At 40.2% G+C, this 60,948-nt stretch overlaps 3 protein-coding genes across 4 annotated transcripts in view; 2 read left to right on the top strand and 1 right to left on the bottom strand.

Annotated features, from left to right (window-relative positions):
* The first annotated feature begins 361 nt into the window (after window positions 1-361).
* slc41a1 (solute carrier family 41 member 1) lies at window positions 362-31,870 on the top strand. The gene is made up of 11 exons (XM_042499510.1): window positions 362-638; window positions 3,125-4,279; window positions 11,370-11,477; window positions 16,890-16,961; window positions 18,853-18,997; window positions 20,613-20,759; window positions 23,154-23,301; window positions 23,523-23,602; window positions 23,960-24,094; window positions 24,290-24,438; window positions 26,313-31,870. Exons 2-11 carry the CDS (start codon window positions 3,794-3,796, stop codon window positions 26,496-26,498), a joined length of 1,656 nt encoding a protein of 551 aa, XP_042355444.1. The 5' UTR covers window positions 362-638; window positions 3,125-3,793; the 3' UTR covers window positions 26,499-31,870.
* A 1,040-nt stretch (window positions 31,871-32,910) lies between these two features.
* Window positions 32,911-43,416, bottom strand: si:ch211-112f3.4 (EF-hand and coiled-coil domain-containing protein 1). Of its 2 annotated transcripts, none has more exons than XM_042498054.1 (9): window positions 42,654-43,416; window positions 40,574-41,006; window positions 40,349-40,483; window positions 39,020-39,099; window positions 37,857-37,992; window positions 37,630-37,771; window positions 35,354-35,470; window positions 33,290-33,359; window positions 32,911-33,193 (listed from the first exon to the last, which is right to left on the bottom strand). In XM_042498054.1, the coding sequence occupies exons 1-9, from the start codon at window positions 43,243-43,245 to the stop codon at window positions 33,024-33,026; spliced, it is 1,875 nt and encodes a 624-aa protein (XP_042353988.1). In that variant the 5' UTR covers window positions 43,246-43,416; the 3' UTR covers window positions 32,911-33,023. The 2 variants fall into 2 exon arrangements, with proteins under 2 accessions (XP_042353988.1, XP_042353996.1); XM_042498062.1 differs by having other exon boundaries at window positions 33,066-33,193; window positions 33,286-33,359.
* An 11,232-nt stretch (window positions 43,417-54,648) lies between these two features.
* etnk2 (ethanolamine kinase 2) overlaps window positions 54,649-60,948 on the top strand; it is a 19,009-nt gene continuing 12,709 nt past the window's right edge. Inside the window, exon 1 of the mRNA XM_042502276.1 lies at window positions 54,649-55,046. Coding sequence (XP_042358210.1) covers window positions 54,900-55,046 — 147 coding nt within the window. The 5' untranslated portion in view covers window positions 54,649-54,899. The remainder of the gene's footprint in view (window positions 55,047-60,948) is intronic.

Genomic DNA, 60,948 nt, shown 5'->3' with positions numbered 1-60,948 from the left:
TCATTGACTAAAGTCCACCCCAGCTCAGTTAGACTGTACTGATATGCGTGCATTCATTCAGGAATCTATTGTTAAATTAAAACTTCTATCTCAGCTCCCTGGTAGTAAATTAGTAGGCTTGTGGAGGAGACTGGCACCGCACGGGCACAAATTTCCACACACACGAGGGTACAGGGAGGGGACGTGCGCAATGGAGACCAGGGGTGGGAGGAGGTGGGTGGTGGTGGCGGTCATAGAGGGGAGGGGAGGGGGGGTCTGTATCGTCAGCTCAGAGTGTGGAGGGAGGGCCCGCCTTGTGGCTTCCTGGCCCCCTGCACCGGACGGGTGTATTATAGATGCGCATCCAAGCAGCCGGGCGGCGGGGGCCACTGGACGGGTGCAATGTGACGGGGTCGGGAGAGACTGGGACACAGCCTTTAACCGCGCGGGGAGGGAGGGTTTAACCATTAACCACCATTAACCATTAAGGCAGCTGTGCACAGCCGGTACCGTACATAAGGCGTGCGCACCGGCGTCCACGCCTCAGCCTGAGCGCGTTACCAAGAGCTGGAGGATTCATCCAAGCAGCCAGCCACGCCAAGTGCCTGTGCTGTTCATCACTCCGGACTGTGCGCTTCTTCTCTCCGGGACACTGAAAGGTAACCGAGGAGCTTTTTTTTCTTAAATCTCACAACCTGCTGGACATTTTAGCTGCAATCTCATAGAACAGAATAAGTAACCGGCTTTTGACAGTCACGTAATCTAACGGAATGTGACACTTTGCGACTCAAACTGCACAACAGCTTCTCTCCTAGGTGTCTTTACAGTAAGTAGTGATGATAAAGATTGGAAAATTCTGGTGCACTCATTTTCAAGAGTTAAACACTCGTGGTGATAGTGGCAGTGACATGAGCTCGAGCCCGGTGTTGGAACAGAAAGCCCTCTGCCCTTGTTTAAATGAGCAGTAGAATAGAAAAGGAGGGCTCGTCTATTCAGCCCTGACCAGGGGAGCACTAATTTACGCCTTTGCCATGTTGGGTTCGGGTGGTATTGGTCCTGACTACTAAACAGAGGATTGTTTCAGCCGGGAAAGCCAAAGTCTGTGTGCGGATGTCGCAACATGCAGGCGGATGAGAGCTGCGTCAGGTCAGAGGCAGTTAGACCGGAAGCAAGTAGATTGGCCTTCAAAATAATAGTTTATTTAAGTTGGCTGCACAAATGTGCAACTTGCTCCATGTAATGTGTGTGTTGTGAAGTAAAGTACATGGGGAGTTCAGCATGCTCTACCAAATTTGATGTTTTAGCTTTCATCACACACACTAGACTTCCCCCTGTCTCATTAACTGACATGTTGAGTAGTCATTGCTGATATAAGATTTGGGAGTTTTTATGGTGACCTGCTCTGGTTAGAGAACGGAAACATGGAAATGCATGAGGTAGACTTACTCTCTGTATGAGTAATACTACATGTCTTCTCACATCTGTTTCCATGACGATATTACAAAATGTTAATTCATTTGAAACCTTTTGTCACTTAAAGGGGAACTACCATTTTCAACCCTGAGCAGCGCTCTCACCATGGATGGATGTCTGTCACTGAGCTCTCAACTCAACCGTAACGTTAGGGTACGGTGTGTGCTCACTATTTGCTCATGTATGATGAAATAGTAGCTGTACATCCGTGCTTTGTAAGGTTGATGTGTGGTTTTGGTTTTGGAAACCCCACACATGTGGCTGTACGCTTTTGGCTAAATTTACTGCTTCCAAAGCTCTCAAACCCCAAACTGTTACAACTGCTGTGCAGCAGAATGTGTTTTAGCCTCCTAGATAAATATTGGTGTCATCAGTGTACGCTATGTTTGAATTTTATTTGTTTATTTTTATGGGCCCTTTCTTTAAAACTAACTAATGTAGGCAGCGTTTGTTCACCGTCATTTGATTTTATGTAAATAACGTGAGTGTTTTCTACCTAGAAGTTATTGTAAATAAACATTGTAATTCATTCTATATGGCTACATTTTTCGAATGTAAGCACTACAATAAAACAAAACAAATGAGAGCACTACAATAGATAAAGCTCATCATTACGAAAACAAACATTGTGAGTCCACATAATCAGGCTCCCATTCATTGCCTATGGAACAGCTTCAGACTTTAAACCCCACGACATAACATGTTTAGGACTTATTACTCTTGTTTCTGGCTTTGAGAGAGAAGCTCACGTTCATGAGTATTGATTGAATATATTTAGGCCATGGGATTAACACTGGCATTGTTGATTTAGGTTTGGTTGAGCTTTAATTCCACTTCTAGTGGAAAATGGCCCTCACAAATATAATCAGGTATCAAATAATGTTTTTTTTTATCTAATTCTAAGAAAGCTTCTATTTAAATTCCAATTCATATTAACCACTGTTACTTACTATTATTAGATTATGCCTGTAATAGGATGGGGTGTGTACTTTGAAAAGCGTAACAGGAATTGAATCTTTGCATTGAGGTACATTGATAGTTGTGTGACACTGAGTTACAGAGGATGTACGCAGCACCTCTGTTCATGCATGGTAGCATATTTTTAGCTGCTGGGAGGAAATTAGGCGCTGAATGAAACTGTTTTTAAACTCACTGTTGGTCTCTTCTCACTTTGGCCACAATGTCAGTGGAGAGTGAAGTGGGTTTGTTTGCCTTATAATAGTCTGTTGCAAGGCCTGACAGAGCATTTGTGGTGGTCAAAGTGAGTTTAAGGAGCTTTTAATCATCCACTAACCATTCTAAATGAGGTTTCAAGCTTATAATTTACCCTTTGCCTAATTCACCCAGGACTTTCTTCAATGACGACGGAAATGCAAATTGCTCATATGTCATAAAAAATAGTATATTCCAAAGATGGAAGCTTGAGCACCAGCATAGCTTTCAGTTTTTACATGCTTCTGTCTTCTAGAGTCAAATTTAAAGTCGTTCGTGCTGTATTTTGTTGTTTTATTATGATTTGTAGTTTTTTTTGCATGGATTATTTAATCAGAATCACATTGTCAGAGAACAGCCTTGATCTATAGCTACTGATACACAGAGATAAACCTGTTTATGGAGTGTAAAAATGTTTACATTTAAGACTGAACGATCAATGAATTTGTTCTCTTCTCAGGTGACTGTCCACTCTGGTTGGAGAGGTACTTTTCCGCAGGCGGTAATTCAATCTTCATACTGCAGATCTTTAAATATCTCACTTGAAAACCTTCCAGCAGCCACGTGGTGTAAGGTGAGACATTTCCATCCCAGTACACTCACCAGTCTGAAATGATCAGTGGGCTGAGAGCATAACCAGTCTGCGCTGCAATCTGGCCACTTCAGACCTCTGATTCTATTTTTTCTTGAGGTTATATTGAACTGTAAAGGACTGCTGACAAGTGACTGGAGGGGATTTCTGTTGTGATTTCCCAAGCTTGTTGTTTTTCTTTTTTCTCCTGTTTGAACCAGTATGCTTTCTTCTTTTTTTTGCTGGCCTACCCTGAGCACCTTGCAGTGAATGGAGAACCTACTGGTTCTGCTCCCGAAGCACCGACAGGAACACGGGCTCTGCAGAAGCACGGCTGCATGTGCCTTGCTGCAGGTTTTTTCCAACAGAGCAGTTTTCTCCTGGTGTTTAGTAGCGACCCCCACTCCTTGTAAGCCTCTTTAATGGGATAAATCAATTGGACTGATCAGGTTCAAAACCAGATCAGGTGGACAGGTCCATTCTGACTTACCCAAAACTGTAAGGCCAAGGCAACCTGACCTTTTCTTGTCAAGCCCACTGTCTTCCAAAGGCTTCCGCATGGTACTTTGGTCGAAAGAACAAGACAAACTCCCTGACATCGACATGTCCTCCGGGGCCATTGAGGTGAAGAAGGAGGGAGGCCCTCCGACCCCGGCCCTCCTCAACTCCAACTGCTCCATCCACCCACTGATCCTCACCAAGGGCCCCGAGGAGGTGAGCCCAGGATCCGGGGGAGAGTTTGAGCTCACAGAGGTCACATCATTCACTGAGAGGGCCGGTGAGACCGGGGACGATGACGAGAGGTCAGAGATCGTGGTGGCATTGGACTGCCGGGCCAACGCCAAGGGTCAACGGGAGGAAGATGCTCTCTTGGAGAACGCAAGCCAGAGCAACGAGAGCGATGACACCAGCACTGACCACAGCCCAGAACCACCAGCACCCCTTAAGGAAACCTCCTTCTCCATTGGCCTGCAGGTGGTCTTCCCCTTCCTGCTGGCCGGGTTTGGGACAGTGGCGGCTGGAATGGTGCTAGACATTGTCCAGGTGAGTGATCCCAGTATATTCTATATAGTAAGCACACAGTGTATATTAATGAAAAATGTGCTTGGCTCTGATTCTAATTAGTAACTGGTAAATTCCAAGGTCTTCTCATACAAAGTTTTCATATTAGCTTTCTACAAATGGTGTTTTGTCCTTAATGCAAAGTTAAGTAATTATAGTAAATTCACATAATTCAAGTAAAGTTACTGTGGTTGGGTTTAGGAAGTTAAGTTACTCAGGTTAGGTTTAAGCAAGTGAAGTTATTGTGGTTAAGTTGTGGACAAGAAACATGGTGAAATGACTCAAAGTTCACTTAATGTTCATGCTGGTCATGAGGATAGTCCCGGGTGAAAGTCTGATGTTTTGTGACCCATCCACCACCGCAACCTGCCTCTTTACGGCCACTTCCAACTTTACTCCCATCAATGCATTGTTCATGTGATTCGAGCCTTCCAGTGTACGTGGGTTATGTCTGAATTACTGGCTCATGTTTTTGGGGGATATATTCAACACCCTGGTATCCAAGAAGACGATTCAGTGGAGTTAATTCTCCTTTTTACACACCTTCCCACATATTTTGGATACTTTGGGAAACAGTGGGGAATGAGAAACAAAACAATTTTAGGCCAGCATACTTTTACCTTTATTTGGAGAACAGTAATGCCTAGATACCTGAATTCAAATGTTCAGAAACACTCATTCAGACTTGAGTCCAGGTAGCTGACTCCACTTTATTCCTACAATCCTGTTATTTGTGACAAACAACAGGAGCCCTGTGTTATTTAAACTCCTAGTAAAGTTGATCTAAGGTGCCACGCTTGTGTCTCTAATCAGAGCCGGTGCTCAAGGCGTGTGTGTAGTGTTGCGTTGTGCAATTGGCCCCCACGGTGTTTGAATGAACTGGTTTAACAAGCCCTGCTCGCCTGGCATGTGCCTATCATTGTGCTGCTGGCCTATCTGATGGCATGTGTGCTTGGGGATGGGTGGGGCAGACATCACACAACGTGGCGGTATGTATGTAACCTTTCTCACCTCTAAGGCTGGACTGCCTGTCCTCAGTGCTGGCACATACTATACACTCTGTGTCTCATGATATATTGTCACACACCCTGCTATTTAAAATCTAACATACTTTTATAGAACAGAAACAAGAATAGAAGGTGCTAATTGTAGTGCAGTGTGTAGTTTGAGGATTTACTCTGCCTTTAAGAAAAGATATGACTGATCACTCTCTTTCCTTCTGTTCCTGTCGACTCACTCAGTATATGTCTAAGTGTCCATGTGCAGTGTAAAAATGCAGGCCTAAGTCATGCTGACAGGTCACATATTTCTCTGAAGTCAGCTTGTGATGCAGATAAAGCTGGAGGTGTCAGGCTGCCCGGAGACCAGTCCCGGCACATTGTGTACACGCATACTGATGCCAGCATGGTGGACCCCAGGAGCTCAGCACAGTGTGGAGGGGGAAGAGGCAGGGGAATGAGTGTGCTTTCTTTTAGCACCTGCAACGGCAGCACGCTTCAGTCGAGCTAGAGTCAGAGTGAAAACAAAATACAGTGTGGCGTCAAAAGCCTTTATTACCATGTGGTTAGGTATCCTCACTAAACCAGGAATGCAGAGGTTTGAGGTCAAAGTTTTCATGCTGCCTCAACTAAGGCACCATGCTGCTGTGGTCTCTCCAGTTTCCAAAACACTCAGCGCACCATTCCTCTGGAGGTGAGGCAGGGAAAGAGGAGACATAGATGGTACAGGGCCTTATCTTTCTTGTGCCTATGGGCAATGCTATGCCTTGAAGAAATGCTTGAAGTGAGATGTGAGGTATGACGGTCAACCTGAAATGAGTTCGGCTGAGCATCTAGCAGGGTTGTCTCACTACCTAATTCCCCCTCGATGACACTGTGAAACGCTAACTCAGCTAATCCCCCCTGTCCTTGCAGGAAGGTAATTGTCTAACTCTCTCTCAGCCTCTCTCAGCCTCTCTCTCTCTCTCTCTCTTTGGTTGGACGGCACCAGTTCTCTGCTAAAAGTAAGCTTTAAAACCATAACATGCTAGAGCATTCATTTAAAGTGTCTGCCTGGCCTGAGTTTGCAACTTGTGGTTTGGATCGGTGAATGACTTGGCTTTTTTTTTCATCACATAAAGCTTCTTTGAAATGTGACCTCTTTAGTAACTTTGACTATGGAAAGCACACCCTTACAGAGCTCATGGCCTCATTCCCACTTGGGGTTGGCCTAGAAAGGACAGTCCAGCCTGGTATAGAGGAGTGAGACGTCTGCATAGTTCTGCTTAGTGACTTGGCAGCAGAATGACCTAAAACCGTCCGTCAGTCTGTCAGAGCCAGGGCTAGAAACTTCGGCCTCTGAGGGTGATCGGCTCACTTGGGTTACACACTAAAGGTTAGATGTTGTTTGGAAAGGACATGAAGTGCTAGTTTTTCTGGGAATGCCAGTGTCAAAGGTCAAATTTGTGATTTGCTATCAGTCACAAGATTCTAAAACCAAAGGTTTCTTCCTCTGTGCAGTCCAAACAAACTGAAAAAATGCAATAAACAACCTCAGCTGAGGATTTTTCTTAATCAAATCATCTCTGTGTGTATGTCTGCCTCAGTGTCTAGCCATCTTTTCTGTGTGTGCAACACCAAATTAAAACAGAGGTGGGATGCAGTTCCAGCCTAAAAAACAAACAGTCTAAAAATACAGGGACCAGTAAACAGGAAATCGTAGTCGACACAATGATTTAACACCAGCCAAGCCCTCGCTGCCCACCAGACACCATTTTGGTCCAACCACATCCACTTGCCTGGTTTTCCACTGTGAAACCAGAGCGTGGGTTTATTCCTTCAAACTGAATCATCATTCCAACTACTTGCCTCCAATCCCAACTCCGTTCACTGGACAGAGCTGATGCTCAAATGCGTACGTCATTAGTATTCCATTCATTCCAGGATTTTCTTGAACAATGCCACCAAAATATAAAATCAAAGTTAAATAAAATAAAAGTTTTTTTAAAATTTTCCACTTAAGATGTGCTCTTCCACTTGCTTGTTTTAGACCTTCTAGTCATGTTGGTCAGTCATTTCCGTCAGCCAAAGATGTTATTTCCTGACAATCATTAACAACATATCAGCTAACAGCATTTAACACCTGACAATATCCTGGACAGCGGCTTGGTTAGGATCTGAGTGATAAAGAGTGAAAGGATTAGTAGGTTTGAATGCTTTTGTGTTGCCTAAACCCTGGCTAATCTTTCACTCTGTCCAGGATGCTCAGGAATCTTTGGAGGATACTGGGTTGCTTATTTGCACTCTCCCTTGTTATATAGTTTAGGCTTTGCCCTGACCCACATTCATCTGGTCCCTGGACACCAACAGTCCACCTCTCAGGCCTCTTTACGTCTTAGCTTAAAGCTTGATCATGCTTTTTATGTACATGTGTGGGACCTTCAGTGCTTCTTTTGACAACTTTGTTCCTGAATGCTCATTAGCATGTGTGCCACTAGTAAAGTTACTCTTTGTTCATCCATTTAATGCCTTGCTTGGGTCCAGAACTTTGAATCTGCCCACTTCACAGAGTTAGAGTTGAGTAATTTGTCTGGTATCATGACATGAAACAGCAGTTTCTGCATTAAATAATACAGTCTATGAAGTGGTTTCACACTCGGATAAAACGACAATAATCAATTCTCTTTGCCGCTCTAAAACAGTAGCCTACGCAGCAGGTTGTGCTGTGCAGCTGCTGGCAGCTACTGTTTTAGGGCGGCGAGAAGAATTGATTTTTTTGGTAAATAGTAGAATTGTAGCCGTTAGCAAAAGTTCAGCAATTTGGGAATATTTTACACTGAAAGAAAGTTCAATGGCACTCATTTTGAATGTATTTATTTGTTTTACAAAGGGTTTACCCTGAGCATTTATCATCCATAAAATGTTAATAGTAAACATTTATTAATTGACTCAATCATTCATTAGCTGTAACTGCCAGTAGTAAACAGCTGTTAGTTTTCTTTTTTTTTTAAACGCAGTGGTATCAAATTGGTGCTCACAAGTTTAAGTATTGGAATTGTTTCAGGGAGTTAAAAAAATGGTATTGGAACATCTGTAATGAGAATGTAAAAGTGTAGAGAGTTAACAATTCGGTCTAGATTTCAGGCAATTCAATGCCAATAAGATTGTATTTTATAGCTGATGTTCATCTTCCAATTGTACGGCCAGTACTTTTGACCACAGCTATGTTAATTTTACCCTTCATGGCATGTGTTTGCACACGAGGTGGGACCAAACCTGTACCACCCATGGAAACAGACACCACCTGATGTCGTTTCTCTGACGCCGCCGGAGTTGCGTTGACGTTGCATGCCATAAGGTTCAGCTTCCCACTCAAGTATAGCAAGTACAGTGATCCCAAAAAAAATTGGGCCATGTTACTCAACTGGGCAACCCGGCCCATGTGAGGCTTGCATACCAGAGCTCCTATAGGTCTGTACACAGAGGTACTGGGGTTGTCCAGTAGAGTTCCTGGAACCGAGGAGGTGGCCGTGGGGAGGGAGGGCTTGCTTGGCTCAGAGCCAGTGTTCCATGGAGACAACAACATATATCACCACAGGGGAGGCAAAGAGGGAGATAGGGGAGTGAGACAGAAGTAGAGAGAGAGGGGGAGAAAGCTTGAAAACATGCGGCTGTGAAATAAGAGAGGAGTGCTCACAGAGGTGCTCACAAGGCTGCTGGGTTGGCAGAAGGCAATGAGCCAAGCTGAGGGACTGGCTGTTGGAAAGGAGCTCTGCTTGGCCTGATGTCAGTGAAGGGATAGACGGAGGGAGTTTAACCCACACTGGAGTTTTGGTGCCACGCCTACTGATACAACACGCACTGAACTGTAGACGACACCCCCTTATCTGTGCTGTACATCTGGATGCACAGCGGGAGCAGCAAAGCAAAACAGACACACTAGCTTGCTCATATGAGAAATGCAGGCCAACAGTGTTTGTATGTAGCTTCAACGTCAGCTACTCCTCTGTTTTCTTCCCCTCGACTATTTTCGCCTTTTCTTTTCTGTGTCAGCCTCGGTGAATATTGATTCAGCTCTGGGCAGACCAGACTGTAAGTGCTGTGGGCCTGTGGGATTGGCACCAAAGATAAGCACTTTTACTGGAGATAGGTCGATAGCCTCAGCAATAGCTTTGTTTCTGGCCACAGTAGACCACAAACCTGCCATCATTTTATGGACTCTAATGGAGGCACAGCAGAGGAGGGTCACTTCGCCACAGTGACAAACCCAGAGACTCACAAGGAACCCGCTGCTGAAGTGCTGGGCAGCAGCCAGGGAGCAGGTTATCGAGAGTCATGTCTAATGGCACCAACTACACATTTCATTTAAGGCCATATACTAAGATAGGGATGCACAGCTGAGCAGACATCTTCTCTTGCAGGTGCTTAACAGGATTTGTGATACTCTCTAGCAAACCCAGCACCTGCCTAGGTTGTCCTTTAGATTTAGCTGGCCTAGCTCCTGGCTGACTTTGGTCCTGGAAATAATACATAAAGCAAAATGCAGCATTTTTATGCTGAGGTAGAAGCTGGGCAGCAAGGCCACACAGGGCAATTATTGTCCTAATGCTGGAGAGGCCTTGAAGGACTTGCCAACCTTTACTGGATTTATTATTGGCCTGCATTTCCACCATGGTGTATGGGCTATTATTGGTTCTCTGTCACCATGGTACTGTCTTGCCATTTTGTTTCATTCATTCATTGAGCCTGACATTGTGGTTATACTAGCCAAATTCAGTTTTGGAGAGGGGGTGTTCAGTCTACGTCATTTCTGTTGACAAAGGAGCTGCTGTAGCAATTGCTCAAAGTAACTTTTTTTTGTAATTCTCTTTTTATTGGTTTATATGAATAAACAACAACAAAATCCACAGTCAAATCATCATGAGGACTTTTCACACATGGAATAAAAAACAAAAAGATAAATAAATAAAAATAAATAAATATATAGCCACGGTTCTCATTTTACATGACCAATACTGGCGATTCTCCTTTATGACAGGTTACGTTTATATGTGACATAGTGTGGCGGTGTTTGGCATGGGCAGTGAGACTCCCCTGCCTGTGTGTCGAAGTACCGTAACAGGGCCCACAAGTGCCATATACACAGTAAATTGCATGCTTTTGCAAAATGTTATTAAGGTTCCTTGAAAAGTCAAGGAACAGTTCAACAATTTTGTCCATGAAAAACTATTTTCTACATATAGTGTAGTAATGGCGTCCTGAGCAGAAAATTAAGTCACTTATGTGCATGTTACTGCATGTGAGCCCCCTGTGTGTTTATCCTACTTGTTAGCTCATCACCACTGCAACTACGCTGCACTACGCTCATATGGCAGTTACTGTTGACAGCACCTTACCACAGTGGCAGAATGGCGTTGGGGTGGATGTGTAGTGCCCACTCTCCCGTTTTCCCTCAGGTTAACACTGTTAGCTCTGCCAGCACTGTTGTTGTTAGCAGTGTTCACTCTGTTAGCACAATTAGCTGCTAGCCACCGCCTCAGCCACCTCCATGTTGAAAGCTGTGTGCAGATAATCCCGGCTCAGGCTCTAAATCATAGATATGCCCTGGATGTCATATATTGATTTGCTTGAAGTAATAACATTATTATCATAACCATTCATTTGCAAGGTACCATTGTAGTGATTGGAGGCAGCCCAGTGTCCTTGTGTAAAATGAAGATTGGTGATTAAAGAGGAAAGAGGGGAATCACAAGGGAAAGGGGAGGAATGGAAGCCAGGAGAGGAGGATGATAAATCATTCCAGCATGAGGTCCTAGTGACCTTGATCTTGTTAGAGGAGAGCTGAAAACCAAAATGATACATAGTGTAAAAGGTCTGTGGAGACACACTATCTGCTCCATCATACAGGTCTGGTTTCACCACCAAATCAATATTAAAGAGCAAGGTCACACAAACCACCTGTTCCCAACTAAAGATACATTTTATATATGTAGGTGACAGCGTCTCTCTGAATCTGCTTTGTCCTGTTTCAGTATGGCAGTGTGTGCATTATATTGATGTTGTGTTACTAATATATGACCTGGTGGTCGTTGCAGCACTGGACAGTGTTTATGGAGGTGTCCGAGGTGTTCATCCTGGTTCCAGCACTGTTGGGGCTAAAAGGCAACCTGGAGATGACGCTGGCCTCCAGACTTTCCACAGCGGTAAGAAATGTGTGTGAATGTGAGTCTGTGTGAGCGTGAGGTGTATACAGTATATCCTACCAGAAGTGCCACTGGTTGTACTTTATTGTATTATTCTATATTTTTAAAAAACATACGATTCGGGAAGTAGTCATGCCTAAAATAATTTTGGATTGGCTTTGTTAGGAATAAAAACAGTTAATCGATGATCAATTAATCGGCCATTTAGAATTTAATCAAACATGAAATTTAATCTATTAATCGATAGGCTGTGCAGTGCTGTCTAATTAGAACTTTGAAGAAAAAACAAACTCGGTATTGTTTGAAATGAGCAAAGTTTTTTTTTTTTGTTTTTTTTTTTACAATTTTTCAAATAATGAATCTATTAATCTATTGTTTATTTTACCAATATGTGAATCGGTTGCTGAATTGATTGCTTACAATTTGCAACCCTAGTCTGTGTATAACACGGCAAAAATGTCTACATTCATCCAGTAGAATTGTTTTGATTGATTATGGATATGTGAAGGGTAAATTTACCCTCGCTTATCTCTCATTGCCCCGTCAGACCCATCAAAGCTGATATTTCTTGGGCTCGGAGGTCATAATGCCAATTGTTACCTTCGTTTCAGACAAAATGATTGCAGCATTACTATCCCATTCTTTTAACTTTTCTTTGTTTTTTGGCCATGCCCAGTCTGTTTACCTGAGTATACAGGTTGTTTTTGTCCAAATATGTTGTTCACAGAGAAGCAAGAAATAAACTGACCAATATGTATTTTGCATATATTATTTGGAGCTAGTATTTAAATCAGTTAACATGTTAGACTCTATGCTGGTTTAGTCAAAGTACAGACTTTGGTGTTGTGGCTAAGAGACAATATAAGACAATACATAATGCAGAGAGTTAAATCACCTAATGCTAACTAGACTTCTGCTCACATTCATGTCACAGTATCTGTTCTTATGAGAAGCTTACTGTATTTGATTAAGCCAGGTTCAAAGCCGGCCTGTAAGCTGTTTCTAGAATCAGTATTATGGTATCTTTCTTGCCTTATTATTGCTATCTATCCTGCTGGCTATTCATATTCACATTTTAGATGTTAAATGGTGTTTTGGTGCAGCTGCAGCCCCACTGAGCTCTTTGCTATAATGCTGCTCTCTGAGCTAACATGGTCCATTGTATAGTCAGAGGGTTCAATGACCTGGCAGCAGTGCTGACCAGAGGTTAGCAGCAGCACTGCAGTAATGAAGGCGCAAGAGAATTATTCCAGCATTGCTCTTAAGCGCTCCAATCCTCACATTCTTTCCACTGGCCTGTGGGAAACAGGTGACGAAGCTGATTAGCATTGCTAGAAGCAGCCCACCCAGCACGGAAAGCCGAACTCAGTCACAAAATAACTCTAACAAGTTTTCATATCTTGAATTCAGTGAACATCCCACATTGTAAATTCATGTTTTCTCAAATCAATAGCTATTCCCCTCCCGCTTTTTAAAAAAAATCTGAGCACCATCATTTCTTCCGCAAAATGATGTCATTACTCAGATGTCTATAGTGCTGCGACAAATCCACATTTCCAAATCCTAAAATTATTTACAACAAGTATATTGAGTAGTAGTAGGGTAATATGACCAACATTATATTTTTTGGTCGAAGTCATATTATACTATTGTATCATTAATTGGCAAGGTTACCTTGTCCACTTTTATGATTCTGAACTGATAATCTATCAGTCATGAGATTTCGCTAAAGTCAAGTGCCTAATCAATAAAATCTATTATTATTATTATTTATAATTATTATTATTGTAAGTCAATACAGCTAAATGTTCAGTTAAATTTTTTTATGTTAAGAACAGAACATGCACATTAGCCATGACACAACAAGCCTGCCATTAAAAGTTTCTTATTGTTGCATTTTATAGACATATACTATGAAGCTCAGATATATCAATTTCAGCTTGTTTTTCCACAACAAAAGCCAAATCCTTACTGTAGACAAAGTAAAATGTAATGACAGTTATTTTAGTTTAATATTTGACAGACCCCACTGTTGATTTTTCTGTTCCAATTGCTTTTAGTTAGTGTTTTGTTGAACTTTCCGTGATGTTTCCGTATCGAGTCAGAGTGCGGATGTGATGGTGAATCAATGTCAGATTAGGAAGCGGATTTAACAATGTTTCACCCATGCTTCAACACAGATTTAATTAAATTGTCAATGGTTGTTGGTATCTGGCTACGATATCAAATCTGGAGACTGTGTGGCTCTTTTCAAGAGAAAAGTAAAAACAATATATTGAAAGAAAAGACTGTAAGATTCAAATTCATTTTACGTACAGTTGAGACACAATGTGTTTGAAGAAACTGTGGAGTTATTGTAACTCATTCTTAAGACTTATTAGCAGACATAATGACTCTTTAATATCATTAATTTTCTTACATTGTTCCCACTTGTCAAGTTGCATAGTTTAGAGTTCAGCTTAAAAGGATTCTCACATCCATCGTCACAAAGTAGGCCAGAGTCTGGTGCCTGTCCTGAGACATTACTGTTAGCTCTCTGCTGGCTGGCCCCAGCAGGACCATGTTTCTTTCCATGCCGCCGCTAATTATGAGCAGATTAAGACCACTGTAAGTTTCCTAATGCGCTTATTACTGAAAAAAATAATGTAATCCCTGGGACTGGCTGGATGTAGGAGTTTTTACTTCACGACCGTGTTTCCTTTTTGATTTTCTTTTTCTTATCGACCTCCTTCTCTTTAGTAAAATGAGTTGTGTTTTCTACACTAGCATCTTTTTTTTATTTGACGAAAGGAAATAAGCAGTTGTTTTCTCACTTCTGTCTTATCCCCTCTCATGTACGGATTTGGATAATGATATTTTGTGGATAACTAGAACTTGGCAGCACCTGCATTGCAACTGTTTCTGAGTTGCAAGAAAATACAGCATTACCCACACTGTAATTACAACCATGACAAAAGCCTACTTTATCCTCATTTCTTACATGTTTCAACATACACTGCATTCACATTTGTTCAGGCTTCAACCTTGTCAACAACAGATTTGCTCCGACGCAAACAACTTGAAAATGATTGGGTTTTTTTTTAACAACATTTTAAAATGTAGTGGTGCCTTTGATTTGAAATGTATTTCAGCCTCTCATCTGTGAATCTGTTTCACAACATTCACCCTGCTGCATCTCTGTGATGATCCAAACACCACTAATCCAGCCGCCCACACACACACATACACACCCAAAGCTGAGGACTTGGCATCTTCATCGCACATCATCACATAACACCAGGCGATGCTTCTGCGAATTTCTGAGCTCATTTAAATCATTTGCATGCTGCTGTAAAAGAGAGTTTTGCCATGAGTTTCAAAAGCTTTTCAACTCTTTAAAATGTCTCCTTAGCTGAACTCCTGAAAGGTTTTGCAGATAAAAGTTCTGTCTGAAAGTGGCAATATGTGGAGTTCACTGCGAGTTCGTGATGCCCTCAGTGCTCTGAACAGGCTTTGGCTTTCTCTTATCTCTCTTATCTAATATTTGTGGCAGTCTGCCCCCTGTGAACGCCAACATGACTGTGGTCGTGGGTGGCGTACATGGACACGTATACATGTCGCTAATGGGCGAAGAGTATGTTGACGTGGTTGTAACACTGGCAGATACACAAGTCTCAATGACGCATGGTCCTGAACACGATTGTCATGTCAGTCAGGCTTGTGAGTGTTCCCTGTAATGGTGCCAGATATAGTCGTCAAATGGGGATGGTGCCAGATTGTGAGACATTTGAAAAGGAAGAGAGAAGCCACAGATACACACACACACACACACTTTCAGAAAATAATATTATAAACACCCACCCAGACCATTTGTAATATTTGAAACTGTCACTATATCCAGACAGTAGTACACAAGACAGATAATCTTTTTTTTAAAAAATCTTCTTCCTCCTCTACTTTGTTGTGCCTCTAATGGCATTTGTAAGAATCTACCAAACATGGAGGAAAACAACCAATCACAGCTGAGGGATCTCTAACAAAGCTGTCATTTATTTCAATCAGTGTTCTTGAACTGTGCTCAAACTGTCCACCTAGGCAGCGCTGTATGAACGAAGAACCTGGTTCTGCATCACCATTTTCTTGCCTCAAGTGTTTTCTGAAATATATTGTAGTGTACTGTTTAGCTGTAAAAAGAGAATGTATTATCTGGCCACCAATGCGGACAACAGCTGAGCCTCAACGAAGTGTTACTGACATGATTGAAAGCTGCATTCAAGACTGTTTGGTTCTGATTGGTTGTTTTCGATACTAGCAATTGCCATTTGAAGCACTACAAGGAGGAGGATGACCATGATTTTTTCCCCAAGATTATCTGCCCCATTTACTGTCTGGATGCAGTAACAGTTTTAGAAAAGCTGACGACAGGTATTTTTTATAAAACTGACAAATAAGATTTCTTCTTATTTCAGGTGTCATAATAGCATGGCTTCTCAAATCCTCTTAACACTGTTTTAATAGTTGCACCTGTAAATCCAGTAAGATAATTTATTCAAATTTTAACTGCATAAAGGCCAAGATTTTTGGCAAGATTTAGATAGCTACAGATATGCTACAGAAGTTTGCAAATTTCAGAGAGAGCAACATTAGCATTTCTTCGGGGACATGTTTGTAGCTGCATGGCTGATAAAAGTTTACTATGTCCGTCGGTCTTCATAGTTTCAATGTTACTATGTTCCCAGATCTGTGCAGTATTTTTCCAACATAGTTTATTTAATGAATTAACTAGAATTATTCTCGAAACATTCCACCCCTGTAGATTAAACTCATTCATAAATATTTATGGGTATAAAGTTCTCGCGCTGCTGTATTAAACCCCAGCACAAAGTGAATGTTCTTTCTGTAGACTTGTATGTGTTTTCATGCGTCCAGATGTTTCCCTTCCCTCTGCATATGTAAATGTTAGAGTAGAGGAAGGAAGAGGAGATCCTCTGTTTGTGTCCCCTAACTGTGGATGAGCATCAGGATCATTGCTCTGGATACACAGTGGCTCACTGTAGCCATAGCCACTTGACACTTGAGACCATCAGTGTGTGTGTGTGTTTGTGTGTGTGTGTGTGTGTGTGTGTGTGTGTGTGTGTGTGTGTGTGTTTGTGTTTGTGTGTGTCTGTTTGTGTGTGTGTGTGTGTGTGTGTGTGTGTGTGTGTTTGAAAGACGGGAGATGAGATAAGTGGAGTCGGCCGCAGGGTGGGGGAATCAGATCAGAGTGTCTTTGTCTAGAGAACTGACCTCTGATTGTTCTGATGGGACCAAGAGGCAACAGCATGTACACATGCTGCACACCCACACACACACACACACACACACACACACACACACACAAACACACACAGATAGATAATGTGTTGACCTTGTGCGCTCTTGTCTCTCTTTCAGGCTAATATTGGTCAGATGGACACAGCCAAGAACATGTGGAAGATGATCATGGGGAACTTGGCCCTCATCCAGGTAACTGAAACACATCTGTAGAAGTAAGGAACTGAAGTAACGTTCAGTGTCATACAGCGTTTTTGACCAGCTTACTGGGAGCAATCAGTTTAAAGATAAAGTTGGTGACTTTTCTCTAAAAAAAGAGAAAACTGGGGGGGGGGGGGGGGTGTCTACATGAGACAGATAATCTGTGCTTCTAATGGCATTAAAAAAAATCCACTAAAAATAACTAATCAGAGATTCAAGATTTTGCTACTGCAATGCCTATTTCTGCTGCGGACGGTGGTTAGTGTTTAGTTTTGGCTTATCTGTTGCCAACATGGCAGTAAGGTCACAAACTTTCTAATTGTACAGCTATTTAGTACACAATTCTACACTGTGGATTCTAGCAAATGCCATTAGAAGCAATAGGAGGAGTAGGAGTAGGAATATAATTTATTTTTACAGGATATCTGTCTCATGTACTACTGTGTGGATATAATGACAGTTTCAGTAAATTTGACCAAAAAAACCCCATCTGTTTATAGAAGTTATCAACTGTAGCTTTAAGGCAATAACTTGGATAACATGTTGTGTCCATTTCATTCAGTGTTCAGATTGGTCCATTTTAATTTCAGTTTAATTGTCACTTTGCATTTAGTTATTTTGGATACCTGAGTTAGTAACAAGATTTTTGCTATCCTCGAGTAACTCTTTGATCACAGCAATATGATCTGTGTAATCTGATTCTTTATCATGCACAAAACACATTTAAACCTTAAAAACCTGATGGCAGTTTTGCATTGCCAAATAATTGGGTTTCTCTTGATCCTACAACCTGATAAAGCAAACCCAGTGTCTGCTTTACATGACATTTCAGGAATCGAATTACTGCCAAACCTGGAAACAATCTGGTTTCATAAGTGCACTGTGTGTACAGTAAACACAGCGACTGATCATTACTGGGCACACCATAACACTTGTGTGCTGTGTGACAGCCTCTGAGAACTTGCTCTGACCAGAAATAAAAACGAACATGATTGGAAGCACATACTTATAGAGCCTACACACCCATGCTACAGTTGCTAAGTGTGTTTCCTCTTATTGTCTGATCTTATCCACACCTTCAGAATAATAAAGGTCTAAGTTATACCGCCCTAACAGGTGCAACAAAATTGTCAGGAAAGTCACTGAGATGCCAGTCAGTCTGAAAATAACTTGTGTCCTGACGCAATAAGCAGGTAGGACAGGAAATATCATGGGCAGGAGACTGCAGGAGCTTTCCATCAAACACCATCATCATTACTTTCAATTAAAGTCCTTGCACTTGCTGCAAGGACAAAGAATATTCCAGAACTAGAGGTCAGTTCCTCTCTATGTCTCTATGTAGGTATCAATACTCTCCTGTGAACATTATATTATATTATAATATTTAATTTCCCAAAATGAACTATGTCCTGAGGGCAAATTAAGAGCCCATTTGAGGTGGACATGTGGTTATGTAATATTTGGTGAGTCCATAGTTCCTGGAACACTTTAAACCAGTGCTGGCCGGGTGCTGACATAACCTCCTATATACTGTCGGGTCAGGTTGCACTCACACGGGGTCACACGGGTTCACCATTAAGAGAGTTATATTAGAGACTCAGATTTATTTTGCCTGTCACTTATTTTGGTCATCAGGTAGATCGTTGCTCTGTTTGTTTTGAGAAAGTGTTGCCCTAAAATAAACAAGGTAATAACTTTGAATGCATGAGTAAGGTATTTCAAGTAACTGTAACTATGTGTAAGCTTCATAAGCTTCGAAAGTGAGCACACTCTGCAGCTCAGGTGTAACAAGATAGTCTCACATACATCTGAGTTTACATGTTTGCTGTATTTGATAGCTACATGAACTATTTGGATGTGTATATACTGTATATGTGTTTAGGTCCAGGCCACAGTGGTCGGGTTCCTGGCCTCCATAGCTGCTGTGATCTTCGGCTGGATCCCAGAGGGACACTTCAAACTGGGCCATGCAGTGCTGTTGTGTGCCTCCAGTGTGGCTACTGCCTTCATTGCTTCTCTGCTGCTAGGTGAGGCCAACACACAGGATGTTAAGAATACTAAAAGTGTTAATAACTATCCATCATCAGGCATGTCTGGGTTACATCAGACTCCCTGTGCTAAGGTTCCACTCTAAGCTGCTGTTCAGAGTAAATGTTGCCTTAACCAGTGAATGTATGAAACTTATGAACCCCTTCAACTTGCTAAGTTACCCAAACGAATTATTATAGCTGATAGAATACCTATATTACTGTTAAAGGTTTAGTTTCTGGGAATTGCAGGGTGGGTGCTACGCTTCCCGTTGTTTAGCGCTGTTTATAGAGTTAGCAACGTCAGCAGCCAATTAGATACTGTACATTCACTTGTATACACAAGCACAGTTTTTTATATTTCACCATTATTTTTGGCATTTATATTGAATGTAAAAATGGTTAAAATTGCATTTTAACAGGACTACAACCATGCCAACTAGCAGGGAACAATCTTACAACGCTGGTTCTTGTAACCTACAAGTTGCAATAATGAAACATTTTAATGTTCTAACGTTCAAAGGACATTTTAAGGATGTTTATCATTTCAAATGATGTTCCTATAAGGTTAAATCCTAACTAAGATGTAGCATTATAATTGCAACATTCTGAGGATGTTTTGGTGGCATTGTAACATTCTTAGAATGTTTTTAGCACCACAGATTGCTAGCTGGGATGCCAGTGGCTAACAGCAACACCAGCAATACTAACAGGCTCACATTGATAATGCAATGTTAATATTCATCGGGTATATGCTTCTATCTTAGTTCAGCAGGTAAGCATGCTAACATATGACATATGACTGAAGCTGTTGGGAATGTCATTAGTTTTGCATGTATTTGGTCATTAAAGAGAAAATAAAACTTTGCTGGCAACGGTGTGAAGTTAGGTGATCACCAAAGCTGCTAAAGGTCATCTTGAGGGAGGTATAAATGTCAAATTTCATAGAAATCCATCCAGTAGCCTATAGCAAGGCTAAAAATTGATCCTGCAAAATGTCAGGTGAATATCTGATTATTAAAAAATGAAGCGTGGAGCATCAATATCCTTAAGCTTTGTCATGCATTGTGTTTTTAATGGCCTCGATTAACTCAGCTTTTTTTGAGCTTAGTATGTATTTCTCCCTATGCACCCTTTCTTTGAGCAATGGTTGTCTTTGCCATAGGACCCTATTTACTTTCTTGTTTCTGTAGGAAACAGAATATTTCAATTTTTTTCATGTGTGGGAGCATAAAACTGTAAACTGGCCTATGTTTTTTTAAAATATTGTAAGGCCTTCTGCCTCTCTGGTCAACAGCTCTGCATTGCTTCAGGTCCCCTCACTTTGTGTTTTTAACCATCAGGTTTTGTTTTTTTCAGCTTCAACTTTCCTGTAAAACAACAATCCTTTCTCCCACAACAGCTCTGGCTACGCCCTTAAAAACAACATTTTCTGGTCTTGTGTTTTTGTTCCTCACACTTGTTTGAGGTTAACAGTCAGTGAGACCCCAGAACCCTGATGGTTACTGAACATCATGTGTATCATAGAATATCACATATTAACATGTGCAGCTGTGTGTGGCAGTGCCCTCAGAGGTCGCCCATGTTGTGACATCTCTGCCCTAAAATCCCACAGGCCTCATCATGATCGGTGTGATCATCGCGTCCAGGAAAGTTGGCATCAACCCTGACAACGTGGCCACACCTATTGCTGCTAGCCTGGGAGACCTGATCACCCTGTCCCTGCTGGCAGGCATCTCAACTGGACTGTACAAGGAACTAGGTAATAAACACACACAGGTCACAGGATAATTGTGGTACAGTTAGTATCTAATGTTGTGCTTAGGTTGAACCTCTTATTATTCCTGTAAAATTAGCTCAAAATGCCTACCCAGGGCATACCCAAAGGTAATTCTAAATTTGTTCTTGAACCATTTAGAGTACATAAAAGTAGGACTGCCCCTTGAAAGTTGGAGATTTGACTCATCAGTCTGTGACCCTCAGTCAACTGAGATTGCTTATTTAAAAAAAGAAATGCCAGTCTTTGGAGCTGAGTACATGCAGGCAGCAGCACAAAAGAGGAGAGAGGAGAGACCTTCGTCTTAAAAGTGTTGAATTTACAGCTCACAGCTACTAAAAAACATGCTGTCATTCCCCATGGTATCTCTGCTGTTGCTTGCCGCCAGCAGTTTACTGTGCTGTTACTCCCTCCACCACCAGGTCTTTCAGCTCAGCTGCCTGTTTCACAAGTAGAGACCAGAGCTCTGATGGTGTGTGCTGTGAACTACATACAATGAGAATGACAGAAAAAGAAGTGCATGTATTTATTGTATTGAAAAACATAACTTTTGGATTTCTAAATACCCTGGTATACTGTAATTCCATGATACTGCTCAAGCCTAATCGGATGTAAAAAATATTATTTGTCTATTTTAAAGGTTTAGTGTGTTGAATATAGCAGCATCTAGTGGTGAGGTTTGCATCATCAGAAATGACTGAAACTTCTTCTGTGTGCTAAGCATGTAGGAGGACTACTGTGCGGTGGCCAACATGAAAACTCAAAAGGTCCTATTTAGAGACAGTGTTTGTTTTGTCCATTTTGGGCTACTGTAGAACAACATGGCAAACTAAGCGTAAGAGGATCCTCTCTGTATGTAGATATAAACAGCACATTCTAAAGTAACGAGAACACAACAATTCTTAGTTTCAAGTGATTGTACATTAAAGAAAAGACAGTTATGAATATGATATTACATTTCTTAGACATTGGACCTTTAAAGTAAATTAGTGCAAAGAATTTCTGCCCTTACAACTTTATTCTGATGTCAGATATATAAAAATTGTTTCGCCAGGGCAAGAAAAAGAAAAACAAAATAGCTGTTACATAACATACACAACAATAAAAAGAGAGTTATGATTTCTATAGCCAATATTTCAGAGGTAGTGTCATCACAGCTGCTAATCTCTATTATCTTTCAAGAAAAAGGAGCAGCATATGAAGAAATGTGTGACATGTGACTGCTGGGTGTGGTAAATAAGGATGAAATACCTAACCTCCTGTGCTTTATCTGGCTTTATTGTTAGCTCTACAATCTTTACCACAGATGAACCCATCGTCACTAAACTAGCCACAGTTCCACACCACAGACAGACAAATAGATGGACAAACACTGACGCACACACAAGCAATGAAAACATCCAGACCGGAGTGTGGAGTAATCCCAGAACTCCTCCCTTCGTCTCCAGACTTTACAGTCTTACTCACTTTAAAGCCATAGTCAGGGACTATTTTGATCTTATTTGGGTTATTCTGGCTGTTTTGTTGTGTGCTGGTTGTACTCTCCTGTAGTGTCAAGATAATAGTTACACTGCCTCCTAGAGGCGGCATACTGTCATGGCGTGTACGTCAGAGACACTTTCTTTCCATGTGTAGTTCTGCTCAGTCCTGATAAGCCTCTCAAGGAATGTAACTAAGTACATTTACTCAAGTACTGTACTTAAGTATAAATTTTAGGTACTTACTGTGTTTGAGTCTTTTCATGCCACTTTATACTTCCACTCCACTACATTTCAGAGGGAAATGTTTTACTTTTGACTTCGGTAAATTTATCTGAAAGCTTCAGTTACTAGCTACTTTACAAATTAAGATTTTTTTCATAAAAATATAGGAAGAGTGCAAAAAATACTTTGTTTTGTTACAAATTAGACTACCCAATGGTTTTTACAAGTACAGCTGAAATGATAAGTCGATTAATCAATTACCTGATTAACAGAAAATGAATTGGCAACTATTTTTAAGTAATGTACTTTTTTTTTCTCTCAGTTTTTGGATCAATGTCAAGACAGAAAGTTTTACCTTGTACTTCAGTTTTTGCCTTTAAAATACATATGCTGTTTCAAGCACTCAAAAATCTGTTACTTTGTTATTTCTTTAATTTCATTTTCATGAAGTTTATCGTGCTGTTCAGAACAAACAACAGTTATTACTGAGCTTTTTTTTAAAGAATTTTGTGCAGTTAGTTGTAAAACTCTCACAAAATTGACTTTTTTTAATAAAATAATACATAGTGAAAAAATTGTTATAGAGGAAGATATAACATTGAAAAAAAACATAATTTAGTCAAAGATACATACAATACAATCTCAATTAGCTGATTTCTCTTTTTGTCTCATCCAGACTACAATGACTATGCCAACCCGCTGGTGTGTGCTGTGTTTGTGGCGATGTGCCCCCTATGGGTGCTGATTGCCAGGAGGATCCCATCCACCAGAGAACTCCTGTACTCCGGCTGGGAGCCCGTCATCATCGCCATGGCCATCAGCAGGTACAGCTGTTTCACCTTCATCAAATCACTAATCACAGAATACATACACATCATTTTTCTTTTACTTTGAAATCCTGTAACCTACTGATACTAAGCAAAATGACCTGCTGCATGTCCAAGATTCTTAATTGTGTGATGGATCTTCATATGTTTTGGATGCAATGATGACAGTGAAAAGCAGCGATTTCGGTTTTAGCTAATCACTCTTTCCTGTGTTTTAGTGTTGGTGGTTTGATCCTCGACAAGACTGTCACCAACCCAAACTTTGCTGGCATGGCTGTGTTCACCCCGGTCATCAACGGTGAGTGGTCACAAAAGCTTACAGAAGAAACTTTAAGGTGGAGAACAGATACAGAAGAATCTGTTCTAGCACCGAAATATGTTTGTAAAGCTGTTCATGCTTCGGTTTGCTTTAACAGACGGACAGGTTAAATGTGCAGAAATGTTTATCCTTTAAAGATGGAGGAGGCATATTGCTCTCACTAGATATAATGTTAGGTTTTTGTATATAACAAATAAGAAATGGGTAATTAATTTCATATATATTTCAATATTCTAATGAAAAACACCACAACATACATGTATCAACATCTTTTTTTTTTATCTCATCACACTGATATTGAGGCTGTCATGTTCTGTTTCCATCTTTGTGTGTCAGGTGTGGGAGGTAACCTGGTCGCGGTTCAGGCCAGTCGAATTTCCACGTATCTGCACATGAACGGTCTTCCCATGGGGGATCCCAACCCCACCCCCAGGAAGTGCCCCACACCCTGCACCTCCTTCTTCGGCTCCTGTAAGTTGATGGGCAGCTGTGGAAACTTCCACTGTTTCCCTCCTCATTTTATCTCATGAAAATGAACCTTTCCGTGAAGCAAAGTATCCGTCATCAGTCTGAAAAAGAGCCCACCCAGAGTCAGATGAGTTACACCTCATCATGTTCTGTTATGGAAGTAAGTATTTAAAAGGAGCTCTTCTTTCTCCTCCCCAGCTGTGAACTCTCGTTCGGCCCGTGTGCTCTTCCTCCTGGTTGCCCCGGGTCACCTTGTCTTCCTGTACACCATCAACTCCCTGAGGGGGGGGCACACCACCCTGACACCTGTCTTCATTACGTTCTACCTGGCTGCTGCACTACTACAGGTACACACAAGCACACTTTATTATTTGCTCTTTACCTGCAACTGAGGAGATAGAAATATTCAAAAAGCCCAAACTGTATTCTGTGTATGTATGCAGGATCCATACTTTCTTATTTACTGGGAGTTTTATAACATGCATCAGAAAGAAAACTTGATTATTTATTACTTGAATTGTCAGCATTAACCCTTTATTTGATATATATATATATATAATGCTTTTTTTTTCTTTTCCTCACATTAATCGCAATCCCTGTCTTTAAGAGGCATTACTGGGCTGAGTTTTAAAGCTACAGTGATACTGGTATTGTCCAAAACATCATGTCATGGTATTTACTCAGTAAGGGGGCTAAATAACTCTCCAAAGTTAGTCCCATTCTTGTGAACTCAATATTAAAAGAACGCCTCAAGGGAATCTCTGCAAATTTGGCACAAATGTTCACTTGGGCTCAAGAATGACCTCGTTAAATTTTGGTGGCCAAAGGTCACAATAAATTCACAAAACATGTTTTTGGACATAACATAAGAATTATGACAAAATTTCACACACGTCTCATGGGATATAATAATAATAATAAGTGATGACATTTTATAAAAAAGTCAAAGGTCAACTTCACTGTGACATCAATGTTCTGCAAGAAACACTTTAGTGGTGATTACATCATAACTCACTAACAGAATGGGAGACATTTGGTAAGATGCCTATTGGTGACACTAATCTTGACACTGTGCTGATTGTATAGATCTTCTGAGCTGCCGAGTTGAATCAAAGTAAAACACAAGAAATTTGTGCTCCAGAAAAGGATAAGCAGATGATGTGTGTGACGCATCCATGTTTTCACACACATGGATGTAAACTGTAAGAGAATTTTTACTGGTGTGCGGAGGCATACAACCACAGTTCAATAATTGTAGTTATTTAATGAAACATTAACCTCAGAAACATACTGATATTATATCATCAGGACATCTGATTAGTTAATCATAACCACAGTAATAATAACACACTTCTAATTATTTAGTGCCATTGTGTCTTCTCAAATAGTGATGATTGATACCCACCTTAAACTGTTCTGTTAATTACCCTGAATAATCATCTTGGGATCAAGATGTCATTATTGCAAGTGCACAGGTGTTCATGTAATTATATGATCCTGATCTTGTAATTATGAGATAGCTTCCGCATAATTAAGAGATGAAGAGATCATCATTACAAGATAACCCTCTATTTTTTTCTTCTTTGGTGAATTCAATGCTCTGCTGTAGTAAGTATTTTACTATAAATTGTGGTAATATTTTTTTTAAAAAACACAAGTCAGCTGTAAAGAAGTTAAGAGATAATGACAGTGTGTAAAATGCTATAGAGACATTAAAATTAGATCCTGGAGCGAAGCACTCTGTCCGCAGTTTCTTTCAGACAAAGGTACATTATAATGTTCCTAAGATATTTTCAAATCTAACCTTGTAGAACTGTATTTTTTAGCAAGAAACTTAAATAATTACAGTTGTTTTGAGGGAGAATTTAGTTGATGCTGCATACAAAAATGTATGTTTTTTTAAGTGAAAGAAAGTCATATTAAAATATGTTTAGTTGAATTTGTGCTCATTCAAAGGTAGTGTAATAACAGGCTGATTAACTTAAAAAAGATTTTGTTGTTGCCTGACACCAATGGAGGAACAAACAAGAGACAAAACACAAATTACAAAAAAAAAAAAAAAAACTCATTGGTATTACCTATCAGCCCCAATTTCAGATTTAGTGCACCCCTACTTTACACATGCAGTCAAATACGGCCTTCCTTGAGTTACATTCTGAGAGGAGCAAAATCTCTCTTTCTAGTGTAAAACTAGTTTGTTTCTGCTTGTGTCTCCCTTCAGGTATTAATCCTTCTCTACCTGGCAGACTGGATGGTCCATTGGATGTGGGGTCGAGGCATGGACCCTGACAACTTCTCCATCCCCTACTTGACGGCTCTGGGTGACCTGCTGGGGACTGGCTTCCTCGCCCTCTGCTTCCACATGCGCTGGTTCATTGGAGACAGAGACTCTAACGTGGGCAACTGAATGCACGCACAGATGCACGCACAGGAAAATTTTAAAAAAGGCAAAAAATCCTACTACATACTGTACGCTTGCACGCACGGACAGTGACGAACATCACCTGTATGCCTGAACATTATCTGAAAGTGGACATTGTCTGCTATAAAAGGGCTAATCTCCTTTAGGGCTCTGATCGATGGTATAGCACTAGTAGGGCAGTAGCGTTTCATCTTCAGGGTATCAGGACACTGATGCACCGCAGTGGGCAGTATCTGTGTTTCATGATAGAAATAAACAAATCTCCACCTCAACCAGTGAGCAAAAATCCATCTGATGGATCCAGCCCCACAAACTATATTTTACCTAATAACGGAGTCCTTTTACTTTTGTTAATATTATACTATTGACAATGATTATGATTGTTGGTAAATAATGCATTTGATATGAATCAATATATGTTCTATGTGCAGGGCCGGTCCTCATTATTTTCAATGGGGGCGTTAGCCCGTCCGTTTTTAAAGATCAAGTCTTAACACTTGAAACTAAGATGACAAAACATAGCAAAAAATATATCCAAACATGCCTGGAATGCTTAATCACCAAGTGCTCTGTCATATTTACAGGATGAATATTATATGTCTCATTTCTGATTACGTAGAGTGCAAAGGGCCAGCTGTTCTCTGTTTTACCCTGGCCTTATGACTGTAGGAAACAGGATTGTTTGGGGGGGGGGGGGGGGTTTACTACGGGGGACTGGACCACAAACATAACAAGCTAAATCCCTTTTGGCGTCACTCCCATCAGCGGATGGCTTAATTTGAGTTAGACAGGAACAGTGAACAATGTTTCCTACAGAATTAGAGTGTATGTGTGGTGGTAGCTGATGACGGTGGGTCAGCAAACTTCCCTTGCTTTTAAATGTCCCTTAGTATCATTCTGTGTCCCCTCCTTAAATTCCGAGGCTTTTGCAGGTCCATGAATGCAGCATAGGCAAAGCTATCCATGAGTTCTTTTTTTCCTTAGCAGCAGTTTGTAACTCGCAGGATCTGTTCACCTGTTCAGAACTGATCAGATCCAATTCATGGATGAGAGAAGCAGCTGCTGTGAGTGAATGCAAATTTTTAGACCCAGCTGAATGAACGGTTTTCACTTTCACTGCTCCTGATGTTCTCCTGCTCCATCTGTGCCCAGAGTGTGCTCTGCACTCAGACAGTTTGGCACTATAAATAAACGGAAAGTATAAAGAGTATATATATATTCTAGTAGCCTTCCTAATGAACTGTTCAGCTCCAAAATTCAGAAATTTGTTTGTAGCGGGAGATGTTTTAATCACAGTGGGCAGCCACAAATAATAGATGTGTAGGCTCTGGGCTCAAGAATCAGGAATATCAGAACTTGTCCAATACAAGAAGGTATGCCTCTAGTTGCGTCAGCAGTTAAGAATCACCTAATAAATGCCTAATTTAAAAGTTCTTGTTAGTAAGGACTGTGTACTCACTTAATTCCTCTGGAGTCCACAGAGGTTACACTGTTTCCTTTTTGGCCAAATCCACTAAAAAAACGCTGTGACGAAATGTCCCAAGTAAGATTCTTTGTTTGAGCAAACACACAGAAACAGTGGGAAAAGTATGTGGAAAATGGCCAGACAAGTGTCAGTTAGGAATGTGCCGGTACACCCAAAAACACACAACTCACTGTTGGATGCAGCTTGCTGTGGGGTTTTTTGTTTTGTTTTTGTGAGTGCCAAGAGGTTTGAGAGGCTTTATTTTGCCGCGAGCTGTTCCAGGTGAGGATAGCACCAGTCCCCTTGTCCAAAGCCGTCTGCCAATTCTCTACCAGAGCAGGCTAGTAGTTATTGTGTTGTCCAAACCAGGCTTATAGTAAGTGACAAGAGGCTCAACATGCTGCAACGCACAGAAAATAACCTGCAAAGCTCAACCAACTGAACACCCTTGTGTTCTCACGTGGTACAGAGTGTGAAAGTTTAAGTTGCCTTAGCCCAGATGAGCTCACTCAGGTTCAGCTGTCCGATACCAGGTAAACAGTTATGATTGTTGATATTTTGTGTGGATATTTGATAACTTTTGATCTTTGATTTGACTTCTTTTTCTCCACAAATAAATTCAATGGTCTGAATTAGAGCACTGGTTCTTTCCAGAGAAAAAAAAGACTAATGAATTTGTTTGAGGTTGGCAGTAAAGTGAAAGTGGCTACAGGAAGTTGTTTTAAAACATTTTAGTCTTTAATTGTAGTTATTGATGCTCTCAATCTGAAACCCAGTCACCCCAGTGCTCATAAAGGTCCGGTCACACCAGGGCATAAAACAGAAGGATCTAAATTAATTCACTTCAATGGAATTACCGTGACCAGTAGATTTTCTCATGGGCTGAGAAAATACTCACAAAATTTGTGCAATTAGTTCAACTCAAGTGAAATAGATGCATAGCAAGACCTCTTGACACCTGACCTTCGTGGGAACACAGCAGAGCTCTAGAAAGTGCGGCAGACTTATTAGCCAATTTGACTTAGTGGCCAAACCATGTAAACACAACTTCTAGGCTTCTCACATGATGCCATTTAGCCCAGAAATACTTTTTCGCATAGACTTACATTGTGAAAAAGACGTCTGAAAATCAGGGAATACATTTTTTGAGTACTCCAACCTCCACAGAATGACTCTTTTCACTATAAGGATTTGATTCATTTGATTCAACAATATTAGAAAAGTCTAGGAGATCCGCAAAATTCAATCCCCATTCAAGTTAGCAGAGCGCTAAACATAAATTGGCCACTTGGCTGGCAGGGTTAGCTGCTTTGCCACTGTAAGTCTCTAGTGCTCTTGCACTTTTGGTACAATCACACGGAGGATTCAGGTGATTTCATACCACGTAAATCAAGCTGATTTGGCTTCATGCGGAACTGAGCAACTTAGAACAGAAAGCGGTTCAAGCTACCTTATCAGCTGTGTTGCACCATCCATTTTTATCTATCCTTCCTCTGTCACAGTATATACCAAAAGTTCTCTTAGTTGACAGGCCTGCTGTCAGTTCGCAAGTCTTGTCAGCACAGAGAACTTTTATTCCCCCATAGTAACTGCATTGAATGAAATTATGTGCAAGGTTTAGAACAAAATTCCAGGGGGAGTTAAAGACACACTGCAGTGAAAATAGAAAGAAGCTTGAAGAGCTGTTGTGACTGATTAGCGCTAGCTAGTTTCTTGTTTGCTGTTTTACCTCTTTCAAGGACACACAAATTAATTTACTAGTTGCTAGTGTGACCGGGCAGTCTTTTTTATTGGGAGGTTAGAGTAAAATTCTTGGTAAACATGTTTCTTCCTGTTTTGTCACACATATAATTGATACTAGCAGTCATTTCTGTGGTCAGGAAGGGACCTGACCTTTTGCAACTGGCTGGACAATGTTTAATCAAAGAGCAAAACTGGTTTAACCCAAGTGTACTATTAGCAAATGGTACAACTTAGTTCAACACCCTCTCCAACACACAAACAAACACAAACTATCTACACTAGACTCAGCTGCCCTGAGCTGATAGTTTCTTTAAGGGCTTACAGGTGAGGAGCAGAATGAAAAAGGAAGTCATGAGCCGTCCTGACAGACTGTACCGAGTACAGATGATGGCCAGGGCCAAAGCCCAGTGTTTTAGGAGAAACCTGCATGTGATGCTTACATAATCCGGCGCTTGTCAGACTTCTGTGCTGTTTCAAAGGGGCCAGCAGAATGCATGTGCAGGGCACATAATATGAATGTGCAAAAACTTGATTATTTTATCTGTTAAAAATCTTTTGTTTTGGGTTTGACTGATTTTTTTTTTTTTTTATGTTTCGATTATGTTGAAATTGTGGGGTTATTTTCTATTCCTTTCCTCCTGTCCCTAATCTTGTTAACTCTTCCTGATTATTGTTTTGTGTTGTAAAGTTCACCAACAAGCAACCACTGTAAATGATGAAGCAACTTGTCCACGCTGGTCAAAGGCACAAAGTACTGTAATCTGCAAAGCGGACACCAGAGGGCACCGCAGGGATTCTCATAACTGTACAACTTCTCAGTGCGCCTCTGTGTCCTCTGGATTCAAACCCACATGTGTCCACCCGGACTGACATTTGTTTTGTCTTCTTTTCTACAGCGTTTGACTTGTTGTAAAAGTTGCATCCTTCCATCTGTTCAGTCTGTATCCTCCACTCTCTTACCGACAAGGTGCCAGCGTTCTGCCTCTGTGTCAATGGAAAGTTGTGAATACTTCTATAAAGGGGCAAGTAATGCTTTGTCTATTTATTTTTAGATGCACACAAAGCAAATTGTACATATTATATTTATTCTATATATAAGGATGTTTATTTTGTCATTTCATTTTGGCTCTGTTTCCATGTCACCATGTTGTTGTCATTCTTCCCTTCTATGTTTTGTTTTTTTTTTCTTTGCAAAAGGCCAGTAGAGCTTCTTGGTGCTCACCGCGATAGAATGGCGGTGAGGCTAACGAATAGCACGGTGCCTAATAACCAGTCTTTACACACCTCACACACATATGCACACACACCCTGTCACGCACAGGAAAAGCGTACTTATAAGACATAGAATGGCCTTAACCTATCAGAGCCAAGCTCGATTCAGAGTAACCAATCAGGAGCTAGGTTCGCCACAGAGTAGCATCTCTTTAATTAGCTTTGATTAATAAAAAGATGTACAGTAAGTTGATTATGGTGTTATGTGATAATGATATTATTTGATGCAGTGGTAGAGAGGGAAGCTGGTAGTATCAGTGAAAAGCTTTTGTTCACGTGAATCTGCAGACTGAGAAACCTCAAGAGGTCTACAGGGCATCTGAAACGTAGGGTTTTAATCTGCAGTCGTGCCAGAAAGATCTGAGTCCAACATGATGAAAAGGCTCAAGGAAATGATGGGGGGGGGGTTGGCAAAAGTGTATCTCCTACATACAAAATGTTATCATCTTTGTATGAGAGACAACATCCTGTACGTTGTAGATAATATTTCTTGGGTTTTAACCCACAAACACACCAGAAAAACCTGTTTGTAACAAGACAAAATGTCACTTATTATGATTCCAGAAGTTTCCTCCTTTAATTAAATTACCCAGCCTTTAAAAACCCTTTACCCACCTACTGCCTTGTTAACCTCAATGCTTCAAACCCTCGAGCCCCTGAACTCACAGGGAACCACACTGATCCTCAGGCTGCCACCATCAAGATGGAGCCTTTGATTCAGACTCTAAACTTCTACCTGTCTTTCTGGGGTCGGGGTCTTTGCATTCTCTGTGTGTTCTTCGTGTAAAAGCCCTCCCTCTGCCAGGCTGGAGGAACGCTCTCTCCCTGCAGGACTTTGTAAATTGCTGGAAATAAAGGATTATATTATTTCATACCATTCCTCTACCACAGTGTCTGTTTTTGTCAGCTTTTACTGCAAATTTGTCGGTGTCACTGACTAAGACTATCCTACTCAATATTTACAGCTGGATGTGTACAGCACCTTTGTATTTTTAGTAGTATCAAACTTATGACAATTATACTGTATAATAAGAAGCGTTTTCTGAGAACAAAGCTACATGTTTACTCTATGATTAATTAATCCCTAACTATTACTAGTCTGGAAGTGAAAGTTAACTCCATTCCACAAGGACACATCCACACAGTCTCTTCGCAGCTTGTTTTCCTCAAGAGATAAACTGAAGTCCCATTGCTATCTCATTGGTGCGGAAGCCCTGAGAGGCAAGGTGAAAAAATTGGTCAAATGTAAGTTTATCTCCTATGTATGAAATACTTTCTCCAAAGTTTGACTCCTTTGTTGTCCTCGAAGGAGTTAACATCACACATGTATGAGAAAATATCTGGTAGGTAGGATGTAGACTTAGTTTTGGCCAACACTGCCAGCAAAAAAAAAAACAAAGTTGGCTCTTAGGGCTTAAAAACTTAATTTTTGTCTTCTTTTTGCAACTTTGAGTCTTTACCATTATGTTAAAGTGGTGCAATGCAACTTAGAAATTTCTTTTTTTGTTAAAGCATCTTACAATACAACAATTTTTCCTATGTGCCTGTCTGATATGGAGAGTGAATGAAGATAATAATAAAATCTTGCATCTTGAATCACAAACTTACTAACTCTAACCCTTTCATGTAAAACCTTTAAGCTGATCCACTTGTATGAATTTCTATAAGAGTGCATCTAGATTCAAAATGAAATGGCCAACATGAGCGACTCTCTGGTCTAATGTTTGGATTCCACAGTGAGATGTATAATGTTGACCTCTCGCAGTGGTGCTGAACACACGATTATGTCTCATCATGCCAGAGCTCTTAGAAACAAATCTTATACTGTGGAACATTTGGATAAAAAATATTTAATCGCTGATATTAAATACATACAAAATACAACACAAAGAGATTGAAAAAAAAGGAAATAAAATTAATATTTAAATACACTGGACCATTTTTAAACACACAACCGGGAAATGTACATAGGTGCAAACAAGGCAAATATAAAAGAGAGGAAAGGGGTAAGAATGACTGCAGTAGCTTATTCAACAGGAGATGAGCAGCGGGTTGACATTGCTGGTTTGACACCCTGAAGATGGAACCAGGGGTTTCTCTCTGCTCTCTTCTCCTTCATCATCCTCTCCATTTCCAAGGAGATCACTGGAGGACAGCCGGACACAGAGGGCGTCAGCAACCTGCATGACCTGAGATTGGCCTGGATGGGGAAGGACCAAAGATAATTTTAGCCACACTATGAATGAATTATGAACAATGCATACTGGGACAACTGGAAAATGTTGAACACACCTACCATCTCCACTCCTACTGCACACATCCAGAGTATCCATCACAATCTTCCCCAGGGCTCTGCGGGACACGTTCTACAGATAGAAAGAGAGGCATTTGTCATTGTAGTTTAAGACAAAGATAGATTCATTATGTAAAATATATACATACAGTTATTATTTTAAATTGTTTAATTGTTTTCATAGTTTATGGGATCTCATTTTTATTTTATACTAGCTGTTCCTTAAAAGGCCAGTTAAGTGTTCCAGTCTGTGCAGAAAGATTTGATGCTCAATGGTGTCAAATGCAGCACAGAGATCTATTAGGATTAAGAGAGAGACCAGACAGAGACCCCCGGCTGGCCCTGATCGTGGTCTTGGTTTTGCCATTGCTGTGGTCCTGTCTGAAGCTGCGTCTGTGTTGTGGGTCCTGGTTGCGTCGATGCCGTGATTGTTCTTGACGCATCTTTCTACTGTCATTATTATGCGTCGTGCCTCCACTATCAGTATACGCATGGACTTTTATCAACACCCACAACATTTGCACGTAACATCACATGCTACTATAGAGTGCCTTTAGTAATTTTACACCTATAATTATTGTAATATGTTGTGCTTTTGTTACCATTATTGTTGTGCATCTCCCCCCTCTCTCACTCTCTCTCCCCGTCTTTCTCTTTTTCCTTTTTGTCATTATTGTAATTTAATTGCTATTTACGACAGCTATTGCACGTCTGTCCGTCCTGGAAGAGGGATCCCTCATCATCCTCTGCCGCTCTTCCTGAGGTTTCTTCCATTTTTTTTCCCTCCATTACAGGGTTTTTTTTTTCAGTAGTTTTTTCCTTAGGTGAGGGTCTAGAGACAGAGGGATGTCGTATGCTTTAAAGCCCTCTGAGGCAAACCATGTTTTGTGATAATGGGCTTTATGAATAAAATTGACTTGGCTTGACTTTACCCAACAAAACTGTTATATCATGTCTCCTTTCCTTTTCACCTTTTATTTCATAATGTCAGCGGACAGTGATATGCACAGTGACATAATAAAATAAATATATTGACATAAAATAAAATGTTATTGGAAAAAAATGGGTGTTATAGACATTTCTATCAAGCTCTTGTAATTTCCCATTTTTTGGTGGGTCATGTGAATGCATCACCTGACCTGGTTGATTTTGCAGGTTTGTCTCATTAACGGCAGGTGTGCGAAATGACTCGAGCAGGGAAGACGCCTAAGAGGATACAGTCTTCAGTCGCCTTGTTTTTGGTTAAAATCTCAGTTTTATTTTTTGGTTTTGTTTGTTTGTTTTTCCGATTGAACGCGACAGTCAGACAAATCAGTTCAGTGTCACACAGCAACTCTCCACATCCTGCAAATCAATCCACACCCGAATGACCCCAATTCATCAGACAAAACAGTGAGTACAACCAAATACAGTGAGCTGAGCTGGCCATGTGACGTCTGTGGGCAGATATTTCATGCTTATTTAGAAACTGCAATAATGATAATTTGAAACAAAAGTTTAAAATGAGCTCAACGGTCAGTGTACTTTTTGGTCTTTTAACTTTTTTTAATTTATTACTATTACTATTATTATCGTCATTATTTTGGATTGGCGAAAAAAGAAAATTAAGTGGCATTTCTATTTCTGTATATTTCATATCTGACCCCAAAACATTTTTTTTAAATAACATGGAATAATCAAGTAATAATTTTATTTCTGTTTCTAAAATTCTTCGACCAAAAAATACACAATCACAATTGCTTGATTTGTATATTTTACAGACTGTGGCCTATTTGTGCGCCTATTTCATTTATAAGTGTATGTTATTTATTACAAATAATTAATTAATTAAAATACAATTCTCATTTTTTTAAAAAAAAAAAAAAAAAAGCTTAAAATAATATTCTTGCATGACAATTTGCCCCTCCAAAATACAGATTAAACAAATCCGCCTCAGTAGCGCTTCAACCTCTATGCACTTGGGTGAGACACTAGATGGCAGTGAAGAGGTGTGTGTGTGTGTGTGTGTGTGTCTGTGTGTGTGTGTATCTGTGTGTAGCTGAGGTAAATAGTGTGTGTTGTATGAACCTTGTTGCGACGCTGCAGCAGGAGTGTGAGGCCATCTGTGAGTTTCTCCTCCAGCAGCGACAGACGTCTCTTCTCTTTCTCTTCCAATCTTGTCTTGTCCTCCTCTTCCTCAGGCCTCTGGCAAACAGGAACAAAGGGAGGAACAACAATGAATGCAAACTGTTGTTAAACTGTGTCAACAGGATTAATTGTCAGATGAGTTAATATTAACCCGTTTCCTGCAAATTTTTTACATGTCCTGCAAATATCAATTTCTGGAGCTTTATTGGAACACTGGGCACTTTTACTTATATGTTGACAAATCGCTACTAAGAAAAGAAATTTGGTTCGGTAATTTAGCCATAGTGTAAGCCCGGATTCACATAAAGGACCCTTTAAGTGTTATATAAAAAGACCCTAGAGAAACCAGATGTTTTTTTGTTTTTTCTGGAAGTACTTTTTTCTTTCACTAATTTTAAGTTTGATCTTTACCAGCAAAAATTAGTATTAGTATTGGCACAGTTAACCATTACTGTAAATGCTTCGTGCTAACCAAGTTAGCAGCTAGAATTAGGATTATTACCTTCACCCTGTTGTCCAAATATGGTTAATTCTGGCTTCAAAAATCCAAGATGGCGTCCGCCAAAATGTGAAACTTGGGGTTTCCACTTCAGGGTGGCATGACATGAGTGATTATTAAATTAAATTTCTCAGCTCTGGGAAAGTTTTACAAAGATAAAAACCAACATGGATCAAAAATTCAGAATAGAAATAGTCATAATTGACCTTGTAGCGTTTGCAGTTTTAGGTGTCCTCTCAACAGTTTAACTTAGACTTAGACTTAGACTTAGACGACTTTATTGATCCCCGGAGGGAAATTTAGTTGTCACAGCAGCTTGGCACGTAAGACATACAGAGACATACATAGAAAAATAAGAAGAATAATAGAAGATAGAAATAGACATAAATATATAAAAACAGAATAAATAGAATGCTGAGGTAGTGCAAAAGAATACTGAGGTAGTGCACAGACGTCTCCTTTACAATAGTTGTCGATGAGGAAAATGATTTCAGGGCTAAAGGGTATTTTTACACTGCAATACCACTAGTGGTCATTGGGGAAAACTGCTGCAAGGCTGAGCAACTTTCCTGAAAGCCTAGTCCACAAAAAAGAGGGTGACATCATTTTGGCAACAACATTTTTTTTCATACAGTCTGTTTTCTTTAAGTCAAGTCAATTTTATTTATAGAGCCCATTATCACAAAACATGGTTTGCCTCAGAGGGCTTTACAGTGTATGACATCCCTCTGCCCTTAGACCCTCACATCACCCAAGGTCTCAAAAAAGAACCCCTGTAACGGGGCAGAAACATGATTATGGCTGAATTAAATTTCAAAGGTTGAAGGCAAATAGACTGACAACTAGCAAAGGCGTGTAGATGCATCTTTCTCTTTGACCTCTCTAGACCTTTTTATCAGACAACAACCTAACTCAAAGTTATTCAGCTAAATGAACCAGCTAAATTAGTCTATTGGAAATATATAATATGAAAAGCATTCTATCCTACATTTGTCTTTGATTTGGTCAATAGCCACACTTGTCCACAGTTAATTCTTTGTCATTGTTTTTTTCTCCACCTAATCTGACATTAAGGGGCTGTTCACATAGCAATGGTTCTGGTATAAAATGTTAAACTTTTGTTACTATTTGGCCTTTTGTTCACATGACAATGGTGTTTTGGGGGCCTGAAAACACAAACTTTTGAAACCAGGTTCCAGGGTTTAATTATGAATGCGCCACACTTTCTGTCGCTGTGTAAACTGGCAATGCACAGACTTGGTTAGAACGGTGACGTCGCGGCCAAATTTTGCATATGCGCATTACATTTCAGACAAATAGCCATGCGGGAGTAGAAGGACCACAATAATAACAATGGCAGACTACTGAGCTTTGCTTGTGCTGCTTAAACGTTCCTTCAGCAAAGTGTAGAAGTGTTGAACCACTACTGTGATCAGCGAAGACGCATCATGCCCATCATACCCCATTATGAGCAGGCGTGTGTTCTTCCATGCTACTGGTCTGGCATGCATACTACAGCATTTTTGGTTGTTTTTGTGGATCTGTGTACACAAGGAACGTTGCCACAATGTTATGTGAACACAGATTTTTTTCAAAAACAAAGAAAGTCTGTTTTTATCAGGGCCGTTCTTATCTAAACATGGCCTAAGACACCAGATCTTCAAAACTGTCTGCACTTTCATCCCTTTGGCCTCCTAACCAAGTTTCTCTCTCCTACCTTTTCTCTGCTTCCCTCTGGCTGCTCTTGGTTTTGTTCCTTCCAGCTATTGCACCTGCTGCTGTCCTTAAAAGTGCGGATGAGGTTTTTGTCATGCAGGTGACTCTGAGAGACAAGTTGTTGGACCACATGGTTCTGACATCTGTTGCAAGAAAAAGAGAAAGGATATGTGACATTTGGAATAGAAAACCACGTCCTCAGTGGTGGTGTGTTGGATGTTAGCTAACCCTTTGCCACAGCTCTGCAGTCGATGCTTCTTCGCCACCAAAAGGCAGCACTGTCCCTCCTCTCTCATCCCTCCATTCTCCTCCTCTTCGTCAGAGGCAGCTCTCCCTTCCACTGCTCTCTGCAGACACTCTGCCTCTGCAAGCAATACAAGCAATCACTTTTCTTGCTCAATGACATTTCAGTAGTTAGCATTCTGCACCTTTTTACTGGTATAGATTGTTTTTGGTGTTAACTTCATAGTCCTGTTGCAAATTATTTGTTAATGAATGATGTTTTCTTTATAGACCTTTTTCACAGCAGGCATTTGGCATGTCACAGCAGGAAAACCACAGGTGTAACTGATAACAAGCATATTATATTTGGGTCCTATTCCAGGGTCCTGGTGCTGTGCATGCTGGCTCACTGGCGTAACTTACCGGGACACTTGAAGATAATGAGAAATTGTTAATTTCTTCTACCTGTGCTTCTCCTGCTGTTATGAGTAAAAATGTCTGTCATGAAGAAGGAAAGCCCATAAACATATCATAGCAGTCACCAGAAGAAAAAGGTGGCATTGTACATTTCTGCAAACCAACAATATGTTACATACGAATCGTATCAACATTCCTAAAGTGATGTAGTGTGTGAGCTAACGTTTGTCATCAGGATGTGGATGCCGTGACACGGACGCCTGGAAAGCTGCAGGTCAATGTTCAAGACTGACAAACAACAAACCTAGTTATTGCTGCATTTCCAGCAGTTTTTTAGCTTTTTGTAGTGACCCATTGCCAGTTTTTCCAGTGGGGATAGTCCTTCGAAAATCATATTTTTTTATCGAGCCGTAACTGCGTTTCCTTTTGGGATAGTGGAACGTAAAGTGGTGGGGATTTTTACTGATACACTCCTGTCTTTCCGGTTGGATGTGCCACAAAAAAACGGTTTTATGTTAAATTGTTTTAAGCTTTTTCTAACCATAACCAAGTGTGTTTTGTGCCTAAACCTACATGTTGCCACAGCATTGGTTCAATGTAAAGTTTTAAAGTATCCACATACATATAACATAATAACATACAAATGTAATGCATGGTTTGCAAAACTTACTTACTTTTTTTTTGGTGATTGGGACGCATATCAACAACCTCTGACAATTGCACGGCAATCATTCAGTTTTCCAGTCTCTCACCTGTCTTGCTGCAAGCGTCTTCTGCTCCGATTGGGTACATGTCTTGATGGGCTGGGTCAGGGATACAGGTGCAGCACGATCTGAATGTTGTAAAAGCAGAGAACATACATAAAATGTATTGCCAATGAGCTAACAATGTGGACAGACGCATTTGTATGTGAGTTACTGAACCTGGTGTATGTTTCCTTCATTGACTTGGAACTGTCTAATGAAGGCTTTCCTCTTTCCACTCTGCTAGTACAGACTAAAGCTGCCACCTACTGACAGCACACACATAGCCACAGTTCTGTGGCATCAGGCCATTTTCAGGCTGATATTGTGTCTGATCCCAGATTTAAAAGAGAGAGACAATCTCGTGTAGAAGTAGAGGTCTTCATGGGTCCAAATAATGGACCAGGATGCAAATCAACTTGGGAAAGTCATTCTGAGTTTGACTGGATAAATTAAAAATGTTCATAACCCAACCTGTTTGTGCCCAAGATAAAATCCGGTGCATGTTCGAGGCGACAGAATTGTAGGACCTGGGATCTGGTCATTAGAATTGTTATTTTTTGTTGTTCTTGTTGTTGTGAGCTGCACCTGCTTGTGAGTACTTTATTATAGTTCTAAGTGCCTTTGATTGTACATACAAATACAAATGTTTACACTTTTGTAAATATGGACCAGTTACACATAGTGAGCTCCATTAGATTCTCTACAGTTCAATAGTTGAGTAGATTTTCAAGAAACCAGGAGCACCAAAGTGTAATTCATATAGATTTACCTGCACAGTAAACAGAAAACAGACGGAAAAAGTAGCAACCTTTGAAGCAGCAGTAAAATCCAAATTTCTTTCTTTATCAGTGCTGATCAGGAATCTTGTCGGACCCACTTGGTCATTACCCATAATGATAAACAGACCCTGGAGATACAATAATAGAATTGGAACAGACACGATTGACCATAATAAAATGTGGACCCAAAGCCAAACAGGTCTCAGGTCCTAGAGTCTGTGTAGACCTGTGAGGACCTCTAAGGGAAGGGTCCCAGGTTTACACCTCGAAACAAGTGCTGATTAAATGTCCCTGAGACAGATGCTGAGCTGTGATTTGCTCACCCAACATAAACAGTTTTACTAACTCAGGCTGCTGAAGCATCATATTAACTTCAGATAAACTTTGCCGTTTGCTGCTTGAATCGAGGTTGGCGAGAACAGTGACAGCAAGAGTGTGACTTGTTTGTAACTTAAGCTGCTGAGTTTAGCGCATTGAATTTCAAATGAGTTAGCATGCAAGCAAATGATGTGTAAATGGATGCACAAACATGCCCGTGCGCACACAGTGTTTGCACCTGTACTGGTGTAGTTCAGTCTCCAGTTGAGTGATCCTTGACTGAAGCTGCGGCACTGACTGAGCCTGCTCCTGGATCGTCCGCACCCTCTGAAGCCCCAAGCTCAGAGCCTCCCTGGCCTCCTCTGCCCGCCTCCTAATGGAGATCATCCAAGATCATCACTTCATTGCACTTCTTTCCATTCTTTCATCAAACATCATTCAGTTAACTTGACAGAGCTCCAACCTGATCTGGGCATTCTCCTTCCTCAGGGCAGACTCCACCCCTTGAAGCTTGCGTACCTCCTGGTATGCCCATCTCAGCTCCTCCTCCAGGCGCTCATTGAATTTCATGGCCTCCTCCAGCTGCCCGTCACGTGAGGAGCGGATCATCTTCAACTCCCTAACAAGGGGGTCCTTGATGTCCCGTCTCCTAGCCACCCTCCTTGCCGCATCACCACTGCATTGTCCTTTGATTCTCTGCGTCGGTACCAGTTTACCCTGAATGAGGGTGATGGAAGTTGTTGGAGATGAAACTGGGGAGCTGAAGCTGGATGGAGAAGGCAGGGTGCGGCTCCTCTCCCGTCGAAGTGCTACTTCCAGGGCCAGGCAGCGTGCGTCGCTCCCCTGCAGCGCTGAGCGAAGGTCCTCCACCAGCTCCCTCAGAGCTGCTACCTCATCTGGAGGAGAAGAAGAAGAGAGGAAAGTTAAATATTGATCAAACTACAGGGGCACAAAATTACATTTTTTACAATGCAAATAAATTATTGAAGTTGATGTCATCATTACAATATTTCGGTCTTCTCAGCTTTTGCAACACTACTAAAACACACAATTATAATATAGAATACTGTTGTACTTTGGGGTTGACAGATTATTGGCCTGACCAACTATTGGGGCCGATATTTGGCATTTTCTCGATTATCTTTATGTGCATTTTATTGTAATGATCGCTGAAAAAAATAATTAATTAAAAAGTGTGCGTATTAAACTCAACCACCACCATTGAAGGCAGTCTGCAATACATGCAAAGAAATTGTCAGCATGGAGGAAATTGTATTTTGTAAAACCTCAGGGAGATATTTTTATATTTTCATTTAAATTTTTACAGAACTTTATATTAAAAAAAAGAAGTTGCTGGGAACTTGCTGTACTTGATAGTGAAAAGTTAAATGCATATCAGTTCCAAATATCGGTTAACGGCCCCATAAACTACTAATAATTGTTATCTGCCCTAAAAAAAATATATCTCGGTCGACCTCTAGGAGTACTTAATAACACTCACAAATACACTCATAGTACTTCTACTTCTGATGATAATACGTACTTTCACTTTAGTGACCTTTTGAATGCATGAATTTTACTGCACATGAACTTTCTTCAACAAGGTAATATTACTTTTTCTAATGTAAAGTATCTGAATACATTTGTAAGGCAGTAGTGGCAGGTGACTATTGATTCAAAAACTGTGCCTAGATACAATTTTGAGGTACTTGTACTTTATTTTGGTATTTTCATTTTATGCTGCTTTATACCTTTGCTCCACATTTAGCAGCTTTAGTTACTAGTCAGGCTACTTATCAATTTACATTAACAAACGTGATAAGCGTACATGGTTAAAGATTAAATAAGTGGAAAAAACTGTTGTTTCATCTTGTTGTGTTTTACATATCTTTAAAAAAAGTAAGCAAGTTTAGAGAAAAGCCTAGAAAATACAAAAGTAGCATCAGTACTTTGTGTTTTTTTCCTCTCTCCTGTCACATTAATCACTTCACAACCCCTCAGGTTTAGGAGTTGACCCTCAGGTTCAAACAAAGAGCTTAAAACCAGCTCCACCTCAGCCAGTTACAGCAGCACAGTGCCGCTTATACATTTAAGCATCAGTATGAACAATCTGATAATGTCACATACACTGTAATAATTCATCAGTCACAGGGAATTCTATTTACATTGCTGTATTGGTATTTGCTTCAGTGAAGGGTGTGAGTGCCTCAGGGAACAAGAGAATGAGAGAGCAGAGATGGAAAAGGTGAAAAACAAATCAGGTGGTAATCACAGTAAACTATTGGTAATAAAGGTTACATAGGTTCAAGTAATTGGTGCTTGATTGCTCACTTCCTTTCTTACCACGCACTGTCTCAAGACTGTCTTTACTGCTCCGTGCATCTCTATTCAGTAAATATTGAGCAGATTAAGCAATGAAGTTGTGTGTGCGCACTATAGTTCCCCAGACACAGCAATAGGCTTTAAGAAACAAGTTATCAAATACCCCCTCAGTGATCACAGGGGACATTTAAACACAATGCCACATGTAACAAACGTCCTACCTGACTCGCGTTCTTCTGCGTTTCGAACTTTACTCAGTCTGTTACCGGGTCCATTCTGATCCTTGGTCAGATCAAAACTTACACATTTCCTCCGTCTGACACGCGGCCACCGGAGCCGGATCTGTCTCTCCACCAGCTCCGTGTCCTCGGTAACGGGCAGGCGCCAGGCGCACTCCCCGGTGCCTCTGCCCGCACTGCGCACACGAAAATATCCACAGAGACGCGAGTGGAAATCTTTAAAGGACAGTTGACAGGGGAGCACAGAACATACATCCTTAAACTCTTCATCTTCCTCATCTCTTTCTCGATCTACATTTCCTCCTTTCATTGTCCTCTTTCCTTTCTCCGCTCCCGTGAGCCCCAGTACTGCGCACAGTGCCGTGAAATCCTCCGCCGTCACCGTATCTTCCCGGTTGGGGTAGGCGAGGTGGTGGAAGACCTCCTGCAAGTATTGGTCTATTCCAGTGGCCAGGACGACGATTTCGTTATCCACGCCGGGATCGGGGCAGTGGTGGTGGGCCAGGGCGCTCCGGAGCCATTCGCTTTTACGCGATGGCTGCACGCGCGGCAGGGCCGATGCGGTGCGCTTCATGGCTGCACATAAACTGAGTTTTTAAGATATTTTAAGAGTCTTTCAGATCTTACCAAATAAAAATCAGATCACGGGGACTGGTATCGGATTAGATTTCAGACCAGACTGAGGCTAAAATACCGACACTCCCACTCCCGGTGTGTTGTGACTCTGCGTAATTCCCTGGAAACCTCACTCTGAATTCCTTCCGGCCACATCAAGTCAAGATCTGATCCCCTCAGGCAAGAAAAAGGTCTCACTGTACCGGCCCCACCCTTTTGTGTGCATACTATGGCCGTGCGCGGGCGCGTGTGACTCCCGCAAGGTGCTTTTCACTGCTCGGTGCTTACAGTAAAGAATGTAAGAAAGCGAAGCCAACTTTGGCTGTTTGATCTCCATTACATAAGTGGATCACATATCAAGTTTTGCCCAAACAAATGCAATCTATTTATCTCAAAATATTCCTTTATAGTGAGCACTTCTTTGTTTGGCTGATAAATGATCAGATTTATCTCATACTGGTGGGTTTTTGAGGTAAATGATATCATTTTCAGGGACTAAGGTGCATTTTGTGGCACCTGTCATCCAGCAACAAAAACAAAACCACAACAATCCAGAGTGAGTCATGTCGGGTTTCAGTTTGCACCTTTACCAGAATGCATTTTCAGTGGACCTGACTCACTGCTTGTGTGGCAGCCAAAACAAAAACAAGTCAAATGACTTTGGATACTCCACACCTTCTGTTCTTACAAACATTGGACATAGATCTTTACTTGGAGTTAAGTTGTTTTTGTTTCCAGGCAACTGTCAGCGGAAATACCTTTCCCCTCCCTGACCACCATTTGTCACACGCCTAACAAAGAGAGCATCTTCATTACACTCACCTAGGCATGACTGGACCATACCACACAAATTACACATAAATTACACTCCACTGCTCAGTGCCCTAACTTATGGGAGAAATACGCGGCTCCCTCAGGTGCTGAAATTGCCATGAAAAAAATAAAATAAAATTTTCACATACCATTTTTCTCATTGTATGATTTTTGTTATCATCATTTATTAAGTTCTTTGTTTTTGTTTATTTATTTGTTTGTTTATTTTTTACTAGCTCCTGTTCTTGTAAGTAATAAATAGCCTAAAAGTAATATTAATAATGTTGAGGGGCAGGGAAGCATGCCAAGGGTATCATATGTGCTGGAATGGTCACTGACACTGCTGCACCTAAACGTAGCTTGCATGCTGTATTCAGGGCTGTAGTAAATCACGGCACGGCAGTTTGTCATTATTATATCAATATCATGATATGAGGGGTTTTTTTTATATTGCATCATTAATGCTGTCTTGTTTGAAAGGCTTCATTACAGTGTTCTTCTATTCTTTACCCACTTAATCATTATATCTTCATTACTGATGATTATTCATCAAAAATCTCATAGTGTAAATATTTTGTGAACACACCAATAGTCAATCTTACAATGTTGTAATTGGTAAAAAAAACAAAAAAAAAAACAGTTATCTTTAATTTTCTCCATATTGCCCAGCCCCATAATGAATAAGAATTATGCATATATACTTTATTTAATAAGGGAAATATGCATTGCATAGATTTTTTTAACCTCACTTAACAAACTTTAAGAAGTAAACGGAATAATTCAACACAAATCATGAACACTACTGAAGGGTGTGAGTGGAGGACCATACTTTATCACCTTTGCATACCACACACTAACAGGCTAACAGATGAGTCATCTCAGGTCCCATGAGCTCACAGAGGGAAATCTGAGATATTGTTTAGTCTTTGATTTGGTTTCTACCACTAATCTGAATATGGTTGAGCTGCAGCGCTTGCAGGGACTCATCTGAGGCTTTTACCTTTGCAAAGGTATACAGTAGAAAAGATGATGTATTCTCTCAAACACATCAATTGTCCTGAAGTTATAAAAAAGCACTTATCGCCTGTGGCCTGTTTCATGAACATGTGGGGGCAGGCAGAGCTTAGTTCAGGTCTTGGAAACTATGTTTTTTTTCCTTCTAAGCTGCCAGGGGGAAATCTGTGATAACAGTCAAGGTCAAGATAGCTACAGATACACACACACATTTTTTTATTTAGTGCATCAATGTACTGAAATAAAACTACTGTGTACCTGTTAGTTGGTTCATACATTAATCACTTGCTGTTTTTTGTAGAAATCCTCTGCAGGTCTTGAAAATATTTTCATTCATTTATTTCATTAAAGATTTCAGCTGAAAAACTATTCTTTAAAGCAAAGTAGAGGTTTAAGGGATTTTATAATGTTCTAAACTGCAAACCAGCACATAAACATATTTTCCAATGTTTACCTTTTACAAGGGAGTGAGTCAGTGACCTCTGGTGCTGCTTTTACAGTGAAGCTACAGTTAATAACTTTTATTTTTTTTAAAAATGTCACTATATCAACACAGCAGTATGTGAGACTGATACTCTGGAAAAAAACCCTGCTCCTCTGTCTCCTTGTAATGCTTCTGCACATGCAAGAATCTACCACAGCTGAACAAAACCAACCAATCAGAGCTGAGGAATTTCTAACTCAGCTGTCAATCCCTGTGAACTGTCAAACTTTCAATCAAGATTCTGTTACTGCCTTTTTCTTGTGTCTGATGTTTTCAGGAACACATTTTAGTGTACTGTTTAGCTGTAAAACAAGAAACTGTGACTCAACAGGTGCTTTGTTTTGGCTCAGCTTTTTCAACATGGCAGCTAGATCATAAATGTTCTCATTTTACAGCTAAACAGTACACTAAAACATGTTTCCGAAAAACAATGGGTGCAAGAAATAGACAAGTAGCAGTAACACAATCTTGATTCATATTTGATCAGCACTGCCAAGTTTGACAATTTGACCACAGTGGATTGAAATGATTGACATCTGTGTTAGAGACTTCTTAGCTTTGATTGGCTGTTTTTACAGACTGCAATGTGTTCTTACAAATGCCATAAGATGCAAAACAATGAGCAACATGAATTTTGTCACAGATTATCTGCCTCATGTACTACTATATTAAGTTACCAACTACAGCTTGAATTGTTAACTCTCAGAGGGCCAGGCAAACCTGTGGCTGTCCCATTCCCAGCGGCAGCAAAAAACAAAACTTTGTTGTGCAGATCTGTGGTTAACTAGAGGTAAGGATAATTTAAATGCATTACATGAGACTCTCCCTCAGTCTTGACTGCCATATATTTAGAATCTAAGCTCTTGTTTCTCCATCAAGATGCATCCAAAAAGAGCACAGGCTTACATTAATCACATAATAGGTATTTTGGTGAGGGTAAATGTACTCTGTATTTGTCGCTCCTATGTATGTATGTATGTATGTGTGTGTGTGTGTGTGTGTGTGTGTGTGTGTGTGTGTGCACACGCGCGTGTGCGTGTGTGTGCATGTGTGTGTGTGCACCCACACGTCTGTGTGTTTGTCTGGGGTAACTAGAAGTTAATGTGTGGCTCAGCACTTGTCCCCTCAGTCCTGCTGTCATGCCACCTCCCTCTGAGAGTCAGTCCTCCAGCTGCTGCTTGCTCTGGGTGAAAGGACCTGATCTGAAAATGAAAGGACGGGCAGCAAGAAGAGGGGCTGTAAATAAAGGAGGTGGGGGTCTGCAGCCAGTGTGTGTGTGTGTGTGTGTGTGTGTGTGTAAGGGTGCTCATGCATGCATGCCTTAGTGTCCTGTTGTTCACCTTTGAGAGGAGGAGTAAGGCAGTATCAGTAATGATAGGAGCTGGGTGAAGGCTTTGTGTTGGTTGCCATATGCTCCTCTGAGGGTCAACGAAAAGACAAATACAGCCATACACTCCCTCTACACACACACACACACACACACACGCACGCACGCACTACCTCTTTGAAGTGGTGACACTGACAGATATGCTTTGTCAGTTCACTGAGGGCTCGTTCCAGTTTAACCCTGCATGTGAAGGTCTTCAAATGTGAGGTCACACATGTTAACCTATTTGTCAGCTTTTGGTTGTCCTCTTACTTTATTGATGTGACCATTTCCTGTCATGTTTCAGCAGTGAGCCACATGTCAAGGACAAGAGGAGCGTTGCACATTTAAGTATCACATGGCTGTGACATAGATGCTGTCTAGTGTGTACAAAGTATTTGTCTCTTTTGGCTCATTGTGTATTGTCTTATGTTTCCAAATACAAGAAGAATCCAAGCAATTTTCTTCTTAGTTTTCTGTCTCATTTGGCTGTATTTACTCTGTGGCAAATCTTTTCGTCAACTGTAGCATAATGTTGTGGTCAAATTAAAGTAGATTAAAAGGAACTCTGCAGCAAGCAATATTTTCTTCTGAACTGCAAGAAAAACTCACTTAAACCTGTAATAGCTCACTTTATGGCCACTTTGGGGTAGCAGAAACAAATCTGACTGATTATCACCTCTTAAATTGATTTAGCAAACATCTAGTGTATACAAAGCAATATAAGCATTCATTTTTCTGTCCACCTCACAAATTTATATCCAGCATTCATAGCCAACTTTTTTTCTTTTTCTTTTCTTTTTTTTTTTTTTTAAGCTCTGTTTTGGTCTCTACCAAGCAGCAATCCTGGGGCTGAAAAATTAAGCCAATGCAGAAGTGTGAAAAACTGCAGTTCCTCAAATGGCCACATGAGGCCACTCAAAAATAAGTGAGTCAATCCCCATAGGGCCCATAAAAATAAATTGATAAATAAAGTGAAGTTGGCCATTTTAATAATACCCAACTTTATAGCAGAAATAAACATGATTATACTGTGGTACAAAAATGGTTTTAGTCTATGTCTGTAATTTCACGGTTCCCCCATGACAACTGTAGCCTACAGGGGTAAATATTTTATTTAATTCACTTGTTTGAATGTTATTAAAGCTTAAAGTTACCTATACAAAGGTGTGTCCACTTTTAGTGACAGGTACGAGTTGCTACAATGGTGACACCGCTGGTCAACACAACAATGGCATATCCCCAAGACTTCAGGTTTAGCCGTCGCTATCACTATTTAAGTATTTTCACTTAATGAAAGTAAATTACGTTTTGGTCACCTAAAAATGTTTAAGTCAGAATATGAGAGTACAAGTACAAGTTGCCCACATTTGGTTTAAATAGTTTTAAGCTCGTCTTTTGTTAGCAGAAATTAGAATTAGCATTATCACAGCTGTAAATGCACCGTGCTACCCAATCTAGCAGCCAGCTTAGTGGTTAGCTTAACCCTCTCATCCAAATATGGTCACTTCTGGCACCAAAAATCCAAGATGACAACAGCCAAAATGTCAGCAAGAAGCTACAGAATAGGAGTTCACGGTGGCTACGTAAGTTATTTTATACAGTCTATGGTCTCTGCAACTGCTGAGGGAAATATCGGTCTCTTTAGCTGCTTAATGCTCCATTATGTTCACCAGCTGGTCTCTATTGTATCTGTCTTATGTTTGCTGAGTAGGTAGTGTTCAGTGGGTAGCCTATTAGCTTTTTTGCTAAAACAAGTGCCTGCTGTGGTCAAGAACAGTGGTAATGACTGTGAGAGTGAAAAACAGTAAGGTTGCAGGCTGGGAAACCCAAACAATGATGTTAACACAGTTGGTAGCACTGATGTGAACTGTAGAGTTGGTCGATAAGTCACTGTGGGTTTGTCACTATCAAAATGCAAAGTGGAACTTAAATAAAGAGCATGAGTAAATATTGGTTATTTTAATACTGTTTGAATTATCTAAGCCCTAATCTTATGTCATGAGATATACCAGTTATTCTATGAAAGGACAAACCATCTTTTGTCAGCCATGCATTAGCTTTGAGTGCTTTAGTGATCTTGTGTGCCCAGGTGTGACAATCAAAGTATCTGGAAAGGGACAATCGCTGACCTAAATCTCAGACAAACTCTGACACTGAAATGTCAGTGAGACTTTAAATAGGGAAGCCAACATGAGGGAGGCGTGGAAAGAGAAAGGGGAGAATGAAGAAAGTTGTGTAAAAGAAAAAGGGAAAGGTTATAATAAAAAAAAAGAAACACTGGCTAAAGAGCAAAAAAAAAACAGAGAGGAGGACAAGTTTATACAATGTAACAAGTTTGGAGGACACAAAACTTTTACATTATACATTTTGCTCAGTGCAAACTTCTGACCCACAGTGAACTCTAAAGAGCCTAATATCAGAGCAACTTTGAGTCATTGATTTAAAAAAGCCAAACAGTAATATAGTTTTGTGCTTGTCTTGCAAGAGTAAAATGCTGGACAATTATAGAAAATAAGATAATAATTTATTTGTGCTGTGCATAAAACTGACATCATAACGATGTCAGTCTTAGACTGTAAAATCTTACAGGTTGAGCACACTTAAAATAATATTGGAAACTGAGTAAATATAACCATGTCTAATTGCTTTATGTCTAATTGTTAACTCTAACTCTTTAGCTGAATTTTGTGACGTTATCGCAACTTAAAAATGACAAGTGAAATTACCATGTTCTTTCTAAGTGTTTCGCAACTTCAGTAAACCAAGTAAGTCTGACTTAACCTGATCACCACAAAGAGGATTTTGCCAATGATGAAGTTGGGAGAACTTTTTTGTTAACATGTTTAAGAAAACAAACATTATTGACCTGTTTGCAACCAGCAGAATACATATATTTTAAACTTGGTTTACTGAAGTTGCTAAAATTTAGAAAGATTGACTTCATTAAACTACTAAAATCAAGTAATAAATATAACCAGAAACATACATTCAGACTAATAGTTATATTTACAAGCACTTTTCAAGGCAATTGGTCTCTGAGATACCAAACGGGAGTCCACAAACTAATGAGTGACATTACAGTAGCAATGTCCAATTAAAGCATTTAGATGAAGTGATTTGGCTGATCTGGAACTAAATCACGCTTCTTTACAACGTATTTAACACGATTAAGGCCTCGCCACAGGATCAAGTCATCTATTGGACAACTGCCACTCTGGACAGTGGTTAAAGATTGCAACAAAGTCAATCCAGCGAGCTCTAAACTGTCCATATGGTCAAACGTCCTTAATGACCTCCCATTCACTTACTTTGTTGTAGATCTTAAGCACATTGTTCAGCCACGTCTGTCAACTTTGAACCCCAACCTATATCCTCTGAGTGGGTTTGTGTAAATGTTATGAAGTTGTGTGTGAAAATAAACACCCCAATTCATTCTAATCCGGCAATCTGTGATAGATGAAGAGTGTGTCAACATCAGCCTTGACATGAGAAATTGGGTTAGAAAGGAAGCGAGCTATGAGTTCACCCTTTCAATGGAGTTGTGATTTATGAAGTGTGTGTGTGTGTGTGTGTGTGTGTGTGTGTGTGTGTGTGCGCGTGCATCTGTGCATGTGTGTGTCACATTGCAAACAGCACTCCACAGTGTGACAATGTAAACATTTCCTCATTCCTGAGATATCCACGTAGCATTGGTGTACCTTTGAGCTGTCCCACCTGTGTACAAGGTCATGGCCGAGACACATGCATGTACATTCAAATCCAGCCACCTACCCACTCTTCCAAACACACACACATGCACACACACACACACAAACACACACACGTGCACGCACAATTTGTCAACTGCATTCCTAAGAGCCAGTGAAGAGCCTTGATGAAGTTTAGGGAGAGCAGATGAGACGTGTGGCTACAGGTAGAGCCGTGGCTCTGAGCTGCTACATTCACACACAGTGTCTGGGCGTGACTGCACACACAAACACATCCCTCCGTGTCCTGAGAGTAGCCATTAATCATTTGCAAAACATGTTGAAAGTTTAGTGGCTCAAAATTTTGTCTGAGAACAAAACGAAGCATTTCTTGCTTGTATGCACATCTTCATTCTAGTTCCTGACGTCATGTCCCTGGCTCAAAAAACAAAACCATCTCATGCATGCACGCAGATACAAACATACATCACATTCACATTTATGCTTTCCCTTAATGTCTCTCCTATTATTTCAACCCAAAGAAGCTAATTAAAAAGGACAGTGTATGGAGTGGTACAGCAGACAAGCATAGTCTAAAACCTCAGTTTTTGATAAGAACAAAAAACATTATTTTTCTGTAAGGCACCGAACCCATAAGTCAGCTGCTCATTTTAACAGGTGCAGAGGATAGATGGGGCTTCTTGGAGTACACAACACCGACTTCAGACTGCTACTTATTGTCTTTAAAAACCCTTAAATAAAAATGTATATTTGGCACAACCATAGACTATAAAATAATGGACGTGGCCACTGTATAGTTTAAAGCCCCAATTTCTGCATTTTGGCCATCACCATCCTGTTTTTTAGAGCCAGTAGCAACCACATTTGGATAAGAGGGTAGAGCTGTGGAGGAGTCATGTGTATGTAACAATCACAATATGCACAGTAAAAGAAGAAACGCTTGATAACGCTTAAAGTATTCCAAGGTTTAATTTGTGATCTAGTTGGTTGTAACTGTCTTTTCTTTTAGGTTTGTTCATTTATTTGTATTTTTATATACTGTAAAAGCCTTGGATTTTTCTGTTTTGATAATTGTTGTTGTATGTACCTCGGCACCATTAAAAATGAGGGTTCACCCTCAGTGTTTTTTCCAAGGCTTTAAGTAGAATAAATGACATACACAACGTAATGAATTCAGTGAGCTTTACACTGAAATGCAAATAGTAAGTAACAATGTAGAATATAATAAATATAATACCATGCAATGAGAAATGAAAAAAAAACAAGAAAAAACACCCATCTCTGAAATGTAGTGATGTACCTCATAGACACAAACAACAGACTCAGTTACTAATCATGTCATTTAAGCCTGAGAAAACTCAATGTTAGAAAACCACCACTTGCTTGAGTGGATTATAGTCAGTAGATCAGAAAAGGGGGAGCCTAAATCATAAACGCATCAAAAGCCAATGACGGGTTTTGAGCTCTGGAGTCACATGTTGAGCACTACGTTAATGCATCAGGACTCCAGCTGCTGCAATAAGAATGTTATGGAAAGATTAAACAGATTTATCTGTGTAGGCCTAATCATGGCTCTCTGCTCCTAAACAGTAAACACTGCAGATGAAAATCCCCCAAACTTCCTGTGGACTTGTTTATATATTCTGGTTTAAAGCACATATACACCAGTGATGTGAAGTGGTTGCCTCTAGCTATAGGCGACATGTTTGAGCAGATTCAATGTGGCTGGATATCCGTGGTTGTTTATGTCACTGTCCGACAGCTGTTTGGCTCTTTGAGATTTTAGTAACAGACAACAGAGTCATGATGAGCATGAAGCCAGGGTAGGAAACCCATGAGTGAGTGAGTGAGTACAAGATCTTGGAGGAAGTTAAGATTCTGACATATTGAGTATAAAAGATTTGACAAACTAAATGTCTGTGGCCGAAGTCAAAAAAAATTATTCAGAGCTGACAACCATGCTTATTTATACTCAACACTAATTCAGTCATATGTAGTAATAATCATGTGGAAATACATAAAAGTTGCTTTTTAATATAAGACCTTGCACCATCTTTTCTATAACCTGCCTGACTGACGACAAAAGAGTCCAAACTTGTAACAAATAGGGGTGTTCAGTCTAAAATGCATCTTTAGTAGCAACAGGAAACATTGATATTGCTTAGTTTAGTTTAGTTTAATTTGCACACAGTTAGAAACGGCATTAAATCCAGTTGAATAAAAGAAAACAAAAAACAAACAAAAAAATGTGTCACAAGAGGTCAAGAAGCCAGAGTCTCATACAAAAAAAAAACGGTAAAAAAAGTAAAATGGAGAGTGAAGCTGATCGACCTGTCTAGTATTATATGAATGAATCTGTGATATAAATAGAAAGAAATTGCTAAAGTATGATGGTGTAGAGGAGGGTAAAAACATTTATTTAAAAATAAATACATATCTGATGAATATTTATGTCATACTGAGAGAAAATAAAGTTTATGACAATAAGTAAAAGACTATTTTTTTCATACAGGTGATAGAAGCTTATTACTACGGTATTCTCTAATGTACTCACTAACTTGCAATAATCCTTCTTAAAAATTGTCCCTAAGGGTCAAGCAGTGTCTCAGCTTTTACCTCTTGGCAAAGACATTTTTGTTACTATACTGCCCTCACTTGATTGAATGTTGGTACTGCCTTGGAGGTTGCTGGTGGCTGCAGGTCGTGGTCACTTCTTATAATATCATTGGCTGTTTGTGTGCCCATTTGTGCCTTTAACTTGTCTATTTTAGCATTACTGCACAGTAATGTGAATTTGACTTGGTATTTTTTGGCAACTTTAAACTGATAGTTCATGTAAACTAATAATGATATCAAGACTTTATCATCATACAGCTTTTTGGAGTAGATGTCACACACAAAAAAACAATTTCAGCATAAATTTGAAGGTAAGATTGTAGGTAAGATTGTAAATTTCACTGGTTGTATTTATCAGGTGGCTGTATTTTTCTCTCCTAATAAAAGTTTCCATGCATTAATTACCAAACAGTTATTACACTAAGTATTTGGACAAGCGGGATGATCCTTTATTTCTTGGGACCATTCTTCCAAATTACTACTTTCACCTTCAATCACGGTATTTATTGGTTGAAATCAGATCCTACTGGTTTCTGCACATATAGATAAAGTCCACATAAAGCACATTATGTACACTTGTCTAGCTTACTCTATGTTAACTTTCTTTTTGCAGTTTATTGTTTTTTGTACTTCCTCTCCTGAACTAACTTTGTATAAGTTTAAGTTAATTTTTTTTTTTTTTTTAAGTTACTGTGTAGCTCTCCTCATATTTCCTTTGCTATTTTCTTAATCTTTGCCTGTTCTGTCTCTTGTGCTGCTGCAACACCTCATTTTCACCCTCTGGATGTCCCTGAAGTAAATTCTTGTCAAATGGGGATCCTTAACCTAGTGTTAAACAAAACACTTATATCATGAATAGACAGATCTAATATGATAAAATAAAAAAAAAAAAAAAAAAAAAAATAAAAAGACTATATAAAAAAATAAAAAAAACTATAATATAATATAATATAATATAATATAATATGTTTTGCTTTTTGTTTTGTTTTTCAAAATATGACCTGAAAACAGCGTCTCATTCAAGTAAGTAGAGAAAAGCATTGACATTGTCCTCACAGTTCACATTACAGTAACTTTAGACAGCAGTAAGGCTATTAGTTAGACTACAAAACAAGTTTTTTCAGTCTCCTCAGCCTATACGCTATACAATTACCTGCTTCGATAAAGGCAGTTTCTTTTAAATTTCAAATATGCATTTTTTTCCAAGAAAGCTCGCAGCATGTCACACTACTCTTTATTCGGCTCCTCTCGGACACACTCGGACACACTCGGAGTTGGTGGGCGTGCTCGGTTGTGGTACGTCTCAACCGGCGGTACAATCGGATGATCCCGGGCGGGCGGAGCCAAGTAGGAGGAAATGGTACAGTTGGCTGACTGCTCCCAAGAAAACCGGCGACGAGCATCCATACCCGGCAGTTTGACCGTTCATCTTCGCTGCTTTCAATTCATCTTTACCGCAACAAGACAAATCTCTCAAGCAAAACTCCATTCACTCCCTAAAACACACCGACATTTAGCTACTTATAAACCAAGCAACACTTGTATGCTGCAGTTTCTAGAAATATCTGTGAAGGGCTCGGAGATTAACGTTATAGATAAACTGCTACAGGATGGAGACGCAGATACACGTGCCCGTGGGGTCGCCGGTAATTAGAAAAATTCCCATTTTCGTGGACGAACACAACGTGACGGAGGGGGCCATGAAGCTCATTAAAGAGCTGAGACCGGCGTGGGACACGAGCCATGTCAAGACCAAGGTAACGTTAGCCGCTAAGCTAGCTGTATGCTAGGCTAAGTTAAGACTGACAGCTCTGCAGCATCACCGGGCACGACCAGAGAGCCTGGAGGAGGGCCGTGGAAACAGTAACTATGTTAATATCTTTCAACAAACGACACACCACCATATGCGTTCCGTCCTCTGTTGTTGTACGGAGACGTCTTATTGTAGTCTTAGTAGCAAAATGGTAAGGAAACGTTAGCTAAGCTGGCAAGACGCTCTCAGACGTGAACTCTAAGCCAGCAAACTAACGTTAGTAAGTTACCCCAATGGCAAGTAGGAGAATGTTTCTGCCACAGAGAGCTTTATATGTCCAAAATACACAACATGTAGCTCTACAGAGAGCACGAGAGCCAAGTCATGGTCAGGATGGTGTCAGCGACCAGCTGATGGTGACGTGATGTCAGATTGGCTGAGAAATACGGTGAAACAGACACACCTTATGTGGCTGTGTTATAGCTAGTTTAACTCAGACTGGTTACTGAGATTCAGCATGGCTTTTTTTATGATGTCTCTTTGCTCTCTTGTCAGTTGTTTTTAATCAGGTGTGACTGAATTTTAAATAGTTATACATACATTAACATACAGCTGATGAGCTGGGGCTGGGCATTGTATAGGCAAAATCATGCTGAGAGACCTTTATAATTCTGCTGTAGCATTTAACAAGGCAAAACCATGTTGTCATGAGTACATACAAAGTAAATGAGAAGAGAGAAGCAGGACACACATACAGCTAAAATAATTCATGTCTGTACCTGTTTTACAAGTGAATGTAAAGATGTGTAGACTGAAGTTTGAAATTTAGCTTCAAGTTGAATCTCTTTCAAGTTGTGTGGCTCATGAATTTTCAGTGTCAGGAGCAGAAAGGAGAGGGTCTTGAGCAAAACAATTCAGAGTTTCTGGTATGTTCAGCATTTCTGAGCTGTTACACTCTGTGTATGTATAAGTATATATTTAATGTCAGGAGTTTTTTGTGCTTTTTGTGCTTTGTTAAAGAATTACATATATTTGTGTATGTGTGTGTGTGTGTGTGTGTGTGTGTGTGTGTGTGTGTGTCTGTGTGTGTGTGTGTAATAAATGCAAATGTAAACAGACCTTTTTCTATATTTCGTGTTTACATTTTTCTGACGGGATGCGGTGATGCTATCTATGAGTATCTGTACAGATTCATATGGCAAAAATGATTGATCTGTACAGCCGCAAGATCATGTGTAACATTTAGTCAGACATTATTTAATCCAACATTACAGGCAGAATGGTGACCAGACATGAAAGATGGACAACGCATCTCCATGTAGTCACACAGTACAAAAAAGTAAAGCCATAAAATCCTGGAAACAAAGGTCGCCGTCTTATGCTGGTGACATCATTTGCGGCCAGAGTCTGTGCTGAAATGATGCATGCATTGTCTAGTTCATGCCCTGTACACACATCCGACCAATTGCAAGCAGCACCATTAATTGAGAGCACACTGATTGGCACACACAGCTGCCAATCATATTGTCAAATCCCCTTGTGGCATCAAATACTTAATTAAAACCAAACTTATGAGAAAAATTAAAATTTGGATGAACACCAGTTTTATAAGACCTACCTTAAATTACAGAAACCATCTCAAAATTGATTTGACATGCACTTTGATCTTTTAGTTTGGCCCGAGTCCTATCCACAATCATGGAAGGGGAGGTGTTTATGACCTACACTGCAACCAGCCACCAGGGGGTAAATGAGACATCTTGGCTTCACTTTTGGGGAGTTTTCATGCCGTCCATCTTGATATACACAAATCATATTTAATGAATATGCAGTGCAAGCTATGTAATGTTAATTTGCATATCCTATCTTATCTTTAACGTTTGTGCAGCACAGAAAGGTAGGCTTAATCTAACCCCTGCCTGCATTTTTACTTGGGTGTTAAGTCGCACCAGGCCCTCAGGAATGTAGCTCAGCCTCGGTTCTTATTTTTACCAGTGGCCACCGGTAGCATTGCAGCAAAACAATCCCCTGTGGCGCAAAAAGCATTTTCTCCATTGATCACCACTGTAAAAGAGACATCTGTAAAACTGTGACAAGGCGCCTCAAACTGAAAACAAGGTTAATTGAATTAGTCTATAATGAATTTTTGACCCATGGTTGTTTAATATTTGTAAAATTTAACTTGAGCAGAACAATTTAGAGTCTATGAGCTAAGCGGGAATTCAAAGGTGAGGCCAGTGAGATGAAAACTACTGTGCATATTCAAGTAAACCTTGAAGCTATACACTTTTTTCAGTGTATACCCGATGTGAGCAGTTTCATTGGAATGAATAAGCACCATCTTGGCGTCTGGTTTCTCGATTTATTATATATTTATGTTTCGGAACCTATCCTCCTAGGTTAGCTTTTTTTGGGGGGGGGTTGCAAGTACTCAAGCATTAAAGCAGTTTAATGCAAGTACTTGAATAACTTAGAATGCCCATCCCTAGTACATAAGTATAAGTAGCTGTATATATAGTTTAATTAATTAATTTATTTATTTATTTTGTATGTCAGTTTTACGTGTATGTACTGTGAATGGGTAAAATGACAAATAAAACAAACTTTAAATCTTTACATAAGAAAATATGACTTCTACTATTTACTTTATCTACATATTGTTGCAGCCGTACATGGAATTGAATGAAAATGTATTTAAAAATCTAAACAAAAAAATGTCACAAATACACACAAAACACTTTTGTTAGAAATAAAAGAACAAATTAAAAACATAAGTAAATTACACGACCTCTTAGAAAGATTAAAACAGCGAGTAAAATGAATTTACAAAAGTTGCATCCCCTGATCACTGATGCAAAACTTTTTAGTGCTTATTCTTTTCAAAGTAACATATTAACAGTTTTTTTTTCCCATCATAATAAAAAACAGAATGACACAAACAGATGTGTGATAAATTTTGACTACACCATCACCACAAACACAAATGCGTGTCTTATTGAGACACGGTGCTTTTCAGGGCAGGGAAAATGCATAATTGATTCTGTGTAAAATGATCAAGTGACTGACGTGTCATGGCCAGGTCAAAGTCTTTGAATAAGCTCTGACAGTGGACATGATAACACCACATCCTGCCATTAACCTCCAGCGGCACGATTTGAACACAGTTACCCCAACCACGTGGTTACATCCTGCTGGCTAATCTCTTTGCATCCGGTAACCCATCCTTTCACACACCTGCAGCTGAGGATGTGACAGTGTTTACCTCAACCTTTGCTGCTTTTCTCAGTGTCCACCATCCAAACAAGCTTTTTGTCCCACTGGATGCTTTTGTCTAACAGACCTCATATGGTGTTTAACAGCTGCACAACTGGCAAAGTATTCATGAGCCAGATCACAGCAGAAAAAAAGTGAGGAGAGTGTGAGATTAATGTAAAAAAAAGTTGTTTTGGTTGAGTTTCGGAGGATGTTCTGGAGCAGCGGGACCATTGTTTTTATGGGAGCGGGAAGCGCTAAATGTGGTGAGGAGCAGCAGGGCAGCACTGTTGACAGAAACACCTGATTAGCCCCGCCACCTGGACAGGAAGACTTTTACTGTAAATACACACTGTCCATTTCCAAACATCGCACACACACACACTGAGATCTGCAACAGCGGAGTGTGCCAACAGCAACAGAGCAGCCGTCTCCTTTTACAACTTTCTCATGCTGAAGACAGAAAGATTCCTTTCTGCCAAAGAAAGGCAGCTTCGGAGGCCTTGCAGTCATACCACAGGACGCAGACTCATACACGGGAAAAAAATAAAGCGTCAGGCAGTATATGGCAGAATGTTTACCTCTGTCTGGGTCCAAGCTTATCGCTGTCTGTCGATGTATTGATTGCTGGTCTTAGCGGTGTATTGTGTGGCGGGTAGAAGGGATCAGTCATGTGATAGCAAAGGCGTGTATGCTTGTGTATGTACGGTCATAACAGGGATGCCTGCGCGCCCATCTTTGTGGTCAGCCACGTGCGGAATGCCAGATATGCGTGAGTGAGCGTCTGGGCCGGGGGAGATGCAGGCAGCGTGTATGTTGTTATTGTGTTTGCTGCAGTGGGGTGGACTGGCCCACTGGTTCCCGCTGGAGTGATGTTGTCACTCAGATATTTAAGGCCTAGCTTTAGACACAGAGGGCTTTTTGCTTACTCTGCATTTTAGCAGGGACGTTTGACTTAACTTGTTGATTTACTGATGCAACATCAACACCGCTCTGCAGATGAGTCAAGTAGTACCCGGCTACAGTCGGTACACCCAGGGCTCAACTACAAAAATTGCCTGATTACCTGAGTCAAGTAAAATGCTAGTAAGGCTCGCAACTTTCTGATTGGGCAAATGATAAAATAATTAAACACGTTGTTTTATCCAGAGCTGATAATAGAAACAGCAAAAAAGTGAGCCATTTCACCTTCTTCTGATCTCTGCTAGGAGTTGCACATGCTCAGTACCGATTGGTCGCTTGCAAGAAATAGACGGTGGCTAATGACAAAGTTTATCAGCCAAAATGCAAACAAGCACTTCAGTTATTCTGGAAACAGCCGTTTAGTTGGGTTAGAGGATTTGAGTGAAACTGCAAATATAAAATGTGCATTGTGCTGCAACTTTGAGAGCAAGGCGAATAATACATGGTTGTTTCTCAAAAGCATGTCAAGTTTCCAAAAAATGACAATGAGGTACCATAACGAGCCATTTGGTGATCAGACTTTGTTGTTTTACGATAACCACAAATAAATAAAACATTTTGTAAAGAGATAAGGAAAAATTGACTTTGGGCAAGTAGATGTCTAACCCACTTCCCCGACTGGGCAAATGAAAAAACCCACATCTACAGACTGTGGCATGCATCAAGGTTTACACTCTATTATCAAGAGTTTTTAAGCAGTCAAAAGGGTAAAGCGAAATTATGCTCACAGTTTTAGAATCAAGCATGTTCTCTTTACACTGGTATTTACAGGTGCCTAACCAAATGGAAAATCTGGAGTTATATCAGACAAATCCTAATCAACTGAATCGTATTTAGCAAAATTCATCCATCATGCAACTGTTTTCAAAGCAATAAATGCATCACCACATCAGTTTGTTGTACAGAGTTAGGGCTGTAACCAACTCAGAAATATGTCACTCAAATTGGATTTGGCTATTTAGTAGGAATGTTGGACTTTTTTCCACATAGAGATTGAGCTTGAACAGGGTTCAGGGGGACATTCAGAGTCGCAGCATTGTGTCATAAGCATGTAACATAGTGAACAAGCCAAGTTAGCCGTCTTAGCTCATGACTGCACAATTATTTTTTTTACAGACACTAGTCATCAAACAAAAGCTAGAGACTGTATTGTATTAAGTTTCATCAAGCTGTAAATTCACCACCTTTAAGTGTATGGCATAAGATAACGTTATCTCACAGCCTAACCGGGCAAAGCCTCTCTTCCTTCAGGCAGACTGTTGATTTGAACATTTAACTTTCAGGGGACAGCCCTATAAAACATAAAAAAAATTGTGCCTCAAACACAAAATAAACAGTATATTTTAAAACTCATTAGCGTACAAACACCAGTTTCACTGGAAGGTCTGCACTGAATTTACTGAGATAGCAACTTCTTCTTCGTTGTCATGTTGTTGAGTGGATTTTTGAAATATGGCAATGATTGATCAGTATCTTTTGTGTTTTCAGAGGCTGGTGTGAATACAGCCTGTATTTGGAGAGTGTCTTTTATTGTTGGTTTCCCAGCAGTCTCTTTGGGTGCTGCTAGACACAATATTCACCATTATCCCAATAATGGAAATTCACCACGATAAACTTATCGTGGGACATGACAGTCGGAGTCTGGATAAAGATGCAAGTCAGTCACTTTTTAAGTGAAGTGTTCATTGGTG

Source organism: Plectropomus leopardus, chromosome 2 (assembly GCF_008729295.1).
Source record: "Plectropomus leopardus isolate mb chromosome 2, YSFRI_Pleo_2.0, whole genome shotgun sequence".
In the NCBI taxonomy this organism is placed as follows: Eukaryota; Metazoa; Chordata; class Actinopteri; order Perciformes; family Serranidae; genus Plectropomus; species Plectropomus leopardus.
The sequence above is the reverse complement of the archived record's forward strand: the minus strand, read 5'-3'. Positions and strand labels throughout refer to the sequence as shown.

Coding starts and splice junctions, on each gene's coding strand:
- si:ch211-112f3.4 (XM_042498054.1), bottom strand. CDS start 43,245: ATGAAGCGCACCGCATCGGCCCTGCCGCGCGTGCAGCCATCGCGTAAA. Junction 41,007..42,653: donor CGCAGAAGAACGCGAGTCAG/GTAGGACGTTTG, acceptor CTTCTCCTCCAG/ATGAGGTAGCAGCTCTGAGG. Junction 37,993..39,019: donor AGACGCTTGCAGCAAGACAG/GTGAGAGACTGG, acceptor TATTGCTTGCAG/AGGCAGAGTGTCTGCAGAGA.
- slc41a1 (XM_042499510.1), top strand. CDS start 3,794: ATGGTACTTTGGTCGAAAGAACAAGACAAACTCCCTGACATCGACATG. Junction 4,280..11,369: donor TGGTGCTAGACATTGTCCAG/GTGAGTGATCCC, acceptor TGGTCGTTGCAG/CACTGGACAGTGTTTATGGA. Junction 24,439..26,312: donor TGGCTGCTGCACTACTACAG/GTACACACAAGC, acceptor GTCTCCCTTCAG/GTATTAATCCTTCTCTACCT.